The sequence below is a fragment of the Podarcis filfolensis genome, assembly GCF_964270895.1.
Source record: "Podarcis filfolensis genome assembly, chromosome: 12".
Classification (NCBI taxonomy): domain Eukaryota; kingdom Metazoa; phylum Chordata; class Lepidosauria; order Squamata; family Lacertidae; genus Podarcis; species Podarcis filfolensis.
This window is the reverse complement of record NC_139614.1, coordinates 26,471,004-26,523,080: the sequence shown is the minus strand read 5'-3', so window position 1 is coordinate 26,523,080 and position 52,077 is coordinate 26,471,004. Positions and strand designations below refer to the sequence as shown.

The 52,077-nt window shown below is 44.5% G+C and overlaps 2 long non-coding RNA genes across 2 annotated transcripts; one reads left to right on the top strand and one right to left on the bottom strand.

Moving 5' to 3' along the window:
* Positions 1–4,257: 4,257 nt before the first annotated feature.
* On the bottom strand, positions 4,258–37,930 carry LOC310745881. Its single transcript, XR_014540422.1, has 3 exons — positions 37,818–37,930; positions 30,091–30,183; positions 4,258–4,403 (listed from the first exon to the last, which is right to left on the bottom strand). It is a non-coding gene; the product is annotated as an uncharacterized lncRNA (long non-coding RNA).
* Positions 32,343–37,684, top strand: LOC310745865. The gene is made up of 2 exons (XR_014540404.1): positions 32,343–32,521; positions 35,900–37,684. It is a non-coding gene; the product is annotated as an uncharacterized lncRNA (long non-coding RNA).
* Positions 37,931–52,077: the final 14,147 nt, after the last annotated feature.

The following is a 52,077-nucleotide window of genomic DNA, read 5'->3' as shown; positions in this document are numbered from 1 at the left end:
CTGGATGGAGAGTTGTAAACATGTAGGCATCCTTGCACCAAACACACAGATATCAGAGGTGGGGTGGACAACTGGCCGTGGGCAAAGTCAACAGATGTGGTTCTGCTTTCAAGTGCAAATATGGAGGGAGGGTGTTTGAAGAGGGCTATAATATCAGAGTGGCAAGTGACTTGACAGCAAGGGTAACCAATATGGTGCCATCCATACGTTGTTGAACTACAGCTTCCATCACCCTAATTATTAACCATGCTGGCTGATGGGTGTTCCCATCCGATGACATCTGGAGGGACTTATATCAGCTACCCTTGCTCTAAAAGGGCTTTTTTGTATATGCATTTGCTCAACTTGAAAGGCACAAGTCAGTGTGAACTTTGCAATATTTGCTGGATTGTAGCTCAGTAGGGTTACATTAGCCCTAGAAATTTATTTCCTTTCCCTTTTTTAAGTCACCAGGCTTAAGCTAAGCAAAATATAAATAGACTGGCCTTCAATGAAACATTTCTTTGCATTTTTAAAAATTCTATTTTTTGTATACTTCATCTCTGCAGATAAAAGTGAGTGTCCCCACCGGGGGGCAGGGCGGGGGGAGCTTAATAAGAGAATGTAGTGTGAGCTTGTATTCATCAGACACTTAATATTATATGAAGGTTTTCTTATATGTTCTTTGGAATGCTTCGGACACTCATCACTTACCGCCGTCCAATTAGTCTGACATGCTGTCACATCCATGTTTATTGTTTTGAAGGAACCTTATCTTGCTATATTTAGTGAAGCTGTAGATGAAGGGCTAGTATCTGCGGTTCTGCCTATGGCCAACATCCTAATGCTTGTGTCTGAATAGTTCGCGGTCAGTGTCACTTTCTGGACCCATTCCTGGACACAGATATGAATGGCTCCTGTGTCTTCTGCTGGCTTATACCTCATAGTGTTGTCACAGCCATGCCTGTATGGCACTCTAACAAATTCCCTTGATGCAAGATTAAGCTAGAAGCATTTCTTTCTACATGGAAATATTATAAAGTTGGTAAATGTGCACTTCAGCAATGAGCTGTCAGTGCTTTTCAATGGTGCTATCAGAGCAGGAGTTTGGGGGTGAAGCCCAGGGCCGCAGAATGAGCAAGATGACCCCCAAACGCAACAGGTCTGGCTCATTGCATTTGGAAATTAGTGAAGCAACCCACAGCACCATTTTGTTTTATCTTGTGCATGCTAAAAGCCAGTCTAACTCTTAGTAATGGCCTGCGTTATGAGAGTCTGCTCTCCTTAACTTAAAAACGTTGCATTTTTTACTGGTTTCTTATCTTTGCTAGCATCACCATCAGCCTGAACAATTTTACAGGCTTCCTGTTTTGACCACATCAAGCACTTTGTCTGCATACCCTCGGCTTAGCTTTTTCTTTCTCCTTTGCTCTTTTATAATAATCCCAAACGTTAGCCAGTGTAAACAAAAGAAGCCTGAGATCCAGTGTGCCCCTGAAATCAGCAAAACAGATCTTTTCCCAGATGCGACAAAAAATTCTGGCAATCGCTCGATTGCCTACAGTAGTTTATTTAAGATTTACAATTAAATTTAAAATTATTTAGCACTGAGACTAAGCAAAAGAGAGAATGTGTGTAAGAAAACAAATGAACCAAAAAAGAACTAGAAGGTGAGTATTTACTACATTTATATACAACTTTGCCTCCTTCTCCTCCCCATGTTATCCTCATAACAACCCTGTAAGGTGTAGCAGGTCGAGAGGCAGTGACTAACCAATGATGGCTCCCCACATCAAATGGAGGGTGTTTTTTGCGTGGTCGCGTGCAGCCCCCCCCAATCCTACGCGGCTCCCTAAAATACAACCTGGCTTTGCCCCCTCCCACGCTGGATACCTGGAGGTTCCCGCCTAACCTCAGACAGTTAACCAATCCCGGTGGGGGATGTGGCATTGCCAGGGGAGTTGGCTAGGTAGGGTGGGACCGACCTGCCCACACAATAGAGGGTGAATTTACTTGGGAGTCCTCAGTTGGCTCCAGAGCTTCTCCCACCCTGCCCTCCCTCAATTATGCCTTCTTTTGCAGGTTAACCTCTTCTCCACAGGTATGCAGGCGCTGCTATGTCATGGTTGCTGTTGAAGGGCTGGAAAGGAATTTTCCTGCATTGGCAGGTCTTGCCTTCCTCATAGCAAAATGTCACAACTTTGGTGGTTTCAGGCCTTGGGCGGAATCCTTTAGTCTATCTTCCCTAAATTGAGGGTGGGCGTGTAGCAGTGACCCCCTCCCCCGCGGCAGCGATCCCAGGGTTCCCCGTTAAAGGGGTTGTTTTGAGGGGAGTCATTGGCCATACGCCGATAGGTTGTCAGTGGTCTCCCCTGCGTTGTGGAAAAATGGGGGCAGGGCGGGCTCTCTGCTTAAACATACGTTTTCCAGAGTCAGCCCAATCCCCACACATTTTGGATAACCCTGATCTTCCCCAGATCCCCGGCTGGGGACTGGGAGAGATAAACGCCCAATGCCTGAGCCAAGGTCTCCCTACATCTGAATCTTTAATAAAGTTGTGGCCAATTTTAATCCCATAACACGTTGTCATGAGTTCCACTAGGGAGTTGCCTGGGCTTGGGGGGGTCTCTGCCTGTCCACGCAAACATTACCCAGTGAGTTTCATGGCTGAGTGGAGTTTTGCATCCTGGTCTCCCAGATCCTAGTCCAACACACTAACCACTAGGCAAAGTGGTCTTCCTGATTTGCATGCTGGAATTCTTTAGGCTCAGTTTCCCCAAACATTTTTATACAAAAAAAAAATGAAATGTATTTTTAAAGTAATAGTTTGATATGTAGAGAGTGCAAGGAGGTGTTGAATGCATAGATCAGAAGGTTCTATAAAAACTGGCAAAACTGAGGAAAAAAATCTTTGCCGGGTCACATTAGGACAAGTGATGGACTGCTAGGGGGTCTGCTCTCAGTGATGGAAATGGAATTTGCCTTGCCTGTAGCAAGTCTGAATGTGGTACCCTTTGCTTTAAATGTAAATATGTATCACATGGTTATAGCTAGCATGTCAGCGGCAGCTGCAATCTCTTATGTAATGACTTATCTATAGCACGTATACACTCAGAAATAGTTAGGAGCAGATCAAAGTGCATATCTGCATGTCTCCTTATCACAGATGAAACCCTTAACTCACATGCTAGACAACATAATACAAAAAGCTGTTAAAGTGCCTGTTTGACACGCATGAGTTGTTGTTGTTTGTTGCAAGGGAGATTATTAGATCTAATTCAATAAGTGGTCTGCTGTATCCTCGGTTGTTAGGAGCAGTGGAGTCTAGTTCATTATGGCAAATGGGGCACTGCCCCACCAACTTCAGTCTATCCTTAACCAACCCCCATCTGCCTGCCTTTACCCAGTCTGCAGGGTGACACTGCCTCTCAGCTTCTTCCTCCTTAGTCTCAGCAGGAAAGACAATGGAGAATTAATTGGCTCTGCCTGTCATTGGCTCTGGCGCCACCTACTGCTAGGCTCCCTGCCTTCCGCCCAATGGGCGCCAGCCACCACTGGTTAGAATTTCCTGGACATAGCCAGTATTAGGCCCATCTTAGAAAGCAAAGACATCACCTTGCCAGCAAAGGTCCATATAGTTAAAGCTATGGTTTTCCCAGTAGTGATGTATGGAAGTGAGAGCTGGACCATAAAAAAGGCTGAGCGCCAAAGAATTGATGCTTTTGAATTATGGTGCTGAAGGAGACTCTTGCGAGTCCCATGGACTGCAAGAAGATCAAACCTATCCATTCTGAAGGAAATCAGCCCTGAGTGTTCAATGGAAGGACAGATCCTGAAGCTGAGGCTCCAATACTCTGGCCACCTCATGAGAAGAGAAGACTCCCTGGAAAAGACCCTGATGTTGGGAAAGATTGAGGGCACAAGGAGAAGGGGATGACAGAGGACAGGATGGTTGGACAGTGTTCTCGAAGCTACCAGCATGAGTTTGAGCAAACTGCGGGAGGCAGTGGAAGACGGGAGTGCCTGGCATGCTCTGGTCCATGGGGTCACGAAGAGTCGGACACGACTAAACGACTAAACAACACCAAAAAGCAGCGTTGTGGCAGAAATCGCTGAAATGTCCAGGAAAAGCGTGACATGTGGCAGTCCATGTCAGAAGTGTAGATTTTAGGAAATTTCATTAAAATGGCTTTTTAAAAATCCATTTTATTTCTTGAGATTTTGCAAAAAAAAAGTTTATAACTTTGTCCAAATAAGCTCAACAACTTTTGTGTCTGGATTTTCACTTTTTGAAATATGGCAACCCTAGGTAAGAAGGGAGTTACAGAAACCAACCAGCTTTGATCATTGTCACATTTAGTATAATCAATCTCATCTGCTTTCTGACAAGGAATCATGGTGGCCACGATGACGTTGAATGAGACCTGTGGGACAGAAACAAGGAGAGGAAAGTGGCTTCAGTGTCACTGTCTTGGACATATAATATCTTCCTCCCACCATCTGTTTGTATCTTCTATCCTCTGTGTGGAAGATGGCGATGGATTTTATCCAACTAATTCATACTCAGAGTAGAGCCATTGAAATCACCAGGCTTAAATTAGGCTGTAGTCCTACCTACACTTACCTGCTCAACTCCCTCTCTTTTAAAGAACCTCAGCTATTCTTTAAGCTTTTTAAAACCTTGCCCTTATCTTGCATTGAATGCCCACATTGAAATCAATGGGACTTCCTCCCAGGTACATGTGTATAGGATCACAGCCTACCAGCACCTGGATTTTACCTGGAAACTTCTGTATGCAAAGCAGATGCTCTACTGATGAGCTTCTGCCCTTCCCCATATGTCAAACTATTAACAATTTATGCCCACACTTTCTTTTCCGCACACGGAACAGGAAAAGAACTTTGGCAGAATTACAATGGGGGGGGGGGAGAGACACACAAATTAGCAGTGCAACAGGAAACACAAGGGAACTCAAAACAGAACACGTTCTGCTTCCAAAAAAAGTTTGAAAACTGGAGCACCTACTTCCGGTTTTGCAGTGTTTGGGTTCCAAGTTGTTTGTAAACTAAGTTATTCAAAAAACGAGGTACCACTGTATAGGGTGAAACAAATATTTCCAACATCTTTCAAAGCCAAAACCCAAATGTAAAGGTTCACATTTAAAACACTGGGTAGCCTGAGACTCTGTAAGCCAATATGGAGTTAAGCCAAACCACCTGATGACATTTGGAAAGATGTTGTACTATGTTCATTTGGCTCCTATTTAAGCATGGCATTGCATTTCTCTCATCACTCTGCATTGCTTCTTTCACTTGGATCTTATCCAGTTCCCTTATACATTTTGTGAATCGTGCACAAGCCTTTTGGAAGTCTATTCCTTCCTGCAGCTCAGCTGCACCATTTATGGAGGCCACCAACTCTTCCTAAAATGGGAATATCGTGGGGCGGGGGGAATGAACATCACACAGAAGGCCTGAAAGAGAGCAGGTGGCCCAGTAGTAAAGATCCCACACCAGTGACAGGTTAGAAAATGACAGGCATGTTATATCAAATTCCATTCTTTTGGTAACAGGGTAAGAGGACAGCTGTATGTACAGGGTGGGAACATCTCTTATGCCAGCTGGGGCTAATGGTTTTGTGTTTCAGATTTGATACTGAGAATATTGCATTAGCTGGGGTTTGAATGCTTGGCTGAATGGTCTTCTAATTCCTAAAGTAAAAATACTTGTCTTGCCTTTTGCTGAAAGGGGCTCAAGAAAAGAAGTCGAGTTTATTTACTGCTCTTGGTTGTCATCCTAAAGGCATCATCTTAATATATTTATATCTATATTATCAAGAATCTCTTGAGAGCCAATATTTCAGAGATAGTTAACTCAATGCAAAAATTCCTCGCACAGTTGATTAAATGAAAGGCAGCACTAAATAACACTCTATCTATAGTACATACTTCATTCATTGCACAGACCTGGCCTGAGGCTTGTTTTAAAAAGCACCAGATGTTTCTTTGAGAAATGTATTTGTCTTTGTGTGATGACAGATGCTTTCTGAAATCACAAAGTATGTAATAGCAGAGTTTGCCATTTGCAATCAGGAAATTCAATTTGTATCCTCAAAGGCACAACTTGAAGGGCAAAACCCAGGTTTTATATGTCTATGTGTGTTTAAAAATGCTATATAGATGAATGCTGTTTAACATTATGTACATTCACTGCTACAACAAAATTAATTTCTACCGTTGTGGGGTTTTTTTGTTTTTTTTTAAAGGGAAAACCAGTTTCAAAGCCACTGATGGTGTAAAACATTCTGTATACTTTATATACTGCAGATGAAATTTTTTTATATATAAAAACCCAGCAACTATAAGTTCCATATGCTTCACCTCAGGTGACCTTATCAAGATACATTTTTCAGAGGTATCATTATTATCAATTTACGATGGGATGGAAGGTTCACAGGCTATGAAGGACTTGCTCACGAATTCATTGACAGCTGCACGCAATATTATAACTAGGAAGTGGAAGGGGCAAGCAGAATATAAAATGGAAGAATGGTATAAAGAGGTGTGGGATATAGCTATTAATGATAAATTAATATGTGCCATTAAGGTAAGATGGGGAATATGCAGGAGAAATGATTTTGAGGAGATGTGGAGGGTGTTTGTAGAATTCATACTGTTAAAATGGAAAGGGGTCAAACCATCACAAGAGGTGTTGAAATTTTGAGGTTGGGTAGTTACAATGGAATGGTCTCGGTGGTGGGGTGCACATTTTTTATTCTGATTTATTTATGATTATTACTTTGTCAAAATACAATTTTTAAAAGATGCATTTTTAGTGGGCAAATAATGTTGCTGCTACTTAGGTCTAGCTAACTTGAGGGACCAACTTCTTCCTTCCCACTTCTCCAGTCACTGTGGTCTTCAAGAGTTGCATTTTTTACTACAGCATGTGTTCCCAAGGTCTCCTCTGTAATCACTGGGCCTTCAGCGTGCTGTACCAACTCTATGGAAATCTCTGCCTTTGGACATTTGGGAAATGCCTACCATATTATGTTTTAGGTGCTTGATCAAGACTTATCTCGCTACACAGCCTAGTTAGTCCCTCAGCATGTGTCTGCACAGCTGACAACCGTTCATTGTATATCTTGCATTTTATTTTGTATGTGCTATACTGGGTTTTAGGTTTTCAAATTGTGCACCATTTTGGTATTTATATGTTGAGTGCTATGAAATTTTGGGGAAATAAAATAAAGCAGGGGTTCCCAACCTTTCTATCTAAGAAACTGTTGTGAGTATTACAAAAGAACCCTTTCACAGAAGAAAAACTGGCGAAGCTCAGAACATCCCCAAGACTGGCAAAGCGGCTGCAGACCCCCCAAAATACAAATAAAACACAGACAAAAAGAAGAAGACAATCTGCCTCAGAATCAATGGAAAAGATATAATTTAAAAGAAATCTAGGGAGAGGCAATTATCAAAGAGCTGCAGCATGGTGACCTCAGGTGCCATGTTAGAGACCCTTGAAATGTAGGGTGGAATCCAACAAAGGCATTGCAACAGGAATTTGCAATTTCTACTCCCCGCCCCCATCTGCTCTGAAGGGTTGATGGAGGCAAAGGAGGACATCATCCATCTTCTTGCCTTGGAGCAAACAGCTGGCAGAGGGGGGCAAAATTATGATGGAACAAAGGAATGTAGCTGCCTTATACCATGTCAGACCATTGGTTCATCTAACTCCATATTGTCTGCAATGACTGGCAGCGGTGGCTATCTAGGACAGGGGTAGGCAACCTAAGGCCTGGGGGCCGGATACGGCCCACTCGCCTTCTCAATCCAGCCCACAGATAGTTCAGGAATCAGCGTGCTTTACATGAGTAGAAAGTGTCCTTTTATTTAAAATGCATCTCTTGGTGATTTGTGGGGCATAGGAATTCGTTCATCCCCCCCCCCCCATATTATAGTCTGGCCCACCACATGGTCTGAGGGACAGTGGACCGGCCCATGGCTGAAAAGGGTTGCTGACCCAGGGAAATCTAGGATTTCCAGCAGGGAACATTTTCAGCCCTCTCCGGTGAGTGATGCTGAAGATTGAACCTGGTGCCTTCTGTGGGCAGAGCAAATTCTGTGTTTCTGATCAATGACCTTGACTAACCTGCAGTTCTCTAACTCTGAGGTCAGAGGGGAAAACCCCACCCTGTCCACGAGAGCTTCCTAGAGACACTTGTTGTTCAAGCTGTAGTTATGCAATCAAGAAGTCCTACCTCTGAAAGACCCTTTCTAGCTATGCTTTGCTCTGTGTTGAAGGCGAATTCCACTCTTTTCCACTAGCCAACGAGGAGCAGAGAGTTGTGTATCAGAATTAAACAGATACACATGACATTGCAGCCAGATGTCTTTGGGTATGATTTTTTTATTTTATTTTACAAGAGATAAAAACCATGCCTAGTATGGTTTCTCAGCATGACTGTTTCAATTACGTATTTTAAACAACCTTCAAATGCAGTGCAGCAAATGGATTCAGCCACGATTTGAGTTGCTTTCAATGCCAGGTATACATAACAGAGAGATGCTGAGGCTGTGTGTGGTCTGAAGCAATTGTCTTTTTTTTTCTACTGCACATTTTCTCGAAAAGCAAATAGACCTTTGCTTATGCCCTGAGTCACTGCAACTGTAATGTTACCCGGTTATCTTTAAGACACAATTGGGAGTTGTGGAAAGGAAAAGAGCCACTTCAGTCAATCATGTACAGAAAGCCCCACGCCAACCGACAACAAGCACAAGATATACAGAGTTCACAGCCTCAGCGCATGAGAAAAAGTTTTATTTACTTCTAATGGATGGATCATTTACAAAAGCAGACCTGTCTTGATCATCAGCATCTCTAAATGTGCACTGGGAACAACTTAAAAGGCTTGGGGGACACAGATTTTCATACAATATGCCAATGCTAATTTATATATAGATATGCAGCTTTTGACGGACTTCCAGAAGTCCAGACTTTGGCTCTTGGGCGGGATCTACACTGACCGGTCTAACGTTATTTCCCCCTATTAGAACAATATTAGGTATGCCGTTCTAAAATGTTACAGGGCATACTTGCGAATAAACACCATTTTTGCCTTGCTTTTTTTTTTTTTTTTGTCAAATGTACATAATGTCCAGCCACACCATTTTCCAAAATGCTGTTTTTTCCCCTGCTGCTGGTGGCTGGTTGCTCTGCTCCGCCCTCTGGTGTCACATTTTAATTCTTCCTCCCTCCCTGAACACTGCCCCTCAAATACCATTGGAGGGGAGGTAGAGTTTGAAGGCAGGGGGAAAAGGTAGAATGTTACATAGGGACAAATGAGCAGTGTTTCACTGATATAATGGCATAAAATGATTAAACATTAAGCGATAAAAAAGACAAGGTAATAACTCATTATGAGCATAAAAGGTGGGACGTCATGTGTCCATCTACGTTATCAAAAGCATTCCTTAGCCCTTCCTTAATTTGTCTCAGGGAGGGGGTGGAGATTAAGATGGTGGGGAAGTGGACCTCATTGGCATTGCTCATTGCAGCGGGTATGTGTGTGTGTGTGTGTGTGTGTGTGTGTATAAACCAGGGTTTGTCCTCCTCCCCATGTCACCAGTCATCTAAACTGGGGGTGGGCATAACTGACCATTTCTGTTTCCCACAGTTTCTCATTTTTCCAATCTTAACTTCTGTTATCCACATCAATTCCACATTGGTGGATCTTTGAAGGGGAAAAAAATCATAGAAATAAATCAGCATGTTAGAGTGAATTTCTCCCAATATTGGCATTTTTGTGTGAAACTTTGCCTAATGTGCACTTTTTTGGCAAAGCAAGTCCCCCTTTACATAATGCATTCTTATAGGTTACTTTCACTAGCGTATTCATTTTATTTACACACTGTACCTCAGTATATGCATAAGATCTAAAGTAAAGATACAAAAAATTAATATTGATAGCAGCAACAACCCCACCACCAACAGAAAACCATAATCCTCAGCTTTTGTAGCTGGGGTGAAGGTCTGCAAGGCAGGGAGCAGGTCTTCCAGGACTCACATATGAAATAAGGCCTCTTCTCTTGCATTAGATATCATTCCTTTCAATATTAGCAAGAATACTCTAAATTCTAACCACTGTCCTTCTTTGAATATATTGTCATTGTTGTTATAATATTTCATACATGACTTTTACTGTTTACCTCTAGGAATTTCTAACATAATCATCAATAGTGGATAAAATCTCTCTTCTTCTTCTTTTTAATCATGCCTTCTGATCACTTGAGAAGGGGAAGATTCCTGGACAGACAATGTTGCTGCTCTGCTGTCTAGTATGTCTACTTCCTCTATTCTTCCCATTATATATTGTGAAATGGAGATGAACTTGCCTTTTTGAAAGAAAGAAAAATGGAAGTGTTGTTCTTACTCTGAACCACTCTGGTGTCTTTAAAAATAAAATAAAAGTGGGGCATAGATGATAGATAGATGATAGATAGATGATAGATAGATGATAGATAGATGATAGATAGATAGATAGAGATAGATAGAGATAGATAGATGATAGATAGATAGATAGATAGATAGATGATAGATGATAGATACATAGATAGATTAGATAGACAGATAGATAGATGATAGATAGATAGATAGATATAGATAGATGATAGATGATAGATAGATAAATGATAGATAGATGATAGATAGATAGATGATAGATAGATAGATAGATAGATAGATGATAGATAGATGATAGATAGATAGATAGATGATAGATAGATAGATAGATGATAGATAGATGATGATAGATAGATAGATAGATAGATAGATAGATAGATGATAGATAGATATAGTATATTCTCTTCATTAGCATGAGCCATTCCTCCACTGGTGTCATGGCCCAAGATTCAGACCTCCTGCTATTAGAGGAAGGGTCTCTGGTGACCTGGAGAAGGGAACCTATGGGTTCAAGATCTACCCCAGGCAGAAGCAGATGTAACCGCCAATCCCTCTTACCAGGGAACTCTGAAGGGAATAGGGGTGTCCTAACAACTCTCAGCAAATTTAATAATCTAAAGTTCCCAGGATACTTTGGGGAAAACCATGACTGTTTAAGGTGGTATGATTCTAATTTAAATATAGCGAGAAGATGGGGCCATAGTCTAAAATGGTACAATTCACACACAGCATTAACACCTCATCTATGGTTTGTGAGAACTAGGCTAACACTAGAACAATGCTCAAGGTCCTGAGCATAAATGAAGTGTATATCATGGAGGTTCTGCTCTATTTATCTGCTAGTTGAACGGTAGTAACCCAAGGAAGTCTGCCATTTTGATGTGAACTGAAGATCTTCGGTTTGCCAAAAGTCAATTTGAGGATCTTCAGTTTGCCAACCAGCGTTCCACTTTGGGAACCACAAATAAATCCCATCCAGAGCTTTCTTATTCTATTAAAGTATCAAAAAATTAAGCTATGGGCCGAAATGTCACATTCTACTTGCTCTGAATCAGCCCTGGGCTGAAAAATAATTTGTGACTGGAAAATGACCAGTAGTTAATGCAAGCCAAAAGTGAACGAGTTTTTATTGTCTAAAAAATAAAGGAGGAAAAAAGAACACACGAGCTGATCTGGGGTTCCTGTTATTTCCTTTAATCAGAGTGTAAGTTGTTTCGTTTTTCCACAGGAGAAGTGTACAGCAAAATCCACAGCATATCAACTTTAATCTCTTAAACCAGAAAGCTGAAGAGAAGCTAATTTGAGAAGCACGGGGGGGGGGGAGCCTCAAAATGCAATGCCAAGCTGGTGCTTAGATCACACTGGATGTTAAAAAGTCTGGGGAAGATAAATAAATCAGCTCTGGATTTAGGGTCACGAGCAGCAGTTCCACCACACAGGGTGCCAAGCCGAGGGGGCACAAAATTGAAAAGATACATATCTGAGAAGATCCATTGGGGGAGGGGCACCAAATTTTGGCCTTGCACATGGTGCCATGTTACAAAAGATTAAGTCTATGCCTGGTACAGAAAAGACAAACATCTGAGGAAAGAGAGTTCCATAGATGTCGGGTGCCTACCACAGAGATGATAGATAGATAGATAGATAGATAGATAGATAGATAGATAGATAGATGATAGATAGATAGATAGATGATAGATAGATAGCTAGATAGCTAGCTAGATAGATGATAGATAGATAGATAGAGATAGATAGATAAACTTTATTCGCATTAGCCAACGGCCATAGCAACACATCAGCTTCTCACAATGGGCTTTATTAAAGCAAAAAGGCTAATTGGACAGCGTCTGAAGGACTTAGAGCAACAGAACAATCTGGCCATTATAAAGAAACTCTGTCCTTGGTATGCCTACCACAGAGAATACCTGGTCTCTCTTTATCAAGTTCCTATATTATTCTGTAGGGTCACTGTAAAGAATGCCTCCAGAGCATAGCACAACACAAGATCCTGCTGGTACGTTGCTGGTGGGACCTGGTTTCAAGTCATGCTTTAAAACTTCAATGGTAAGCTTGGGGCACTTTGAATTGTGCTTGAACCTGAACCAGCAACAGTGCAATTCTTTCAGCACTGGAGTAATATGTTCTGTTCACCCATTGGCCAGTTACAAACCTAGCAGCTGCATTTTGGATTAACTATCTTTTCTGAACAGTCATCAAAGGCAGCCCTATGTACAATGCACTGCAGTAGTCTAGCAGGAGGCTTGCCAGAGCAAGGCTACCCATGGCCAGACTCTTTCTGTTTTTGATGACTGTGAATGGAAATAGAATGTGGTCAAATAGGCACCCAACTCTCATCCTGATCAAAACTAGCACGTAATTTCCCATTGGCTCAGTTGTGGTTACTTTTTCATTTACATACATTACAATACGCACACAAAAAGAAGCATGAGATGAAAAGCTGGCTAATTGAATAATGTAAAGTGCTTTCAAAAAGGAAGGAATAGAAATGGCCTTTGTTCAAGAAACCGATTCTGCGAACTTCTTCATCTCAAGTCATGTGGTAAGGCACATGGCCACATTAAAAAAAAATCTTTTTTATCTTTCACACACTTGCACTTCTGTTTCGTCTTACGGCATTGATTCAGTCATTCTCTAAAGTTCAGCTCGGTCCCAGACCCGTTGGGGGCATGACCTCTCAGTTCCTTCATTGTGCTGAGGTTGTCATATTGACAAGCAAGTGTTAGATGTCATCTTTCTGCACCAAAAGCTGGCAAGCTCAGCTTGGAACAGCAACGCTCACATCAAAGAGACATCTTGCTGGAGACATCGCTTTCCTCTTCAGGGGGCAAACATTAGCAACATACTGTATAACCCCAAGTAACGTACGTAATTTTGGCAAAGGCTCTCCCTTCAGAAGATCCTAAAGTGACTTTCCAAAGGTCGCTGAGGCTTAGGCAGAACAGCGATGCGAATGTGTACATTTGTATGACATTCCCTTGGAAAATGCTTTTATGTTTTCTCGCTAAATGCCTGCTCAATTTTGTTATTGTTTTTGGCACTTCCCCTTGGCATGAGATGATGGTTTATGTCAGGGAGATCAATGAAGCTTTTTCTTTTTCTTTTTTTTAAACAAAAGAGTCAGTGACTCTGAATCACTCATCTCTTGTGTTATTTGTTTGTTTCCTATTTCCTATAGCTGGCTCGCCCTAGAGATGTGCTCTGTTCTATGTTCTCTGAAATTAGATGTTTTCCATGCAGCCATATGGATCTCTCTCTTTTTTCCAGGGGAGAAAGCATCATTTCAATGATACCTCTTGAAGACTGGATTTTTGACATCTTGAAATTCTACATAAATCCATGCAGATCAGCTTAGGTCATGGTGGGTGAGGGCCAGGCCAAGCTGATTGCAATTAGTTCCCATTGAAAATTAATGGCACTTAGGTCATGACTGACTTTTAACACTGATTTAAATGGGATATGCAGGTGTTTGCTTGAATGCATTGAGCCCAATGTTGCTTTGCAAGACTTGCAGGGGAACCCTGAGGAGCCCCACACTGAGGACTTCTGGCAGTGGCGTGTAAATAGAGATAGGGGAAAGGAGGAGGAGTGGTGGAATTGCTAGCTTTTTGCTTCTGAGTAGGGGATAATTTAAAAAGAAAAGGGGGTTCCCTGGACAGAGGGATTGACTGTTCAGCCACTCTGAGAACTGTAGCTCCATGTGGGGAATACGGGTCTCTTAACAACTGTCTCCTTAATAAATTACACTACAGTGGTACCTCTGGTTACGAACTTAATTCGTTCCGGAGGTCCGTTCTTAACCTGAAACCGTTCTTAACCTGAGATACCGCTTTAGTTAATGGGGCCTCCCGCTGCCACAACGTGATTTCTGTTCTCATCCTGAGGTAAAGTTCTTAACCCGAGGTACTACTTCCGGGTTAGCGGAGTCTGTAACCCAAGGTGTTTTTAACCCGAGGTACCACTGTATCTGGGAGTCTTCAGGAGAAGCCAGGGCTGTTAAAAGTAGTGTGATTCAGGTTTAAATGAATAGTGCAGATGGAGCCATAATCAGTGTTTTTTTCTGGGGGTATGTAGGGGTACGCATACCCCTAAACATTTTGTGAATCTTTGTACTTTTGTCCATTTACTGTATTTATTTTCCCCGATTTGAACTATAAAATGGTGATTTTCTTGAGTCAAAATGAGAGTACCGCTAAATATTTTTTTAGGAAAAAAAGCACTGGCCATAAGGATATCAGAACTTTGCTCTCCAGGAAACATTTACCTGAGAGAAAGCCCATTGGAAACAATGGGACTTCTAGTAGGACAAAACTTTGTAAGAATAAATAATAAATTATTAGCAATAGCAAGAATGAGTTCCTTGCCCTGTTCCTTCCCACTATAAATGTAAGTATTTAACATTTACCATAAACTAAAGGGCATTTAAATTTAGAAAATGAGGCTATGAGCTTGGAAGCCAAGATTCTTTCTTCTGTTGAACGAAATGAAGTTGCTTATAATTTTCACTCCAAACCACACCATACTCTGTAGTCTTTCTTGTTTCATACAGTTTGATGCGTTTTACCCTCCCAGTATACTTGTGAAATGTAAAAATACCACCACCATGTTTTCTTAATAAGATGTTTTCCCCTTTTATAAGCTCTCCAACACAAAATGACACCCAACCAAAAGCATTTCACTTAACATCTGTGTTCATCTTTATCAGAACTGATAATCAAAGAAATGGCTGCAATGTGGCTGACAAAGGGAGTTTCCGTCAGGGATGAAAGTCAAATCAGGAAATAAATTGTGTGGGGGTGGGTTTTTTTAATATAAGTAAGCCACCCTGAAAATGAATATTATTATGGCACTGACTTCTGAGACATTCATTTCAGAAAAGTCTCAGAAAGCAAGCCTCTTATTTCCATTTCTGTGTGCTTTTACATGTTCTGCAATTTCCTGAGCACTGAGAATTTTCAAGGGCAGTGCTTACCTGAGCTGGCTTTTGGCTGATGGAATGACACTTTGGAGGGTAAGGCTATCAATAGCTACTTGCATGGCAGGATAAATAAATTCACACAGATACGGATATTTTGTTTAAGGTTTTTGGGCAAAAATTTGGCCACAACTTTATTGATTACAGGAATGAGAGAGGTATTGGCTTAGGCATTGGCAAGACTATATCTGACTCCTGCCCCCTTTGCAGGAAGTCTGTAAGGGTAAACCACCCAAAGGGAAATGGCTTCGGGGGAACCCGCCTGCATCTCCCCTGGTGTTCCCAGAGGCCTGGCATGGCCCTCACCCTTCAAGCGGATTTCGGACAGGAACCAGGCCCCGGCTTCCTTTAACGGAATACCCTTGAAAATGGAGGGGCAGGTGATGGCCGACCTCCCCTCCCCCATTCACCATAAGCCAATGCCTAACCGCCAAACTGCTCACTGGAAGGACAGATCCTGAAGCTGAGGCTCCAATACTTTGGCCACCTCATGAGAAGAGAAGACTCCCTGGAAAAGACCCTGATGTTGGGAAAGATGGAGGGCACAAGGAGAAGGGGATGACAGAGGACGAGATGGTTGGACCGTGTTCTCGAAGCTACCAGCATGAGTTTGACCAAACTGCAGGAGGCAGTGGAAGACAGGAGTGCCTGGCGTGCTCTGGTCCACGGGGTCATGAAGAGTCAGACACGACTAAATGACTAAACAACAACAACCGCCAACCTTACAAAGTTGTGACGATTGCTAAGAGGTAGGCAAAAACCAAGTGGCCCGTGCCAATTTGCCAAATGGAAAAAATTCCTACCCGGCCCCCGACTCAAGCCGGGCAACCAACCAAAGTCCAAAGCAAGGCCAAAGGATCTAAATTAAAGGGAGGGTGGGTGGGTGTTTGGAAGCACGAAGCAGGAGCCTGGCACAAGTCGCGCTGCCGCTTTTATACTTTCCCCCACTATCACCCTTGACTTGATTGGGCAATAGCTCTGGGTGATTGTGGTGCCACCCCAGCGTGAGGGCGATAGCTTCACCCACACCAGGGTGGGGGGAACCAGGTTGAGAGCCTGCCCGCAACCAGGACCATCTATTAAGATGATCCCATTAACCACACTATGTTCTCCTTCCACACCCTCCAGCCCTCACAGTCAGGTCCTGTTTGTAGGCACCCCACAGGCATGAGGTTGGCCACTGTAAGAGCAGGATGCTGGACTGGATGAGCCATTAGTCTGGAGCTCTTTTTGTATTCTTACGTAATATTGGGAACAAGTTGAGCATTAGTGGAAACAGACAGCACACAAGTGGTCCTACAAAGGAAGAAATCCACTGTCCCAAATCACACCAGTACCTCCAGATATTTTTAGCTAGCAGATCCTGGCTCAACTCTCACTTCTCTCAAACTTTATCCCCTTTGTCTCTATTCTTTTCACACAGAGCTCGAGCTCACTTCTTTCTAGGAAGTGTGCAAAAACTTGTGTCACCCCAGAGAAATCCCAATATCTCACCCAAAAGTGGACATTCGTGGACAATTACGGAACGTCCTGCCCCAGAACATTCTTCTGTACAACCCACATATTGTGATATAGCATAAAAACTGCCTTACTCACACTAACAATCATATAACAGTCATAGAATCATAGTTAGTACAGTTAGAAGGGACCCCGAGGATCAACTTGTTGAATCCCCTGCAATGCATCATTAAGGTATTACAACAGCCCATAGCTGACTGCTCAGTAACTCCACTCCAGCCTCAAAAACTGAGCAAAAAATTTACTGTATTTTCTGGTGTGTAAGACTACTTTTTAACCCAGGAAAATCTTCTCAAAAGTTGGGGGTCGTCTTATACGCCGGCTACAGCAGCAGCTCCTGCAGCAACTCCCCACCAAAGGATAAAAAGACAGCAAATTAAATCAGAGGACACCAAGCTCTCTAGATGAAGCAGAAATATGCTTGAAATTTGGCCCCAGAAGCCCCTGGCCACTGGGAAGTGGAGCGGATTTCTGAGCCAGACTGGAGAATGGTTTTTTAAATTTTTATTTGGTGTGCGTTGAAAGAGGGGTAGTCTTACACGGCGAGTACCGGTATATCCCAAACTCTGTATTTTAACTGGAAAAGTTGGGGGGTCGTCTTATACGCCCAGTTGTCTTATACACTGGAAAATACGGTACATGGAAAATGAGTCTGAAGTAGCAGACAGGAACAATCTCTTGTTGTCTTGCATAGATCATTTTATTTGCATGCCGCCTTTCCATAGTTAAAACCATGCTCAATGCAGCTTACAACACGAAAAACAATTACATAATTACAAACAACACAAGTAGTCATAATAAACTATAAATGAAACGTCAAAAAGCGCACAACCAAATTAATCACGTTCTGCGTAAATCTTAGTAACATCTAAAATAAATATGCACAAAACTAATATCGGTAACAGCAACAACCCCCTTCCCCACAAAAAGCCTCTAGACGTACCCCAGTGTTGCCCAGATACCATGACTGTCAAAACTATGATACTTTCTTTAGCATCTGCTCTCCATTTATACATATGTAATGGAACTGGAAGTCAATGGAATACATGTGTGTAAATGATAGCAGAACCAGGCCTCAAGTGTTTTCCTACAGTGTTGATGCCTTTCCAGATATTTTCATTTGCTTCCACAAATTATATAAATGTGTAGAGCTGAGATGCTCTCTCTCAGTGGGCATCTGCCTCTTGAAATGTGTTGTGGATCAATCAGTTCGGTGTAAGAATTTAAACAGATCTCTGAAAAAATATGGATTAAAAAAACAAAACCACACCCATCATAGATGCAGTACTGGTCATCTTCAAATTGCCTTGAGGTTTTCATGTTTAAATGTCTGATTCCCTCTTCTGTCTTGCAGACTCAAACTTTATTCATAGCTCCTTATTAAATATTATTTCCAAATCCTTGTTATTGAGTTTGCTAAATTCTTTTGCCCCTTCTACACACACACACACACACACACACACACACACACACACTTATTTCTTATTCATCTGACATTCAAAGGATTGCTTTTTTCTAACCACAGCAAACATTTAAAATCCAACCTTCTAAGCTCTTAACTTGACTGCACTTCAGTTTAATGGGAAAGCACACTTGCCGATTTGACCTCTGGTTGGATTCTGGTTGAGCGAAATAGGAAAGAGTTTCAAAGTAGACTTTCATACACAACCAGCTGCCAGTCTTTTTTCTAATTCACTGTGACTCATCCAGTCATCTATTCCCCCCCCCCATATTATTATTTTTTCACAGTTATGCTTATTTGGCTGGTTCCTAATTGGAACCCTTTAGCAGAGTCCTGTCCTTAACCACTTTGAGGATGTTGAATAAATATGTCGTTTATATTTTTAAAGGGTAAATTACGCATTTTAAAGGCAGAATCAGCAGGTTCTGGTCCGGGGGGGTATGGTATTTCATTGACTGTTAGCAGCAATCCTTGTGAAATATGTTAAGTCATAATACATAATACTGGTTTTCCAAAACATTGCAAATTCGAGTGAAAATTAAGTTCTCATCAATGTGCTATTTGTCATTTCAGATGTAAACCATGTGCAGCCAACATGGTGGCCTCCAGATGTCGCTGAACTACAACTCCCATCATCCCTGACCATTGCCCATGCTGACTGAGGCTCATGGGGGTTGGAGGGCTGCAGGCTCCCCACCCCTGTCACAGATTCTGTTACTTTTTGTGTGTTATCTTTTAAACTTATTTAACTGAGTTTTGCATTTTGTAAGTCATCCTGCCAGTCTGATTGAAGGGTAAGGTGTAAATCCCTACAATCAGGCAATTTATTAAATCTGCATGTGAATAAAATGGTAGTTCTGAAACAATAGGAACGCCCTTCCTTTGTGCTTAGATGATGCATGTGTGCGTATTGGGAGACATCATTTTAGAAGAAGTGATCCATCCCTTGTGAGAACAGGGAATGCCCCTTTTAGGATGGTGTCAGGGAACTGCCATCGGAACTAGAGGAGGAGGAGGCGAGGCTCCACAGCGATGCTGGAGAGGGGCCAAGCAGGGAGAGAGGCAGGTCTCCTGTTGGGGAAGAAAATCAGCGCAACACCAGGGATAGAGGGGGGCCAATGGGGGAAGCAGAGAGCAGGCTCCGGGACTAGACACCAGCGGGGAGAGCACAGGTCCTCCGCTACCCACGCCCTCCCTGCGCAGAAGACTTCCGCGCAGGGAGAGTAGGAGGAGACTGGGCGTCAAACAACTTTTATGTTGGAAAAGGTTTAAGAAACGCCCACTGACGGATTCTGCCAGCGACTGAACAGCCACGGAGTGGATGGCTGTCCAGTGAGAAATGGTTTAACCAGCCAACCTAGCCCAGAGCGGCGGCAACTTACGCACAAGCAACCCCTAAAGCCATCACAGATGGTGTTCTCCCAGTGCTATTCTTCTAGAAAAAGAGGTGCTGTTCTCCATGAACTTCACCCTTGTTCTCTTAGAATGGCAATGGTGCCCACCTGAGAGGTGCTGGAGCTAAGCTCCGGCTGGAAAAAAAATCCCTGGTGTTCTCCATTTTCACATTAGCTCATGGCAGTATATACCAGGACAGCATACCCCACAACTGTCCCATTTTAAGTGGAAAATCCCAGAATCACAGAAGCCATTCCTGGCTTCTGTTTACATCCTGGAACATCCAATTTTCTGGACCAGTGCTCTGGCACAAATCCTCGCGCCAGATCACCTAAACAAAAGACACTCACTCTGGCAATAATCATTAGGTTTGTGCCAAAACACATTCTGGATTCTTCTGACATGTCCCAGAGTGCCAATTGGGGGGACGAAAATATTGGAGAGCATGGGGCAGTGCTCTTGTAGAGCTTCCATTCAGTTCAATGGAGAATGTGCAGGGTAGATTGTTCTTTAAATATACCATAACTGCTTTCCTCCAACAGTTCTTGTTCTTAGTAAACTGATTGTGTTTGTTTTTCACAGTGATGGCTACCCAAATGAGTGTGCTTGACACATACTATCATTTTCTGAGAAATGAATTGCACCCAGAATTTATATACATTTCTTTACATCAGATACAGTGGTACCTCGGTTTTCGAACATCTCCGTTGACAAACATTTTGGAACTCAATGCTGTAAACCCAGAAGTAAATGCTTCCATTTTTGAATATGCCTTGGAAGTCAAACTTGCAAGGAGGCTTTCTGTTTGAGTTTTCCATACGTTTTGAGGCTTCTGTATTGAGTTTTCGGTTTTCGAATGTTTCAGAACTCAAACGATCTTCCAGAACAGATTATGTTTGAAAACCAAGGTACCACGGTATAGGGAACTTCCAGAGGTCTCCATGTATTCCAAAGGGCCTTCTCTGGCCCACATATTTTCCTCCTAGTCTTCCCTTGTCTGATACCCGCCCCTTCAGCTGTTAGGTTTGGGGGAAAATCTTTCCATTTACACCAGTGGGATGGGTGGATACGTATGAATGGATATGTGCATGTGAGAGTGGGTGTATGGAGTGCCCTTCCTATTTCTGTTTTGGTCCCACCTACTTTTTGGCTTTAGCCCCACCCATAACCTGTAAGTAGCCCCCAGAAGGTTAGACATGAATGAATATGATCCTGGGGCTGAAGAAGGTTCTCCAGTCTTGCTTTTCATTGATGCTTTCTCTACTTGTTCCTCCAGAATAAGTCATTGGCAGACCGTCACTAGTCAACCACCAGCCCTCCATTTTATTCAACACTGAGTTGCTTTAGAGACGGTGTATGTACTTTTGTAACCCCAGAAAATCTTTAATAAAAAACAATTTTTAAAAAATCCCCACTGAAGAGGACATTCTTGTTTTTCAGCTAACCACTACTATTATGTCATTGACCACATGCCATTCAGCATTATCCATTTCCTTCTGTGAAGAAGCTCTTTTGCTAATTCCCTCCCCAAGGACCAGTCTCCTCTCTGAAATACATTGCAGAAAGCGGTAACCCACAAGAAACCTCAGTGAAGTCGCAGGTATTTGGAAGTCTTCCCATCGGAAAACCATTTGAATATTGGAGTTGGCAGATTTGCACTTGTTTGGGTTATTTTTATTGCTTTGCTGTGAGTTGCTTTGAACATTTGGTTGGAAAGGTGGGATATACAATAACCTCAATTACTGGGGAATCTTAGTTACTGGGGAACAGATACAGCAGTTGAGCATACGCTTTGTATGCAAATGAGCCCATCGCATCCTCCATTACGGTTGAAAATGAGCCCCATCTGAAAACAGAGATCTACCATTAGCCAGTAAAGACAATATTGAGCTAAATGGACTTAAGATCTAACTTGGTATAGTGCAGCTCCCTTAGCCTTGGGACATACGAAGTAACAACAAAGGGAAGCATGGAAGCCCTCCAACCATATGCAGAAGTTTATCTCACCACTGAATAACCATAGCCAATTCCTTACATCTGACATTAGGAAAGAATACTTCCATGTTGGAAAGCATAAGTTCCAGGCAGGTATAAACTTTGGCATTTCTCTTTAAAAAGAAAGGGGGGGATCATCCCTGGGAGCTGGGTTGCAAAACCCAGGTCATAGAATGATCAAGAGAAATAGGATCCCAAACCTGCCATGATCTGAGAGGTGGCAACTGGGGATTTAACATTTGTCCCACCACCTTACTCTGGTCAAAGTAGAGCTGCAAGGAGGTAACCCATATCAGTTGGTCATCTAATATCATTTGAGCCTTATAAAAGCTTCTGCGTCAAAATTCTTCACTGATCTGAGCAATCAAGAGACCTGATCTCCAGACTCGTCTTTGCCCTTCTGCGCCACGCAGAAGCCAGGTTTGGTGCTCAGTGAAGGACTACGGTATATTTTGGCAATTCATCAAATGCCTGCAAACGAGGGTCATATAAACAGCCAAGCATTACAGCTGCATTTGTGATGTCATTTTGGTACCAAGCATCCTTATCAGAAGCGGTGGCATGCGGTGGAATTTTTCACAGGGGAACATATAAAATGGCTTCTGATAAAATAGCTGATGCCACACAAGTAAGGAAATGTGATTTTCTGCTGCTGCTGTCTGTTTAAAATCCGGTTACAGTTAGCTTCATGGGAGTCAAAATACTACAACTCTCATCATCCCTAGCCATTAGCTAAGCTGGCTGGAGTTTATGGAAGGCACCACAATGGCTGCCTCCAGAATAACAGAACCATTCTGCCCTGCGCTCCTGGAACAATCCAGTCACATATATCCATTAAGCATGATATTCATTCTTATAAAACCATGATGCATGGCAGCTGTGAGGCTACTGGCGAAACTAAAGCAACGCTGATGCAACTGGCTAGCTGGCACTCCCAGTGCAATGCCTCAAGAGTGTTTGCAGGCAGGTCCTATATAGACTTACTGGCTTTTGCAGCCTCTTATAGCACTGGGTCATAAGATAACACTATTGTTTTGAGCTCAGCTGTCTGAGCATTTAAAAAGCAACGACACAACAGGACGTAACCTCAGAATGAGCCCAATAGACATGTCTGCACAATTTGCTCTGAGCAGCATCTGGAGTGACAGAACACACTTTGTGAGCAGAACTGAAAAGGGAAAAGCTAACACTCCTCCACCATCTGACCTTGCCCTGGAGCGAAAATAAAAATCTCCTTAGGTTCTACTCAATGTCACCCACAAGGTTTAGACAAACAATTCCCGAGTAATTCTAGGGGAAAGGCAAATTAATACTGAGAAAAATGGTTTTCCTTTCCTTTCCTCTCTCTCTCTCTCTCTCTCTCTCTCTCTCTCTCTCTCTCTCTCTCTGGATCAGCAACCATTATTGTGATTTTAGTGCTGTCGCCATCTCCAGCCATTGGGATAAACTTTGCATCTCTACTGATTCTCAAGATGTTTTGAAAAGTGTGGCAGAATTGCTTTCGGTTCTGCTGTTCATCTAGCTACCTGCAGTGGCGTAGCGTGGGTTGTCAGCACCCGGGGCAAGGCAAGTAATTTGCGCCCCCTAACCCGTGGATTTGCGCCCCCTAACCCATGGATTTGCCCTAACCCCAGATGTTGCGCCCGGTGCGGCCCGCCCCCCCTGCACCCCCCACGCTACGCCACTGGCTACCTGCAAGCATTGAGAGAAAGCAAGAACTGGGAACTAGATAAATTAAAACCCTTCCTCTAGTTCTGTATAGATTAGAAAGTTCTGGCTTTCTGAAAACCACTCATCAAGCTTCCTCTAGGCTATTTGCTACCAATTCCATTCGCAGATGGGGTGATGAACTGGATAAGCCAGTTGCATGTTACAAAATGGCAAGCTTCATCTTCCTAGATGCTTGTCTGAAAGAATTCTTAGGAAGGTGACTTAAGCACAAATGCTTGAGCACAATTTTGCAGTATTGTGTGTGCTGTGTGCTGGCATCTATCATTCTCAAAAGACAATGGAGTGCGCCTGTGGGGGCGAAGTCAAACTGTGTTGTTTTGCTCCATTAGCAGCACTGAAATGACCTCTCTGGGGTACAAGACTGGGCAGTGTATATAGAGGTCTTGGGCGGACAACAAGACCCTCCCTCTCAGCCTCCCTGATGTGGTCCAAAGGAAATCAGAGCAATACATTTGGGACCAGCTTGGCTGCAGGAGTTGCCGGAAGGAGGCATACAAGATGCTAGCCAACTATAATAGGGACTCTACCCCATAGGTATGTCAGGTTTGCTCCTTAGCCTTTTCTTCTCCTGAGGAGCAGCTGATTTGCATACAGAAGGTCCCAGGTTCACAGGAATCTCCAGTTAAAAGCATCTCAGGTACCAGAGCTGTGAAAGAGCACCTCACCTGAGACGATGGAGACCCATTGGCAGTAAGAGTAGGAAGTTCTGGGCTAGATGCATCCATGATCTGATTCATTATAAAGCAGCTTGATGTGTGTTTATGAAAGCTGAAACCCAACTTATCCATGCAGGAAGGAAGCAAAGACATTTGCTGAGGTTAGAACCTTTTGGCAACAGAGCTACTACATTTGCTGTGGTGTGTGTGTGTGTGTGTGTGTGTGTGTGTGTGTGTGTACTATAACAATCCCAACCCTTTTAGAATCACATCCTGGATGATGTCCACTCTGCAGTAGCTCAGCATGTTCTATTAACACTTCAGAAAAGATAATGTTTCTTAAGAGATAATGTTGCTTAGGAGAGCCTCTTGAAAGCCGAGTCTTGTGAAAGCTTATTCTGTTTGACACTGGTAAAAGGCAAAAGCCCCAGTTAAAGTGAAGTGACAGCTGTTTACATAAGCAGACCCTGGTTACTTTAATTATTCCTTTTTGGCAGGCTAGTAAAAGTTTAATCTTCCCTAAATCCTACAGTAATGTCTGCTTGCTGGAGGGTTTCATTGCCCTGGGAAAATGAAAGAAGACTTCCTCAAGTACCTATCTTGAAATCAACTAAGTTCTGCGGGAAAACGAAAAGGAACTAATGTGAAATGACCGAAGGCCACGTGAAGTGAACATGGGTGAAATGGGCCAAAGCACAGGAGGCAAGTGGTTACTGAGGGAGGGGCTTAACCATGTGTATTCAGTAGGAAAAACATGACACCCAACTTGGGATAGAAATGGCCACAAATCTATTGATTACAGATGTAAGTCAGATTTGGCATAGGCCTTGGGTATGTAGCCTGAATCAGCCGGCACGTTTGCTGGCTGATAACTCCATTAAGATTGATCCTGGTGACAGGATACCCCACCACCACTATTGACGAACGTTCACAGGGTTCCTCATTCAGGCACTGATTAGATCCAGATCTACTTAGCTTCAGCAAGGTCGGGGATTTATGTGCCTTCGAGCCATACTCTTGGGACACCACAACGAGGTGCCATTCTGTTGATTTCAATTGGCACTGAGTGCAACTGGCTTTGTCGACATCCAACCCAATACAGTGGTACCTCAGGTTACATACGCTTCAGGTTACAGACTCCGCTAACCCAGAAATAGTGCTTCAGGTTAAGAACTTTGCTTCAGGATGAGAACAAAAATCGTGCTCTGGCGGCGTGGCGGCAGCAGGAGGCCCCATTAGCTAAAGTGGTGCTTCAGGTTAAGAACAGATTCAGGTTAAGTACGGACCTCCGGAATGAATTAAGTACTTAACCTGAGGTACCACTGTATACTTAACTTTGACCAGTTATTCTGAAAAGGTTCCCTATAGGAATCATAGTTAATATTGGGGAGATCATGCTGTGCGAATGAATGACGCTCCCCTCAGTTGCTTTATTTTGTGTAAAGGCTGAAAGTGGTGTAGCAATGCAAAACATATGCAAGATATTTATGCAGTATTTCACCCTTTTAAAAAGTGGCTTCCCACTCCCCACTCCCTCTCCTAGTGGAAGGTCTACCGGAGCTATTCAGAATGGCAGTTTGCATTAATGCATATTTCAGAGAGTGATAGTAATAGAATCTCTCACAGCTGAATGGTACTACTGATTGATATTCAGTGTTGCATGATAAATGTGCATGGAGGCTTATGTGTTGATGTGAAACCCTGGCAAATCATGTGGGAAGTGGAGACACTGAATGTCAAGATACAAGGCAACATAGCAGCCAGCAACAGCTGTTGAGAAGAAAATACTCTTTGGCCTGTATCTGGACTGTGATAATGCAGGCTACGTAGAAAGAAAATAGTTTTGCTGATGAGTTAGCCTTTAAAAATAAGCATGCCTACTTTTAATTTTGGGTTGCAATTTGTTTAGGAATCAAGGGCAGGCTTTTGTAAAAGGTTGAAATTGCGATATTTTTCAGGCAACCTTTAATTTGCTATGTTTTCAAGTTTCGGGGTACACAAACCAGCTGGGGATGGCAGTGTGTGAGATCATAGTTTGCCAATCCCAAATAAATCATGGTTAGAGAACTAGGTTGGATTTGGTAAACATATGAGCATGCCATCTGTACATCACACACACACAGAGAGAGGGAGAACACACGGAGAAAATGCATTACTAAAAAAGGTGGACCAAAAAGGGCTCCAACCTACATAAAAATGCATGTGCATGTGAATAAGGGCATATTGGCACTTTTTGTGGTCCCCTCTGTTTTCCTGCTCATAAATGTGGCTGCCATTTTGTGCTATGTCACCCTCAAAGCAGCCATTTTGTGACTGGTACTCAAACTTCCAAATGTGCCTACTGTCCCCTAAAGATTGGCGACCCCTGGTCTATCTGACAATTTAGGAAGCATTTGGTGCTGAGTAAAAACTTCATTTGCTTATGAGCCAAGGGCTTTTTAAAAAGGAAAAGAATTACTTTATTCAGGCTTACAAAGTTAAAAAAAAGAATTACTGGTATATTTCCTAAATAACTAGGGGGTTCAAGGATATAGAACTGCAGATATAGATGCTGGAATATGAAAAATATATACAATTTCTCTCATTAGACTTCAAGGCCTGAGCTTTTCCTAAAATAAGGAAACATCCTTCTGAACCTTTTACATAGCTCTGATTTTGATGCATGCTAATGTACATAGTTTCTTCCAGGGGTGGTAAAACTGTGGCCTGGCATATGTTGTTGGAACAGAACTCCCCTCATGCCTGACAATCAGCCATGAAGGCTACAGCTGACAGGAGCAGGAGTCCAACAACCCCTGGAAAGCCACCGGTTCCCTATCCCTGAGTCTGCATCATGGATGCAACCACTTTACTAATACAAGGTAATATCTGTCCATCTGCCTTTCTACCCAGTTACACAAATATCAAAAATACTCTGTGCTCTAATCCATGGAATGGAGACAGCAAACATTCCAAAGTTAAGCCCCATCTGATGAAGAGAGTCATTGGTCACAGTCCAGATGAAGCTGAGCACTTTGAAGTCCAGCTGATTTCAAAGAGAGAAGTCTAAGCATCTGCTTAACTCGCTCTCTTAGAAGTGCGCAACACAGCAAGCCTATCCTGATTAGCTGGCTTCTCCGTCTTCCTTGGTTAGAACTGCATGGATCCATACAATCAGAAAAAATATCTATGCCAGCATAGCAAAAGCCTTTACCAGTGGGAAGTTGTGGCTGGGGAAATCCCACCAGTGCGAGGAGCAAAAACTCAGTGAACCGAAGATGTGGCAAGGAAAAAGCAGAATTCACAAGACCCCCTTTCTCCCAGCCCAGATGATGGCATTGTCATGGCTGCAAAGAGATGTCCAAATGTAAAACATGGGATGAAGGCCATTGTTCATAGCTCAGTGGTAGAGCATGTGCTCTGCATGTTCCTCAGCATCTCCAGGGAGGATGAGGAAAGGCCCCTGTTTGAAACCCTGGAAAGTCACTGCCAGCCCATGTAGACAAAGTTGGGCTAGATAGATCAATGATCTGGCTCAGTATAAAGCAGCTTCTGACATCCACATTTTCCTAAACAAATGTGTAGTGCTATCTGACTTTGTTTTTTTTTCTCCTGCTTTGGTCTCTCCAGCTGGAATGGAGTTATGAACTCAATAACAGGGTGGCCATATAATAGTAAAGATGCGGTAGGAAACATTCTTTTGGCAACAAGCTAAGGGGAAGTGACACACTGTATGAATCAGTCATGAGTCATTAAGAGAGTTCTCCTCTGAGTTCTCCAGGTTTGTTTGTAGTGATTTGCGTTTTTAAGGCTTTAAGCTAAACAACTGTTGGGGGCCCAGGAGCATATTTGGAAATTTAAGAAACTTTTTTTGTGTGGGGGGGTACAAAATAATACAGATTTCACAGGAAAATAGTGGTTGCCCTCAGACCACCACTGCCACAAACAATAGTGAAAACGCAGAAACTCCAAGCCGAATGAAACACAGACCAAAAGAAAAAAGAGAAGAAGCAGCAGGTAGCACAAAACCAAAAATACCTGGTAAAAAATGGGAGCGGTCGGAGCCTTAGTGTGTGCCAAGGGTTTTGTTTAGAGCATCATGTGGTGCATGTTGCAAACTTTAGCTCTGAATCATCAACAGAGACAGTGTTTTGCTATTTCATCTCCAAACCAATTTTTGCCTCCCCACAGCAATTACTGCTTTTATATAGCAGTTAGAAGTAGTGTGAAATCTGAGTGTACTTCGCAGGTGAAGCCCACAGGTTCTCTGAGACCTTTGTTTTAATATAACACAATTACGGTCACAGTTTTTTTTCCCCCCTGGGATGAAACCTCCTTCTTTGTTTTTTCAAGAAACGGCTGGATCTTGTCACAATGGTTTAGGTACGAGATATTGTGTCAGACATTACCTAGTTAGTAGAGTCTGCTTACTCATGAGAAGCAATTGCTTGAGGGGTCTGTGACTAATTTCTGACATTATATGGTGTGCTGAAGCACCAAACCGAAAGGCTGGATATGGAGGGGAATAATAGGAAGAAACAAAATGACAAAAAGTCAAGTGGCACATTCCTCACAGCAACCCTCGGAGGTACAATGGTACCTCGGGTTATGTACTTAATTCATTCCGGAGGTCCGTTCTTAACCTGAAACTGTACTTAACCTGAAGCACCACTTTAGCTAATGGGGCCTCCCGCTGCCGCCGCGCCGCCGCGCAATATCTGTTCTCATGCTGAAGCAAAGTTCTTAACCCGAGGTACTATTTCTGGGTTAGCGGAGTCTGTAACCTGAAGCATCTGTAACCTGAAGCGTATGTAACCCGAGGTACCACTGTACTTTGGACTGATACATAATGATTGTCCAAGATCAGCCAGTGAGCTTTTTGGCCCAATGGTGATTTAAATCTGATTTTTCTACAGAGAAATTCTTCACTTGGCCACCACACTCGCCTAGCTCCCTATAGCAGAATGATCTAATGTACAGTGGTACCTTGGGTTACAGACCCTTCGGGTTACAAACTCCGCTAACCAGGAAGTGGTTGCTCCAGGTTAAGAACTTTGCCCCAGGATAAGAACGGAAATCGCGTGCCAGTGGCACAGCAGCAGCAGAAGCCCCCATTAGCGAAAGCACGCCTCAGGTTAAGAACCATTTCAGGTTAAGAATGGACCTCTGGAACGAATTAAGTTCTTAACCCGAGGAACCACTGCATTTTAATTTAACCAATACCAAGTTCCCCTTTTGATGTTTCCATCAACTTGTGAAACACTATCTCATACAAGTTCCTTCCTGGTATTTCACAACATATTTCAGTGCTTCTGCTTATTTTGCTATGGAGCAAGAAGAATAACAATACTATCTTTTTTTTTAAAGGACTGGGGATTTGGAATTATATAGGGAAAGGAAACTTCTTCAAGAACAGGCACTTCTTCTTTCTCACAGATGTCAGCAGCAGATGGAAGACATCATGCTTTTATTTAGCCATCTGCATCATTGTGCTCCATTGGAAGCAGTCAGGGCCAGCCCAAGACATTTTTCTGCCTGAGGTGAAGGACAAGATGGCGCCTTCCCTCATTCCATGTATAAAGCCAACCGGACTGGTAGTTGACATTTACTCTATCACCAGTGTCAAAATAAAACTCAACTACTAATCTAGTCAGCTTCTGTATGGGGATACCATCTTGCCCTTGCCTCAGGCAGCAAAATTGCTTGGACTGGTCCTGCCTAATAGTGGCATCAATCCCGTCAACAGTTGTTTAGTGGGAAGCTTTTTGTTGCTTGCAAAAGTTGAAGGATTTCCTTTTGTACATTGTCATGTAGGTTAAGAAACGCAGTCCTAAGCAGTTTGACTTGGAAGTAAGTTCCACTAAAAAACACGAGGCGGGGGGCAAAAACTAGATGTGGTCCTAGCACAAGTGACAACCCACCATCCAGTTCCCTCTCTTCCTGTAAAAGTTAGCTCCTGGGATGCACAATGTTGGCCTTTGCTTCCCTCATCCCGCTAGACATTATGGGCTGTTCTAGGAAGATAAGGAGAAACATCACAAAGCGTGTTCTCACTAACAGAGAGCACGTGTTGCGGTTGGGGAGCAGGCCACCATCATGACTAGGCGAATTTGGGAACCCAAGTAGAAAAAGGGTTAATTGAGTCGCTGGGGAGTTTTGGGTGTTGCAAAATTGGAGGAGGGGTTTAGAGTCTATAAATGGAGGAGCTAGACTAGGGACTCCCTCTTGGCCGTTTTGCATCGGATCAAGGAGCATTCCTGAGACGGTTGTATTTGTGCCTTATTCAAATTCCTATTTGTTATTTGCTGGCCTTACTTTCTGATTTTGTTCAACCCCTATTGGAATTTTCTTTCTGTTTGGGATCGTTTTCTCTTAATTTTCAGGGTCTGGGCCGTGGGTGGGGACCCCCCCCCCCTGCCGTGGGAGGCCTCCTTCCCGGCTCCGTGAAGCCCCGTGCGTCGGGGTAGCGGGGCCGTGGTCGGGCAACCCCCTCCCCCTCCCGCTCCTTCCTTGCTGCCTTTGCGCTCCGCTGCCGGGAGCCCCGGCTCCAATAGCCTTCGCCTGCGGTTCCGGGGCCGCGGAGCGCGGCTAGCGCCTTCCCACCCCCACCCCCTTACCCTCGCGCCAATTAGGCCCGTGCCCGGCCTCGTTTGCTCCGCGGCGCCGCGATTCGCGGTCGCGGAGCGCGGCCGGGCGTCCCCTCCCTGCCGCACCCCCCCCGCCATCGCGCTTCTCTGCCGGGAGCCTGCGCCCATCCCCCGATCGCTCCGCGGCTTCGCGGCTGCGGAGCGCGGCCAGGCGCCCCTTCCTTTCCTACCCTCCCGGGTCGCTGGGGGACTTACCTGCATCCCTCCGGCTCCTGGGTGGTCGCGGCCTACGTCGCGCTCCCGCTGCGTCTGTGGAAAGTAGAAAAATAAAATTAAATAAATAAATAAAAGAAAATAAAGGGATCGGCGTTTTAGCGGCTGCCCGGCTGGTGCCTGCCTGAGGTCCCTGGGGATCGGGGTAGAAGTGTGGGCCCCGCGGGTGGGCTCCTCGAGGCCCGCGTGGGCCTCCAGGGCCTTGGGCCTTGGGCCTCAAATTTGCGGACTCACCAGCGCCCTCCATCTTGTGGGAACGTGGAGAGCTGGTGAGTGTTCCTAGCTAACAGAGCTGTTGGCCCCCTAGTGGCCGTGTGCAGTCACTGCAGTTGCCTGCTCCTGAGCTCCCCTAGTGGCTTAACTGGTACTGCAGCTTCCCCCTGTTTAAGGGTCTGATTACAGTGCCACCTGCTGGTTGTTCCTGAATTACACCACTGCATATTGTTGCCGTGCAAGTTGATTTCTTTTCTTGCAGGTTCATTTTGATTGGGATTAACCAATATCCTGAGAGGCTGATCACGCCTTCCTTTTACTGGCTAGCTGGTTGGTAAAAGCATACGATAAAAGTTGCGCATTAGAGATTTTCTTCATTTAGCCATTTAATTTGTTTTGGATTCACTGAAGCCAATTACTGTGAGTGCTAATTGAGTTTGGCTGAGGGCGTTACTGCTTTACAGGCTATTTACTTTCGGAATTGAGGCAGCGGGACCTTGCGTGAAACGTGTTTGCTTGGTTACTGGTCTGTTTTTCCGACATTGCATAGTTTTATTATAATTGTTACTGCTTGTACTCACTGTTCATCTGCTTGTTTACATAGCAGGTATGGCCCCAAAGAAGGACTCAGCTCGCCCTGGTCCATCTTCCACCGCAAAACGGCCTATCAGGGGCCCATCTCAGGCGCTGCGCTCTCCCGCTCCAAGACGGCCTGAAGGGCGGGTGCAGTCCCTGGTGTCGAGCATGGCCGGCGATCCAGCTGCTTTATCCCGCTTTGCGGCTAATCTGGACGGTTTTTTACAGCAGTGTGCCAGTCAGCCGTCTACGTCATCTGGGCCGCCTCTTCCTTTGAGATCGTCGTCACCGGTTTTATCCTCATCTGACGAGGAAGAGAGTGGGGAATTATTGCTGGGGGGTGGGGGAGCTGATACCCAGCTAACCCAGCCCCAACACTTACCTGCTACCCGTGGCCGGGCAAGGAGGTCTCGGGGTTCTTCCCGGAGAGCTCCGGGGAGGGGTGCACCGTCAACGCATTCTTCCCAACAGGGGAGGATGGCGCCGCCTACGAGGGAGGCGGCTTCTGTCCCCAGTACCTCACGTGTGGTCTCTTCCTCGGCGGTCTTAGGTCCCCCTCGGCCGGATCATGAGTCCGAATCTTCTGTGGAGGACAGCTTGCCGGTTCCGGCCAGGAAGTCGTCGGGCGGGAAGCGTCGCCGCAGGAGATCTTCCCGGAAACATGCAAAACGCAGGAGGGACGACTCCTCTACTTCTTATACTGGTACGTCTTCCTCTAGTTCGGAGGATGAGGCAGGTAACACGATGGAACTTTATTGGGGCTTTGGCGAGTCGGCATCGGGGCTTCCTAAGTGGGCATGGGAGCGCCGGTCCAACTCGCACCGGGCTAGGTATGGTATCGTTCAGGAATGTTTGGATGGAGTTTTGGTGCCAGACGTTAAAGTTTCCACCAATTCTGCCAGAGACGTTATTCCCGGTTTGCACCTGGCATCAAAGATTCGCTCTAGGATTTTAGATGGGCGTTACGTGGACATGTTTAAACTAGCCCCGCCTTCCGAGGACCAAGAGAAGAGTAGCTCTTCCAAAAAGCGCCATGGGGTCTCCAACGCAGACAGGACCTTCGAACTCTGGCTCGATTGCTTTCAGGTCTTTGCAGGTGTGGTAATGGCTGCTTACCCTCGGAGGTCGCTTCATTTAATGGTCTATTTGTCCATTGTTCGCTCTGCGTTCTCCAGAGCCGGTGAGAAAGCCGCGATAAAATACGATGAGGCTTTCCGGCGCCGTGCGGCGAAAATTCCTTCTGCGCGTTGGGATCGGAAAGATCTTGACGTATGGACCACCCACGTGGCCCCACTTATCGATAAAAAGGCACCCGAACAACCGAAGCCTAAGTCGGGGGTGTCAAAAGCTGGTCGGCGCCTGTTTTGTTGGGATTTCAATAAAGGCTCTTGCAATAGACAGGGGTGCAAATTTGCTCACGCCTGTGAAAAGTGCAATGGTTCGCATCCCACTTCCTCATGTTTCGCAGGTCGGCGGCCCTTTCGTGGGGGAAAAGGGGGCTCTCAGCAGCCCCCCAAGCCTACCCCCCCCACCGCCACTGCCGGAATTGGAAAATAGCTCGCTGACCTCTCTAGCTTATACTCCGGTTCGCTCGAGCGTTTTGCAAACTTGGTTGCGGTCGTACCCCAACGGGGATGCTGCAAAATATTTGGGTGAAGGGTTTATGCATGGCTTTAGGATTCCGGTAGCCAAATCTCCCGTGGCAAGGAATCCCGCCAACCAGAAGTCAGTTCGCGAGCTGCCTCAGGTTGCTCGCAAGAAAATTGCAAAGGAGGTGGCCATGCGGAGGATGGCCGGTCCATTTGACACCCCTCCTTTTCAGCATCTACATGTATCCCCTCTAGGTATTGTGCCAAAGAAGGCTCCGGGGGAATTTCGTTTGATTCATAACTTGTCACACCCCGTGGGTACGTCGGTCAACGACGTTATCCCTCCCGACCTCTGTTCGGTCAAGTACGCATCTCTTGATCAGGCGATCAAGATGATTCGGAGTTTTGGCTATTCTGCGTTGTTGGCAAAATGCGATATCGAGTCTGCATTTCGCCTTTTGCCGATACACCCAGAAGATTTTTGGTTACTGGGTTTTCAGTTTGAGGGCAGGTATTATTTTGATAAGGCCATGCCGATGGGATGTTCGATTGCTTGTGCCGCTTTCGAATCTTTCAGTACCTTCTTGGAGTGGGCTCTGAAGGAAAAAACAGGTCTGCATGGGGTCACTCATTATTTGGATGATTTTTTACTGGCCTCGGCCCCTGATACCGGCGATTGCTCGGTGCTCTTGCGTGCATTCGCGGATCTTACACAGGAGTTGGGGGTCCCCTTAGCCGCAGATAAGACCGAGGGCCCTTCGACTCGGCTTACTTATCTGGGTATCCTTCTGGATACTGTAGCTCAAACTTCTAGCTTACCTAGTGATAAGCTGGAAAAATTGAGAAGGGTGATAGAGGACCTACTACCAATGAGGAAGGTGTCCCTTCGGCAGCTTCAATCGCTGTTGGGACATTTGAATTTTGCCTGTAGAGTGGTGGCGCCGGGGCGCCCCTTTTGCTCTCGACTGGCTCGTCTCACCTCTGGGTTGAAAGCACCGCACCATCGGGTGCGTCTTTCTAGTCAGGTGAAGGCCGACCTTTCCATTTGGTTGGAATTCCTGGAGGAATTCAATGGGGTGTCATTATGGCAAGATACGTTGAACTTGCGTAATGACTTTCAAGTGCAGTCTGATGCTGCTGGTTCCCTTGGCTTTGGGCTGTATTGGAAGGGTCGTTGGTGTGCTGAACGTTGGCCGAAGGAATGGCAAGGGGGTGAGATTACGCGGGACCTAACCTTTCTCGAGTTTTTTCCCATTGCAGTGGCAGTGCATTTGTGGGTCGAGGAGTTCAGGAACCGTCGTGTCTGCTTCTGGACCGATAATCAGGCGGTGGTGACAGTGTTGGCCAAGCTGTCGTCACGCTCCCCCCGGGTGTCGGCCTTATTGCGGGTTTTTGTGTTACATTGCTTACGCTGTAATATAGTTTTTTCAGCACGCTTTATCCCCGGGGTGTCTAACGAAATTGCTGATGCTCTGTCCCGTTTTCAGATGGAGCGGTTCAGACACCTGGTTCCAGAGGCTCGGATACGTCCGGAATGTTTCCCGGAACATCTTTGGAGCCTTGGCAGCAATTAGTTTTACAGGGAGTAGCGGCATCGGTCTCCCCTTCTACCCTACGTTCTTACACTAAAGTGTGGGGTGATTTCGTAAAATTTATGCAGCAAAATGCCTGTGAATTCAAAGGGGCTTCGCCCACTTCTTCCCAGGTGTTAAGCTACCTGGCACATCTATTTCAATTGGGCAGGGCAGCTAAGACAATTAGGATACATGCTGCCGCAATAGCATTTTTCTGCAAGGTATTCTTTGACAAGGATCCCTGTGCGAAGTTCATTGTTCGCAAAGCATTGGAGGGATGGAGTCGTCTTTGTCCCCCCCGGCCTCCAAATCGACAACCCATATCTTTTGATATGTTGGAAAAAATGCGCAGGAAGCTGCGGGTGGTCTGTTGGACGGCGTATGAGGCTCGCCTGTTTTCGGCCGCCTTTTCGATTGCCTTTTTTGGTGCCCTAAGGGTGGGTGAAATAGTGGTCGAAGATCATAAGGATGGCCGTACTCGTGGCCTTCTGATGCAGGATGTGCAGCTGTCTCCTGTGGAACTTCGGATCACAATTAGACACTCAAAAACTGATCAAAGAGGCAGGGGGGCCCTAATTCGGCTCCCGGCCACGGGGGAAGCAGGTCCTTGCCCCGTGAAGGATGTCAGGAGGTACCTGTCTATCCGCACCCCGGGGGATGGTCCGCTACTTAGGCATGTGGATGGTTCCCCCCTTTCAAGACAGCAGTTTGCGAAAGTCATGCGTAAAGCAATCGTGGCGGGTGGCGGCAGGGCAACTCAATTTGCCCCACACTCATTCAGGATTGGGGCTGCCACCACAGCGGCGCATTGGGGCTTGTCGGCGGCTAGAATACAGGATTTGGGCCGCTGGAAGTCTGAAGTGTTCAAATCTTATATTCGTTGATGGGGTCTTACGATGTTTTGTTTGTTCATATTAGGTTTAGCGGCGGTCCGAGTATGGATGGTGGGACACAGCATCGTCCACTGGGCTGGTGTCGCAGCAAAGCAGCTGGGAATGGGTCCTGGTCTCGGCCTTCCTCGACATATTCAGTTGTCTTGGATATCCAGAAGGGGAATGCGCTGGTCGGAGCTCCTGCCTCGGATTCGGAGGCGGTTGCTATGGGATGAACCCCCGTCGGCCATTGTGGTGCAGCTGGGTGAGAACGACCTGGTTTCTATGAACTGTTTTTCCCTGCGTGCTACCATTCTATCGGATTTGGAGACGCTGCAGGCTATGATGCCTGACGGAAAAATCTTTTGGTCGAGGCTCCTACAACGGCGCGCTTGGAGGGGCAGTCGTTGCCCAGCCGCCATTGAGAGGGCCAGGAGCCGTGTCAATTCAGCAGTGACGAGGAAGGTCTGGGAGTTGGGCGGGGATGTGATTTTTCATCCTGAGATTTCCTCCCAGAGGCCATCATTATTCAGGGATGATGGAGTGCACCTTTCAGCTTCGGGTAATGAGGCTTGGTTAGGTGCGGTGGTGGCCAAGCTGAGGTCTTGGCTGGGGCTGTGAGTGGTTTGGCGGCGAGCCGTGGGCTCCATGGCGGTTAGGCATTGGTTAATTGGTGATTGGAGGGGTAAGGTGCCTATCCCTCCAAAATGATGCGAATGGGAATTCCGTTAAAGGAATCCAGGGGGCTTGCCACCTTTTCGTCCTTGTCCGCGGAGCCGGACTTGGGCCAGGCAAGACCCCAACGGGACATGAGGGTGAGAGGTGTTGGACTGTATTTACCCAGCCTCATTTCTCCCCAATATTTGTCTCCCCACGCTGGCTTCCGGTGGTGTCCGGAAGGGCCAGCGCTGTCCTTGGGGGGCAAGGACAGATAGTCATAACCAATGCCTAAGCAACCACTCACATTTTCTGTATTTAAATAAAGTTGTGGCCAAAATTATGCCAAAAACCTTAAACAAAAATTAACGTGTCATGTGTGAATTTTTGGGGGGTGACACTGCGGAACTCAACACGCAAAGCGTGTTCTCACTAACAGAGAGCACGTGTTGCGGTTGGGGAGCAGGCCACCATCATGACTAGGCGAATTTGGGAACCCAAGTAGAAAAAGGGTTAATTGAGTCGCTGGGGAGTTTTGGGTGTTGCAAAATTGGAGGAGGGGTTTAGAGTCTATAAATGGAGGAGCTAGACTAGGGACTCCCTCTTGGCCGTTTTGCATCGGATCACCCGCCCCCCCTCCCTTTTATAGGGTGGTTCTTGGGTTCGTTTGACCTTGCTATGCCTGTCAAGGGGTCGTTCGCCTTTGAGCGGGGGCCTGGTAGGAATTTTGCCATTTGGCTGATTGGCTGTTGCCATTTGGTTTTTGCCTACTGCGTAGCAAATCGTCACAACTTGTAAGGTTGGCGGTTAGGCATTGGTTAATTGGTGATTGGAGGGGTAAGGTGCCTATCCCTCCAAAATGATGCGAATGGGAATTCCGTTAAAGGAATCCAGGGGGCTTGCCACCTTTTCGTCCTTGTCCGCGGAGCCGGACTTGGGCCAGGCAAGACCCCAACGGGACATGAGGGTGAGAGGTGTTGGACTGTATTTACCCAGCCTCATTTCTCCCCAATATTTGTCTCCCCACGCTGGCTTCCGGTGGTGTCCGGAAGGGCCAGCGCTGTCCTTGGGGGGCAAGGACAGATAGTCATAACCAATGCCTAAGCAACCACTCACATTTTCTGTATTTAAATAAAGTTGTGGCCAAAATTATGCCAAAAACCTTAAACAAAAATTAACGTGTCATGTGTGAATTTTTGGGGGGTGACACTGCGGAACTCAACACGCAACATGATTTTCAGGAACTAAATGTTGTGGGAAGGAGAGGGGGAACCTGGATGAAAGACTGCAGTTTTTGGCAAACTCACATTTGGCATCACCTCCACTTCTGTTCTTCCTTCCAAATAAAAATGTTTAGGCCTGCAGAACTCTTCTTATTCTGGAAACATTTTTGCTTTTCAGCCAGCAGCTTTACCCTGGCCTTCACTTTTTTCCTTGGCACACTCTTGCCTTCAGTTATCATTGGTTGTTACGGATGGTGATCATGTGCTGTGATTTCAGGAAAAAGGTTAACTTTGTTTGCAAATGAGAGATAACAGAAAAGCCAATATTTTCTGTGCAGACGGAAATTGTGATTCACTAGAAATGAAACAGCAGTTCTGTTACGATGAGAGCCATGTTGAAATGCATGCTCTGTTATTTACAGATATTCAGGTTCTAAACCAGTAAATGCTATGGACTCAGTTTTATTAAGTTTAGGTGGGAATTACTGTAGACCTATCCATGTGTAACTTGTATGTAGAGCATATCCATTTTGGCAGCTAAGTGGGGCTCCATATCCATTGCACAAACCTCTGTTTACATGTAGGAGCTCTGCACAATTGGGACACATGCACTGTTTTACGTGCTGTTAATTATCATTAAGGATCAGACAGAAATACTACAAAACAAGCAACTTCCTTTAAGCAACCTTTTTTTAGCTTCTAACTCTGACTCTCCTGTGATCTCTTTATACCCGGGGTGCCAACATGAATAAAATATTGGGGGGAGGTAAGGCCCGCCATGCAAGACTGATCACATGACACAGTGTGTGTGCACATGCACACACACACACACCATTTGAATGGCAATGCCCATTAACTCTGGGGTGGTCCAGCCCCCTCAAATATTTTTTTGGGGGGGGCCAAGGGACTTGGGCCCCTAGGAGTTGGCTCCTATGCTCTAAACTTTCGGTGCTGAATTACTTCCTGGTAGCTGTTCCCTTAACCTGTGCTATCTCTCCATCTCACTAAGTTTTTATCCCTGACTGTTGTCCTAATCCTCTCTTATAAATTTGGGTGGGGGTGGTACACCCTCAAAACCTAGTTACAGATAGGTAGCCGTGTTGGTCTGCCATAGTCAAAACCAAAAAAAAATTTTTCCTTCCAGTAGCACCTTAAAGACCAACTAAGTTAGTTCTTGGTATGAGCTTTCGTGTGCATGCACACTTCTTCAGATATCTGAAGAAGTGTGCATGCACACGAAAGCTCATACCTCAAAACCTAGAAATTAATAAACCCTAGAAATAAATCTCCCTTCCCTGAGCAAGGTTCTGGAGCGAGCGGTCGCAGACCAGATCCAGACTGTTTTGGAAAAAAATGATTTTCTGGATCCATTTCAGTCAGGATTTAGGCCCAGTTTTGGCACAGAAACTGCTATGGTCACCCTGTATGATTACCTCTGTCGAGAGAAAGACAAGGGAAACATGTCCCTGTTAATTTTCCTCAACCTCTTAGTGGCTTTTGATACCATCAACCATGGTATCCTTCTGCAGCGAATGTCCGAACTAGGGGAGGGTGGCACCGCTTTGGGGTATTTCCAGTCCTACTTGGATGGTCGTTTCCAGATGGTGTTGCTTGGGGAATGATTTTCAGCCCCATGGAACCTTCAATGTGGGGTTCTGCAGGGCTCAATCCTATCCCCTCCGTTGTTTAACATCTACATGAAACCGCTGGGTGGCGTTATCCAGAGGTTTGGAGTACATTGTCAGCGGTATGCTGATGACACTCAGCTCTGTTTCTCCTTTACATTTGCAGATGAGGCAGTGGAAGTGCTGGACCAGTGTCTTGCCTTGGTAATGGACTGGATGAGAGCCAACAAACTGAAACGCAATCCAGATTAAGACTGAGGCTCTGTTAGTGGGTAGTTCCCTGGACCGGATGGGTGGGAGATCATCTGCTCTTTATGGGGTTACACTTCTTCTGAAGGAACAGGTTCATAGCTTTGGGGTACTCCTGGATCCTTTGCTGTCGCTCGAGGCTTAGGTGGCCTCAGCGGCCCAGAGTGCCTTCCATCGGCTTCGGCTGGTGGCCCAGCTACGCCCCTATCTGGACAGGGATAGCCTAACTACTGTTATCTATGCTCTGGTAAACTCAAGGTTCAAGTACTGCAATGCATTATACATAGGGCTACCTCTGAAGATGGTTCGGAAACTTTAGCAAGTGCAGAATTCAGCAGCCAGTCCTAGTCCGACTGCACTGGCTACCAATTAGCTTCTGGACCCAATTCAAAGTGCTGGTTTTAACCTATAAAGGCTTAAATGACTCGGGACCACAATACCCCAAGGACCGCCTCTTTCCATATGAACCTACCTGGACCCTGAGATCATCTTCTGAGGCCCTTCTTCGTTTGCCTCCTCCCTGAGAAGTCCGGAGGGTAGCAACATGAGAACGGGCCTTCTCTGCAGTGGCTCCCTGTCTGTAGACTGCTCTCCCCAGGGAAGTTCGCCTGGCCCCTTCATTATACGCTTTTAGGCACTAGGCAAAAATGTTCCTCTTTAACCAGGCCTTTGGTTGACATCCTATGCCCTTTTAAAATGTGGTGTGTGTGTGTTTTTGGGGGGGTTATTGGGTTGTTGTTTATATTTTGATTATGTATTTTGTGGTTTGTTTGTTTTTGTGAACTGCTCTGAGACCTCCGGGTATAGGGCAGTATATAAATTCAATAAATAATTATTTATTGTTGTTGTTATTTGGGGTGTGAAGCAAGAAATACAAGCTGCAGGGGAATTCCTCTGCACTTTGCACGCCCAAATGAATCAAAGGAGCGATCTTGCTGCCGTTATTTTTGCATGAATGCCAAGTGGCTGTTAGGATAGCATGATATCTGATGCTAAAGCAGAATTGTATTCCAAAGCAACATTCTAGAATGACACCAGTCTTAGATGTAATGACATCTAAAAATAGGGTGTTTGGGAGGAGCTATTATTTATAGAATGTGTGCTCCTGTAGTCACCAGCTTAATGTTATTATTAAACACGTATCATCCAAACTGGAAGATAGGATAATGCAGAAGAAGAAGTTTTTTTACAATTATTTGATCAAACAAGTATTTGAGCTTGACCTGGGGGTGGGGGCAGGAAGGAATGTTGACAGTTATTCCCTGTTTGTCTAGGAGGACAAATCAGGACCTGACAGTTCCATTTTCTTCTTTTTTTACTTCCGCAGCTGTATTTAGAATGTGGTGGGCTCATACGATCCTTCTTCAAGGTGCAGAAGGTCAGGAATCTGGCAAGGCACTCTGCACATAGTCGACAAGTGCATTTCCTAGACACACCTGTTAAACGGTTCAGAGGCGAAAGAGTTAACAGAATGGCAGCATTTCTGTGGTTAAAAACAGATCTAGAAGCTTCCTGTATGTCACCAGTGCTATTACAACTCATATTTTTACAGGGGTTTTTTTTTAATATTTTATTTCCATTTATAAAATAATCTACAATGAACAATGTCAAGTAATAACAACAAAAAAATTGGCAAAACGTTCAAAAGTAGCTCATTCCAATTTATTACTTTAAGATGAATGGTGTATAACTCTAGCACCATGTCTCTGTGCTACCAGCTTGGGATCTACATTGATGTTTAAAGTACTTTTATGGCAAATTAAAAATGAGGATTCAGTATATAAATATAGAACACTGGAGTTTATTATGATTATTTGGGGTAAGCTAGAAGAAGATTCTGTATTAGAAGGAAACCTTCTGTTTTAGCAAGGTTCTCTGTTGATGAAATAGACCTGGGAGACTTTTGTCCCTTCTGGGGACAACTCAGGGCTTATCTACACCTATCTTTCCTCTTCTCTTTCCAGGCACAGACCACACTTTAAAGCTCCGTATCTGAGCACTGTTTCTTTTGCCCTGGAGCTTTCCCTGCAAAACCTACTCTTCAGTGCTCCATCAGAGCAAACGTCAATCTGCAACAACCCAAATAGATATTTGCTCTGATTTTCGAGGGGGTTTTCGAGGGGGAAACTCTGGGGCAAAACAAACAAACAAACAAACAAACATGCTCTCACTTTAAAGTGGGTTTTGAGTGACTGGGGAAACCCAGCCAGATGGGTGGGGTATAAATAATAAAATTATTAATTACTATTATTATTATTAAAGTGTACTGCCTTCCTGTGCCTAGACAGAGCAGGGGGGAAAGATAAGTGTGGATAAACCTGCAGTGCCTTGCTGTTCTTTTTTAGGTCAATTTGCAGTTGGGTCCAAGGACATCCAAAGCAGTGGGAGATCTTTCAAGTGACTAGTTCTAGCCATGTATGACACCTGATCTCCTTTTGTTGTTAACCTGGTGATCCAATCAAGTTTCATATCATTCATAATTCCATTCTATATCATTTAATAATACTATTAAGCTTTGTATATTATTAAACAGAGCCATTTGTTTCAATTAAAGCCAGGATTCTATGGTTTTTATCGTGTACTCCTCTGGGTTGCTACTGAGGAAAATGGAACCTCGACTGAAATCCAATGGATTTTAGTGCCAGGATTGGCCATGGTGCACTGGTGTTGATTGGATCACCAGATTAACACATGTCTGGCACCCTTGCACATCTGTGCCATAGAACTGTGGACTTCAGGGCTTTGGGGCAGACATCCAAGGCTCTGTGCAGCAGAACAATCAGGACGACACCAAAATGAAGCAGGGTTGGGTTCTCGTGTGTCAAAGTAAGTGTCATCTTAAAAACAGGGTTAATTTGCTCAGAATAGCTTGCTCGTGTTTTCTGTTTTATCAATAATATAGAGACTGTTTCCCTTTTTCTGCTAAATCAAATGAAGTTAATATGTAATTGGTTTATTTAAAAAGATAAAGAGAGCCCTCAACCTCTTATCCAAAGTAGATTAATACAATTCCATTTCCTGAAGATAAACTCACACAAAGTCTGATGTATTCCTGGAACTGCACATTGTATTGTGAGCCTTCTTGATCTCGCTATCTTTTGTTTCACATACTGATAGAATCATGCATAAGATAATCCTGTTTTCTCCAGCGCACACTGCATAAGACAATGCATACCGAGAAACTTTTGTCTGTAGAAATAGTATGTACTGGATAAACATACGTGCTCGTTGGCCATGTCTACATGTCGTTACCCGTATGTGGTGTACAAATTCTGCTAAATAAAGTTAACAAATATATTGGCCATTCTAAACAGAAATCTTCATGATGGGAAGTGTGAATGATTGAAACAAGAGGCCAAGTTGGCATGGGGAATCCTCCTTGCACATTTTTGCATAACGGTGATGATGTAGTAAAATCCTCCCATTTGTATGATATGTTGGTATTCAGATGTAGTGAAATCAACTCTGTCCGTCATTAAGAACGTGCTCACGTTCACTAGGCAGTAAAACTGTATGTTATGTACTGAGCTGAATAGGATCCAAAAGGCAGCAGTCTGATTGGTCCTAGAACAACAGGATTCAGAATGCAGCAGTCTGATTGGTCCTAGAACAATATGGTCCAGAATGCAGCAGTCTGATTGGTCCTAGAACAAAGCAGCAGTATGATTGGACCGCAGGGGCCACCCAATCCAGCTCCAGGTGGAAGTGAATCCACAACCTGATTGGCCTACAGGAGAATCCCAGAATTAGCCAATCATGCCCATTGTGTAAAAAATGTATATAAAGCAGATATTTTGGGGGAACATTCATTCCTCACTAGTATGAGCTGAATAAAGAGCATGAAATCCACACTTGACTCCGAGTATATTTCACTATACAATGACATGTTCTGCAGAAAGCTTAGATTCTTCCAAGTATCGACATGGCCCCACTCCCTACATGATGGAGTCTGAGCAATTGCACTTCAGGCACACATCTGAAAGTTGCCTTCGTCTGATGATTTACCCTTCGCAAGGCTTCATCCTTAGTGTATCTGTTTGTATTCTTCCTCAGCATCTCTAAGGACAACATTTTATAGAACATTTGCACCGCTCTGGGCAGCAGAACATATTTTAACATTTTGTTGATTATTTTAAGCTGTGAGTTCATTCCTAAAACAATTTCTAAAATAGTTTGCTGGCTTCCCGAAGGCATCTGATTATCTATTGTGAGAAACAGGTTCCTGAAGAAGATGGACTGAACCATCAGGTATCTGCTTGTGTTTTTACCATGGGCAATAGTCAGAAGGGAAGCCTGTGTGATGGTGGCTTGTCCTCTCTCGATACTGGGATGACGCAGCAAAGGAATGACCAGCAATTTTGGTGGGCTGATGCCACTCTATATCTTAGCTAACATTATAATAAGTAGGAGCAGGAGGGTAGAAGTAACTGGTCGTTCAAGATGTGCAATCCCTCTGTGTCTCATGAAGGGTACATCAAAACAAAGGTATTTTGTCTTGATAGTGAGGGCAAGTGAGGGCAGTTCATCCTCTCAGTCACGTTGTACCCTCTGGCAAGCCCACCGGCAGAATGATGCTCTTGTTTCGTGAGGAGAGCTCTCCCTGTGTTCCAGAGTGAAGATAGATTCCCTCTTGTTTTCAGCCATAACCTAAAGGGAGCTTTCAAAATATGGAAATAAAGCAGGAGAAGCTGATGCGAAATCACAACAGTATTTGACCTGTCTGCATGCATCAACAATCCTGATTTTAGCTACTAGCAAAAGTCGGCTGTAATCATTCTTATTTGTTTGCTTTGGTTTCTGCCCTGCAGTATGTAAAAGCAATGAAGGGGATAAATATCAGATAAGGAGGGGGGAAATGAAGGCAATGCTTTTTACTATGGAAATCCTTGCCTGTGCATTCTCCTTTTCTTTCCCCGTTTCCTGCATATAGGATGAAAAGAGACTGGCATTCTACAGTGAGGTGAAAGTCATTTGAACACACATCTTTAGCCCTAAGAAGGAATGTCTTAGAATGCAGCAAATTTTTATACCACTTCCACCACACTTGGACCACTTGTTTATGCCCATGTCTTTGTCTGTAAGGCAGGCGTGGGCAGAATCCTGATCTCCTCCATCCCCAGGGGCTGAGTTTGACAGTCGGGTGGTACCACCCACTTGTCAATCACCTGACATCACAATGAGATGAAGGGACCTGAGTTTTGTCCACACCTTTGATCCGCTGATCAGTGGGGCTTGCAAAACATCACACACAGAGCTTTGTGAGCCCCAACGGTCAGCAGTCAGGGCTTGCACACTTTGTTCATTGAAGCTATGAAAGCCCCATATGCCCATTATGGCATGTTGTTTAGTCGTTTCCGACTCTTCGTGACCCCATGGACCAGAGCACGCCAGGCACTCCTGTCTTCCACTGCCTCCCGCAGTTTGGTCAAACTCATGCTGGTAGCTTCGAGAACACTGTCCAACCATCTCGTCCTCTGTCGTCCCCTTCTCCTTGTGCCCTCCATCTTTCCCAACATCAGGGTCTTTTCCAGGGAGTCTTCTCTTCTCATGAGGTGGCCAAAGTATTGGAGCCTCAGCTTCACAATCTGTCCTTCCAGTGAGCACTCAGGGCTGATTTCCTTCAGAATGGATAGGTTTGATCTCCTTGCAGTCCATGGGACTCTCAAGAGTCTCCTCCAGCACCATAATTCAAAAACATCAATTCTTCAGCGATCAGCCTTCTTGATGGTCCAGCTCTCACTTCCATACATCACTACTGGGAAAACCATAGCTTTAACTATATGGACCTTTGTTGGTAAGGTGATGTCTCTGCTTTTTAAGATGCTGTCTAGGTTTGTCATTGCATAAAGGGCATGGCATAAAGGGCATGGCATAAAGGGGATCAATTTAACAAAAGAATTTAAGAAAACATAATTTTGGAGGCATTCGGTCCCTTGGCTTGATTACGAAATCAATACATCCTGCAGCTAAATGATCACTGCATACCAGACATTTGAACAAAGTATTCTCTCTTCTCCAGTCTATAGCACAGTGCGAAAACACTTGGTTTGCATGCAAAATGGTCCCAGGCTCATTCCCTGACATCTCCAGGTGGGTCCAAAAAGGCCCTGGTCTGAGATGTCAGAGAGGTACGGTTGGTTAAAACAGACAATGCTGAGCTACATAACTTGATCTGGCAGCTTCCTGTCCTCATTTTCTTCCAGATTGCTAGATTTTTGTGTGAGAAATAAGCTGAGTGAGAAGCAGAGAACTTGGACGGTAGTTTTAATGAAAGGACTGGGTTCCTTCAGAAGGCAGGGCAGCATATAAATTGAGTAAGTAAATAAATAATGGGGGGAAAGTTGGTGATGGGGGACCTACTGCCAGCTTGTTTGAACATTATACTTTGTTGTTCTTTGTGTGCTATGCAGCAACGGACAAATCTGTCGATCTCAGTTTCTCATTTTTTCCATTCTGAAATTTTGCTTGCCACACGTTCTCTAAAAGATGCGATATTGTGCACACTTTCCTTTAATATGCATGTTGGCACACATATATTTCAATTAAGAACTGCATCATATTCAGGGGAAGTGTGATGTTTGAAGGGTAGCTGCTTTTCAGTTCATCTATTGTTTCCAGAAGCGCAAATTTGCAGGGCAACGTGAACCAAACCTAATTTCTCCCAGATCCTTAATTCTGTGCTCATGCAAGCAGTGCAAAAAGGGAAATAAATCCCAACAAACTAGAGGTGTGATAAAAAAGAGATCAAGCACAGCTGCAAACTAATGCAAAGACATATGATACATAGGAAATAATTTAGTCAGTTCTGATATGGGCCAGATAGGAATCCAAGACCACACAGTTTGAAGGTTCACTAGCCGGATTCTTTTAAGATATTTTCTCTTTTTTTCTCTAGGGGATGTGGGGAGATAGACCTGTAAATCTGAAAATAAACCACTGTATATGACATAAAAGCCCACCATACTGAACAAAAATGTCCCTTAGAGATCTGTAACTTATGTGTTATTTTTCTCTGCAATTCCAGATTTTTTTTAATACCATAAGGATATAGGCAGATTTTTAAAAACCTTTTCCACTGTTGTGCTTTATAGTGATCCTGACAGCTGGCAACATCCATGTAATTTCTTTTTTTAATCCTTTTGGTGTCCTTTTGGTGTCTTTCTGTCCTCATATTTTGTAGGGCTAACTCAGGAGAAATTAGAATATGTTTTAAACATCTTCGCTATCTCCTGATAATTTTCATTCTATAATAAAACAATCTGTTGGCATCACCACCAAAAGTCCCTTCCTTCCCACAATCTCTCCAACAGTTTGGTGGTGTATTGGAAGTAATATGAGAAAGATGATGTCACCAGTGTCAATTTTTTTAGGAACATTCCCTCACATGTGCAGGTGCTGATTTGTACCACTTTGAGTTCCAAAGTGCTTTCCAGTCCATGCCCTCTATACCTTTGTCTCCTCAATCCTGCCCACTCTTTAAGTGCCTTTTCGTCTTCACTGGGTCCAGACTGCCATGCTCTAGAACAGGGGTGTCCAACTTCCAAGAGACTGTGATCTACTCCCACTATATAAAAAAAGGTAGTGATCTACCCAAAGTTGTTGAGCTTTTTTGGGGAAGCTCTTTTCTTTCCGCTAAATCTATCAGGATCACAAGAGCGACCAGGATTGACCAGGGACACCCTGCAATCGACCAGTAGGCCTGCTCTAGAACAATGTATTCTATTATTAGAAGATGTCCATGCCCTCTATACAAATATTTAGAACCTTTTCCCAAGAGGAATTTATATTATTATATTATTCTAATTCTATAAATTTGGGACTCGGGTGGCGCTGTGGGTTAAACCACAGAGTCTAGGACTTGCCGATCAGAAGGTCGGCGGTTTGAATCCCCGTGACGGGGTGAGCTCCCGTTGCTCGGTCCCTGTTCCTGCCAACCTAGCAGTTCAAAAGCACCTCAAAGTGCAAGTAGATAAATAGGTACCACTCCAGCGGGAAGGTAAACGGCGTTTCCGTGCGCTGCTCTTGTTCACCAGAAGCGACTTAGTCTTGCTGGCCACATGACCCGGAAGCTGTACGCCGGCTCCCTCGGCCAATAAAGCGAGATGAGCGCCACAACCCCAGAGTCGGTCACGATTGGACCTAATGGTCAGGGGCCCCTTTACCTTTAATTCTATAAATTAGAAGATGTCAGGTTTCAGAGAATCAGCTTCCTCCCCCTGTGGTAGTAGATAAGCAGAACAAAGGAAAAGGGGTCTTCTTACCAGTTTGAAACTTTAATAATCACAGTGAGAGAACAAAGAACACATCTCCTAGAAATGGCGGTGCTCCCAATTAAGAATCCCACCCCCTTACGTCCCTATTAATCCACATCACTGCTCCGTCTTGTAATATGAGCTTGTCGCCTTTGTGCTTTGTGTGCTTTCTGTTCTGCCACTTTCTCAGCTCTTCTTGACCTTGAGAAGAGTAGACGAATGCTTTCCAGAGACAGTGAATCTGTTAACCCTCTGTCTCCCAGTGTTTCTTCTCCTAGCTGTTCCCCATCCAGTACCGTATTTCCCAGCTTCTGTCTTCTGAACTATGTCCCACTGCAAACCACTGTTCCAAATCGATACTACTTCTCTGCTTCTGGGAAGATTCAGGATCTGAATCAGGAGCAGGGGGAGGGGGAGGGGGAGGGGTGGCTCCCACCATTCCTCCTCAGTACAGCCCTCCTCAGCACGGTCCCTGACAGAAGACAACCACTTCCTCACTGCATTCACTTATTCCTCTTTAAAAGATTTATATGGATTATAACAGGCATGCAAGAATTGATCTTAGATATTTTAGACATATAAACTTAAACAAATACATTTTACACACTTATGTACATGTATGTGTGTGTTTACGTATATGCACATATATATGAGAAAGAATAAAATACATCCGTATTTCATTTGAGTGAGCAGAAGTGAGGCTAAGCCATTACTATATTGTTTCAACAGGCTGTGCAGTTGAACATCATCCCACATCTCATTGCGCCAGGGCATGATGAAATTGCTCCATTGTTCGATGAATAAGTTTTCTGGTTGCTTGCACTCTCTCTCTCACTTACAATATTAGTCAACCTAACCACGCAGGCTGGCTCTTATCACAAAATCTCTCCATTCATCAATCTCCTGTCTATTCCAGTGTATGATTGTCTCATTCTATGTGCTTCATAATTATGACATAAGCACGCCTACACCCCAGTCTGCTTTACATTCGGCTGCAACACCATCTTCTTGAGAAAACTGGTTTTAGATTGCTGATTTTAGAATGCTTAATAATACCAGGAAATGCAAAATTCTGGCGAATGTTAGTAGTCCACCATGTCCCGTTATGAAAAATCATGACCATTTTATTGGCTTGACCACTCGGCTGCATAAACCCAGCTCAGGCGCTCTCATAATGTGTGATGGGAGGAGTGGGTAGCCCTACCTCCAATATGCCCCGTCCTGCTGCCTCTACCCTGACCTTTGTACATGCCTGAAGGAGTAATCTTTGTGTATTTGGATGACTGTGTCTTCCCATCACCAGGAACCATGAGTGATCATAGAACATTCTAACTGCATTTAGCTAGCTCCATTCAATGTCCAAAGGATTAGGGTCGCAGCTAAAGGAGATGAGGATGTTGGCATGGGGTTAGTGTGTGCTATTCCACTTCTGCCCCCAATGTGTTTACCATGAGATCGTCCAGAGGACCACTGTTAGTTATCCTCTGTGTTACAGAGACCCAAGTAGCTTCCATTAGATGCCGTGCATTTAGGGTCACTAGTTCCATGCTGTGCAGTATTCTTCCAGCAGAGATTTGGCAGGCATCATCAGTACTGACTTTCAGGCATCCCTTGAAGACCATTCTGTGGCTTTGAAACTGCCAAGGAGTCCAGTTCACTTTGTTGTGCCTTTACAAAGTATCTGAAGATGCAACAAAGCGAACTGGACTCCTTGGCAGGTTTTGAATAAACATTCACAAACTTTTTATGGATAATAATCAGCTAAATAGTTTGAGGATCTATACAACTTTGTAACATGCAGAAAACAGCAGTCTCAGAGAAACCAAAGACTGGAACTGAGGGTGGGGTGGGGGTGGGTGGGTTTTGTGTGGGAGGGGGGGAGGGAGGAAAAATGGGGGGGGGACAAGGATGATATGTTTTTGGATAATATGTCTTGTTATAATTTTGAATAAAATAAAAAAAGAAACTGTTTATTATCCAGACACTTTCATGATTATTTGTACTCTTTTATGGTGCTTTATGTTTTATTGCTGTGCCTAAACCAAGTTGTATACATGAAACCATTAAGGATCCTCATCAACATCAAATACTGTGGGTCAATCTACACTTAACAGTCAGTGTGTAACGTTCACCAATAGCAGCTTCCCTACACTTGCAAATGGAAACAGGGTGGGGGAGAAATTTTGTTGGGATCAAAGTGCGGGAGGGAAGAGTTAACCCACTGACTGCATGCTGCAGTTCTGATCCCCACTCCCAGCTACTAGTCTCATAAGGGGGGGGGGGGTTGGGTCCACAAGTTTTAAAATGATGTGTAGTTTGGCCACATGGCATACTAAACCATTTATAAAATTGAAAAAATAGTGTTGTTTTATTTCTTAAACATTAATTAGAAATTAAACAAATGATGCAATCTTGAGCGTTTAGCTTGAAAAGAGATTTGAAAATAATAGCACATTTCACTCAGTTCCTAATAATGATTAATGGATAGCACAGACTCAGTGCCTGCCCAGCTGTGGCTGGCAACAAGACCAGAACTTCCTCCTACACCCACACACTCCCTCCCCTTGCTGGCTGGTAGTGCATTCATGGCAGTTTTCTTGCGAGGCAAATGGCTTAGGAAGTTCATTCCTTTCCAGGAGCTGCAGTTGGGGATCCATGTCACCTTTGATTTGTCCTCAGCTAAGTTGGCTAAGGATGGAGGAAGAATTTGCAGTATTGCCTGAGGGCTGCAGTACTGCCTCTTGTCCTTTCGTAAAAGGTCAGCTACCGAGCTTCATAGCTGAGTGGAGGCTTGAACCTAGTTCTCCCCACTTCTCCCTAACTTGACACACTAACCACTATGCCATGCTAAATACTTGAGGTGATGGTTCTACTTCTGCCTGGAGTTCCACATTGCCACATGTGCATGTATCATCTTCCTTGAGTCACTGTTTAGAAACTGCTGATGCGCACAGGCACTGTCGTTTTTGGTCCAGTCTTAGGGCCAAAATTGATGAGACACCATTTATACAATGAGTGGTGGCTATTTCAAGTGCATTGTAGGTGTGGGTACAAAACTGGATCAGGACCCCAGACCCCCTAAGTGTCCAGGGACAGCCCCCCAGATTTGTAGAAGCTGTCCCGGTTTCTGATTTGATCCCAGAATGTCCCACTTTTCCTTAGGACGTCCCTGTTCTCTTTGGACAAAATGTTGGATGGTATGGACTTATGCTACCCCCAAGGCAAGAAGATAAATAACTCTACAACCTTTAGAAGAAGTCTGAAGGCAGCCATGCACAGGGAAGTTTTTTTTTAATGTTTAATGTTTTATTATGTTTTATACAGTATATGTTGGAAGCTGCCCAGAGTGGCTGGGGCAACCCAGTCAGATTTGTGGGGTATAAATAATTTATTATTATTATTATGGAATAGGACATCCTTATTTTCATCAGAGAAATGTTGGAGGGTTTGGGACCCTGGGTTTAACCTTTTACCTCAATCCACATCAAGTACCTGCTATTTGCACTGGAGAGCCAAGGCTTAAGGCTGCATACTTTGCACCAGGTTGCCAATCCAGACTGCATCCCTCCACTGGCCATTGAGCTTTTAGAAGTCATTCACAGAGTTGCTAATTGCACAAATGGCATTTTGCCTAGTTTGACCCTTAGACTAGCAGCCAGCCCGAGCCCCACAAGAACTGTTGAGCATGGGGGCTGAGGAAATGTTAAAAATGAAGATTACGGCCTTCCAGAGCAGAACCAATAGCAAGCAGGGTATGAGTAGGGGAGCTTCGGGAGTTAAAAGGTGCAGATATTCATAGGCCACAGTAACACAGGAAAATGAACTTCGCTTCTCGGCCTTTTGGCTAAGATAAGTGATGTGTAGGAAAATGAACTTCAAGCAGATTTTGCCATCTTGAAAGGCAGCAGGTCCTTCTGCCATGCACCTGACAGCCATATTGAAGAGACATACAAAGAGAGGGAAGTGTTTCTTTTCTTGGTACATTCCTATCACTTTCCTAATCAGATTGACAAATATAGCAACTTCTTGTCTGGAGAGTGGTACAGTGGAACCTCGGGTTGCGAACGTGATCCATGCGGGAGGCACGTTTGCAACCTGCAGCGTTCGCAACCCACAGCGCCGTGTCTGCGCATGCGCGGGTCATGATTCGGTGCTTCTGCACATGCGCAAAGTGTGATTTAGCGCTTCTGTGCATGTCCAAGCTCTGAAACCCGGAAG